This window comes from Triticum urartu, chromosome 5A, assembly GCF_056163025.1.
Source record: "Triticum urartu cultivar PI428250 chromosome 5A, HENAU_Tu73, whole genome shotgun sequence".
Taxonomy (NCBI): Eukaryota; Viridiplantae; Streptophyta; class Magnoliopsida; order Poales; family Poaceae; genus Triticum; species Triticum urartu.
The window spans coordinates 240,692,025-240,764,113 of NC_141877.1; the positions used below are offsets into that span (position 1 = coordinate 240,692,025).

Here is a 72,089-nt window from a genome sequence, read left to right on the forward strand (position 1 = left end):
GGTGGACCAAGAACCCACTTTGGTCAACCGCCCGTTCTGGAACCGTTTTCAGTTTGCCATCTACTTTGATGTGATCAAGGCGAAGAAGAATCTTTTTGTTGATGTTCGCTCCATTGACACTGATGCTTTGGAGAAGGACCCGGAGTACTTTGGCGAAGCTCTTCAGATGTGCACTCAGCTGAACATTCTCAGGATCATGCAATTCAACAAGGATTTCGATGCGGATTTGGTGGCTCAATTCTATGCCACCGTCCATCTTGGGACGGATGTCGACAGGACTCTAACATGGATGACCAATGGCAAGCTGCTTTCTGTCAAGTGGAAGGCTTTCATGGAGTTACTTGATGTGGTGGATCACGGGCTTGAGACTCCTGCCGGTTTCTGGCCTCACCGCAATGCTACGTCCACCCACAAGCAAGCCCTTTGGCCCTACTGCACTGTGAAAGTTCACCCAATAACTGAGAAGAAGACCTATGAGCTGTCTCCGTATCTGGACATTCTTCATCGCATCTTCCGTGAGACTCTCGTCCCTCGGATCAGGAATCTGGATATGGTCCACTCTTACCTCGTGGACATGCTCCTTTTCTGTCAGCATGAGAAGGAAGCAAGCACTGGAGAGAGCCTGGATATTTCTCATGTCATGTGGTCTGAACTTCTCTCTGCCGTGTCTGAGCGCAAGTGCCCTATATATGGTCCATTCATCATGAGGCTCATTGAGAGGGCCTGGGCACAGACTTATCCCAGAGTGTTGCTAGAAACTGGAGACTTGGTTTCTCATGAGATCAAGCATCTGAGGAAGAAGGACAATTGGACAGTGCCTCACACAGGGGGTCCATCTGCTACTGCTGCCACAGGGGGTCCGTCTGCTGCTGCTGTCATGGGGACCGAGGGTGGGGCTGCTACTGATGATCATGAGGAGGACTTTGGCCCCTCTAGTACAGAATCGTCGTGGGCACAGAAGCTTAAGCGCAAGATGAAGAAGCTTTTCTGCATGGAGTCTCATGGTCAGTACATGACTCATGTGGCGGAGAAGCATGACAGGACGCGCCACAAGGAGCTCATGCGTCAGATGGGAGCAACAGTTGCCAATGGGTCTGAGGGTCAGATCACTGAAGAGGAGGAATGGATTCATCAGCATTGCCCTTGGACCGACTCCGATGCCGAGCAGTTTTCGACCCACGATGAAGATGCAGAGTTGTGATGTTCGAGATCTTCATCTTCCCATCACCTGGAGTCGTAGCGTCACTCTTTGCCCTTTTTGGTGTCTCGCTGCCAAAGGGGGAGAGAGAGTAGGGATTTGTGTTTGTTGCCATGCTTTGAGTCATCTTGTGGGTTCTTGTGTGTTTTCTCGGTGTCTTTATTTGGTTTGGTTTGGTGTGAGACCTAAGTTCTAGACATATGGTGTGAGACATATGCTCCCTATCGCTACCTTATTACTTATGTCTATTCAGAGTACTGTAGTTTATTATGAGATGCATGCTTGTCATGTTTATTCTCTTCTCTCATATATCTTGTGCTTAGTATTGTTGGACTATAAAATATAGGGGGAGTGTTGATCCGAATGTGTGTGTCTTGCCATATCTAGGTGCACACATTCTGGGGGAGCCCGTCTATATTTTGTAGTTCTTAGTTTTCTTCGTTTTATTTCTTTTCCTTGCGCAAATCCCTAGTTGTCATCAATCCACCAAAAAGGGGGAGATTGTTACGGCATATCTCTCTCAAGGTAGTTTTGGTGATTGATGACAACATGTTTGCGGACTAATCTTGTGCTTTGAATAATTCACAGATTCTCCCCTGGCACGAGCCGCTTTCTTCCCCTCGGAGTGTATTTCAAGACGGTGTAGCTCTTTCGTTTCTTTCTCGGTGGACTAGTTGCGTAGAGGGCACCGTACTATCAAGAGGGGGTCCGCTGGGGTATTGCATGGGTGGAATCATCACGTACACATCAGCTTCTCACCCTTCGAGCGTCTCCATTCCATTGAAGAGATCTTTCCTCTCTTCCTTGTCCTGTCTGGGTCCATGCGGTAGTACCGCGCAACCCAGCGGTAGTACCGCTGAGGAGCCACAAGCGGCAGTACCGCTCCACAGCGGTAGTACCACCCGTGGCTCCACAGCAGTAGTACCGCTGGGGTGCCTGGCACCTCCGCCTCGTCCTCAACATCTTTGAGAGATTCTCTCTCTCTTTTGGGCCCCAGCGGTAGTACCGCACTGCCAGCGGTAGTACGGCCGAAGGGTCACAAGCGGCAGTACCGCTCCACAACGGTAGTACCGCCCGTGACCCCGCTGCCATAGTACCGCTGGGTAGTCTGGCTCCTACTGCCTCGATTCGAGAGGTCTTTTTCTCGTGTCGGGTTTTGCAGCACTAGTCACGGTTGTAGAGGCGGTAGTACCATTCTAGGAGCGGTAGTACCGTCCCTACCACTGCGGTAGTACCGCGGTTGGGTCCTTTCCTACTAGTCTCCTCTGCGCGGCAGTGCCGCTGGCTGGCGCGGCAGTACCGCTGTCCTGGCGGTAGTACCGCCCTGTGCGGGGCTGGTTGGTGGGGGGCAACGGTTGAATTGTTGCCCCCACTATAAAAGGGAGTCCCCTTCTTCTCTTTGACCTACCTCTTCCTCCCCCAAGCTTCATTTATTGCTCAAGCTCCATTAAATGCTCCAAGCTCCATTTTCGCCCGATCTATCTCTCTAGCCAATCAAACTTGTTGATTTGCTCGGGAGTGGTTGAGAAGGCCCCGATCTACACTTCCACCAAGGGATTTTCGATTCCCCCACTCATCCCTAGCGGATCTTGTTACTCTTGGGTGTTTGAGCACCCTAGGCGGTTGAGGTCACCACGGAGCCATAGTCCATTGTGGTGAAGCTTCGTGGTCTTGTTGGGAGCCTCCGATTAAGTTGTGGAGATTGCCCCAACCTTGTTTGTAAAGGTTCGGTCGCCGCCTTCAAGGGCACCAATAGTGGAATCACGGCATCTCGCATTGTGTGAGGGCGTGAGGAGAATACGGTGGCCCTAGTGGCTTCTTGGGGAGCATTGTGCCTCCACACCGCTCTAACGGAGACGTACTTCCCCTCAAAAGGAAGGAACTTCGGCAACACATCCTCGTCTTCACCGGATCCACTCTTGGTTATCTCTTACCTTTACTTGTGCAAGCTCTTTAGTGTTTCTTCCCGTGCTTGCTTGTATGCTTGTTGTTATTGCATCATATAGGTTGCTCACCTAGTTGCACATCTAGACAACCTACTTTGATGCAAAGTTTAATTTGGTAAAGAAAGTAAAAATTGGTAGTTGCCTATTCACCCCCCTCTAGTCAACCATATCGATCCTTTCAGTCATCAACCCCTACCTCGCAGAAGTGCTGCAACACCCTCAAACCATTGAGATGCGTGAGGGGTTGTTGCACATCCGCGATGTTGAGGGACCAAGGAAGACCGGAAGCACGGAGGCAAGGCTTGAGGCATTGGAGCAAGAAGTTTTCAAGTGTTAGGAGATGGTGGAGCGTGGACTCGATTCCAATCACATCATGATCACAAAGTTCACCAACAACCACAAGCTGGACGCCAAGGACATTGGGGAGCCGATCTTCAAGCTTCATGAGAAAAACGAGCACCTCCAAGCCCAGATCTATGACCTGCAAAATCAAAACTGTGAGTATGAATATAGATTCAAGAGGATGAGTTTGGCTGCAGATTTGAGGTTCCAGGAGACTCGGTCATCCTTCTATGATGGTGAGCCTATGCCTTGGAAGAAGGACGACAAGCCTACGCCATCAACAAAATCACCACCGTCTCCACCAACAAAGAAGAATTGAGTATCTGGTATGGGCACTCCCCTTGGCAACTGCTAAGCTTGGGGGAGTGCCCCGGTATCGTATCACCATCACTTTTATCTTTACCGTTTTCCTTAGTTCGATCCTTTTGGTAATATCTTGATCTAGTAGAATAAAAGTTCTTAGTATGATCTAGTCGTGAGTTTTGCTTTATAGTTCTTCTATGTAATCGAGTCCGTGAGCTATATAATAAAGATTAGTGTTGAGTCAAGGGCTTGATTATTTTGCCATGATCTTAAGTGAATAAAAGAAAAGAGAAAGAAATAAAAAGAAACAAAGAGATCATATGGATCTCATGGATAGTAATGAGCTCACATAGAAAATGTATGATGCATAAAAGTTGTTGAAGGTTGACAAACATAGTTTTGGTCATCGTTGCAATTAATAGGAAGTAATAAAGAAAGAGAGGTCTTCACATATAGATATACTATCTTGGACATCTTTTATGATTGTGAGCACTCATTAAAATATGACATGCTAAAGAGTTGACGTTGGACAAGGAAGACAACGTAATGGGTTATGTTTTCTTACATCTGAGATAAATTATATTTTCATGGACCATCCAACATGGTTGAGCTTGCCTTTTCCTCTCATGCTAGCCAAATTCATCGCACTAAGTAGAGATACTACTTGTGCTTCTAAATACCCTTAAACCAGTTTTGCCATGAGAGTCCATCATACCTACCTATGGATTGAGTAAGATCCTCCAAGTAAGTTGTCATTGATGCAAGCAATAAAAATTGCTCTCTAAATATGTATGACTTATTAGTGTGGGAGAAATAAGCTTTTTACGATCATGTGATATGGAAGAAATAAAAGTGATAGACTGCATAATAAAGGTCCATATTACAAGTGGCAATATAAAGTGACGTTCTTTCACATTAAGATTTTGCGCATCCAACTATAAAAGCGCATGACAACCTCTGCTTCCCTCTGCGAAGGGCCTATCTTTTACTTTTATCTCCTACATTGCATAAGAGTCATGGTGATCTTCACCTTTCCTTTTTACATTTTATTCCTTTGGCAAGCACAGTATGTTGGAAAGATCCTGGCATATATAGCTAATTGGATGTAAGTTTTCATGAACTATTATTGTTGACATGACCCTTGAGGTAAAACGTTGTGAGGAAAAACTATAAGCACCTATCTTTCTCTGTGTTCGATTAAAACTCCATACCCATAAGTATTGCGTGAGTGTCAGCAATTGTGAAAGACTATATGATAGTTGAGTATGTGGACTTGCTGAAAAGCTCTTATACATTGACTCTTTCCTATGTTATGATAAATTGCAATTGCTCCAATGACTGAGATTATAGTTTGTTAGTTTTCAATGAAGTTTACTATTCATACTTGAGATTGTGATTGAATTATTACTCTAGCATAAGAAATCATATGGCAAGAATTATATAAGTTGCTGTTCTAAGAATGATCATGATGCCCTCATGTCCGTATTTTATTTTTATCGACACCTCTATCTCTAAACATGTGGACATATTTTTTGATTTCGGCTTTCCGCTTGAGGACAAGCGAGGTCTAAGCTTGGGGGAGTTGATACGTCCATTTTGCATCATACTTTTATATCGATATTTATTGCATTATGGGATGTTATTACACATTATGTCATAATACTTATGCCTATTCTCTCTTATTTTACAAGGTTTACATAAAGAGGGAGAATGCCGGCAGCTGGGATTCTGGGCTGGAAAAGGCAAATATTAGAGACCTATTCTGCACAGCTCCAAAAGTCCTGAAACTTCACGGAAGACGTTTTCCAAATATATAAAAAATACTGAGAGCAAGAACTTCACCAGGGGGCCACACCCTGCCCACGAGGGTGGGGGGCGCGCCCTACCCCCTGGGCGCGCCCCCCTACCTCGTGGGCCCCCTGGTGGCCCTCCGGTGGCCATCTTCTGCTATATGAAGTCTTTCGATGGGAAAAATCATAAGCCTTCTTCTCGGACGAAACTCCGCCGCCACGAGGCGGAACCTTGGCAGAACCAATCTAGGGCTCTGGCGGAGCTGTTCTGCCGGGGAAACTTCCCTCCCGGAGGGGAAATCATCGTCATCGTCATCACCAATGCTCCTCTCATCGGGAGAGGGCAATCTCCATCAACATCTTCATCAGCACCATCTCCTCTCAAAACCCTAGTTCATCTCTTGTATCCAATTCTTGTCTCCAAGTCCGGGATTGGTGCTAGTAGGTTGCTAGTAGTGTTAATTACTCCTTGTAGTTGATGCTAGTTGGTTTAATTGGTGGAAGATCATATGTTCAGATCCTATATGCATATTAATACCCCTCTGATTATGAACATGTTTATGCTTTGTGAGTAGTTACTTTTGTTCCTGAGGACATGGGAGAAGTCTTGCTATTAGTAGTCATGTGAATTTGGTATTCGTTCGATATTTTGATGAGATGTATGTTGTCTCTCCTCTAGTGGTGTTCTGTGAACGTCGACTACATGACACTTCACCATTGTTTGGGCCTAGAGGAAGGCATTGGGGAGTAATAAGTAGATGATGGGTTGCTAGAGTGACAGAAGCTTAAACCCTAGTTTATGCGTTGCTTCGTAAGGGGCTGATTTGGATCCATATGTTTCATGCTATGGTTAGGTTTACCTTAATACTTTTGTTGTAGTTGCGGATGCTTGCAATAGAGGTTAATCATAAGTGGGATGCTTGTCCAAGTAAGGGCAGTACCCAAGCACCGGTCCACCCACATACCAAATTATCAAAGTACCAAACGCAAATCATATGAGCGTGATGAAAACTAGCTTGACGATATTCCCATGTGTCCTCGGGAGCGCTTTTCTCTATATAAGAGTTTGTCCAGGCTTGTCCTTTGCTACAAAAAGGATTGGGCCACCTTGCTGCACTTTATTTACTTTTGTTACTTGTTGCTCGTTACAAATTATCCTATCACAAAACTATCTGTTACCACTTATTTCAGTACTTGCAGAGAATACCTTGCTGGAAACCGCTTATCATTTCCTTCTGCTCCTCGTTGGGTTCGACACTCTTATCGAAAGGACTACGATAGATCCCCTATACTTGTGGGTCATCACGGCACCATATCAAGCGCCGGAGAGGAAGACCAAGAAGAAGAAGGGCAAGGAAGCCAAGGGCGCCCCCACCATAAGGGTCCTTCGGACGCTGTGTCCGGAGAGACCAAAGCCCCCTCCTCCCATGAGGTAGACGAGGAAGAGGAAGAGGAAGAGGAGGTGGAAAGCGAATCCCCTCGTAAGGGGAGGAAGAAGAAGAGGGCAGCCTCCGAAGACCCGAAGGGGGAGGTGCCCAAGAGGGGGAAGATGACCCTCCAGGACAGTTCAGACTCAGATGCCGAACTGGTTCCCAAAAAGCCTCCCAGGGGAAGCCCCTAGACGAATCGTAAGTATTTAGATACTTACTGTTTATCTTTCAGTTTTCATGTTTGTATTATATGATTTATTATGCCATGTGCCGTTCAGCCCTCCCCGCGATCTCCCGAACCCTTCAGTATCAGAGGGGAGTTCTCTGCCACCTGAGATGGCAGAGGGCGAGATGCTGCTACGAGCCCCTTCGCCCATCACCATGGATGACACCGAGGTGTTATCATGAAGGACCTCTCCTGGCCGCGGAGGGGCGGGCGAGGCCGTCGAGCAAGCGCCCGAGGTTAATACCTCGGTCGCCGAAGACATAGGGGAGGCGACCCCTATGACAAGTGACGGTGGGGACCCCCAACAATCCGGGGCCCAACCGGACACCACTCCAGAGACCAATGCGGCTCCGGGATCAGGTGAGCAGCCCCCTTCGAAGGAGGGGGGAGGAGTATCAGCTCCATCAGTGACCTCCACTGATCCGGAGGCGCCAAACACTCTAGCGGAAGCACTGCGACACGCTTCCATCGTGGAGGAGCACCGCACCCTGATGGGTGTGGTGGTAGAGAAGGTTCAGTCTGCCAAGAGTGGATTGAACGAAGCCTTTACGAGCCTACTAACAGGCTTCGAGGTATGTGACGTAATGCTCTAAACGCTTTTCCATATATATATACACAGTAATATGCCTGTATACAGATAGCAGCCCCTGAAGCTCTGTCAGGTGGGAAAGAAACCGGACAGAGGATCCATATGAAATTTGGGAAAGCTAACATACTTCTCTGTCATTGTAACAGGCTTCCCTATTGGTGGCTACCGCCCAGGCCACCAAAGTGTCCAAACTCAGTCGGAAGCTTCGGTTGGCCGATGAAGAGATCGACCGCATTAACAAGCGGTTCGATGAGACGCAAGGTATGCGTATAGGTTTTAAAAGTTTATTTGTATATCATTAGTGATAGTTATATTCAGAGATTAACTCGTGAAATGCTTTGATTATGAGCATAGTTGGTGCGGACGAGGTCGAGACCACCAAAGGCGCCCTTGCCCAAGCCCAGAAAGAGGCGAAGGCAAACAAGGTAGCCGCTAACAAAGCGGCTGTAGAACTGAAGAACGAGCAGGCTGCCCGCCGCCAACACGAAGCTCGAGTGGCCGAAGTCGAGAAGGAGCTTAAGGATGCCATCCTCAAATGTGAGGATTTGGAGTAGAAGACTTCAACGCAATCGTCCGAACTCGCCAAATCCCTCCAAGAGGCTAAAGAGGCGCGGGTCGAGTCCCGGAGTGCTTGCGAAGAGATCCGTTAGGCGAAGCAGATAGCGGCTGGAAGGCCTTTCTTTTGCAGAGTATATTTGGAGGTCAAAGATATGCTTTGCTTACTCGAGTGTGGAGTTCTCCAGATGCGTTTGCGGATCTGCCGAGGAGTGTCGCCGATGTCGCACAATTCTTCTGAGCCTAGGTGGGGAACTCGACCGAGAAGCTGTTCTGGTCGCAGTTTCTTGCGTTGGAGAACCCGGCGCCTCTAAACGACCAAATGAAGCAGCTGATGGAGCTGCATAGGGTGGTCGGCTTGGCTATGAAGGATCTAATAGTCTAACTTTGGCCAGCCGAACCCATTCCCAGTAGCTACTTCGGTTTGGTGAGGCGGCTCGTCGATGCGCTGCCCTGGATTGATGCTGTGAAGCGCTCGTCCTGCATAGAAAGTGCTCGGATGGTCTTCGCCCGTGTCAAGATGCACTGGGCAAAGATGAATGCCACTGATGTGGCGACCGTAGGCCCGCCCGAAGGCAAGGACCACCGCAAACCGGAGAGGTACTTTAGAGACGTCCTAGCAGGGGCCCGGATAGTAGAGGGTCAGTGCTCTAAGGACGTGATATTTGATTAGGTGTATGCGGGTTGTAAAAACTATGTTATGATCCTCGGCTTGTAATATATGTGCGCCTATTTATATTAAGCAATTTTCCTCTTGTGCGGCCTTTTAATTCTGAAAGTTGCCAGTCGTCGGCTTCAGCCCCCACATAGATGCTACAGGGGTGTTCGACATAGCGCGTGACCACACTTTATCCAATGTCTTGGTCCATGAAGGAGGTGTCCACAAGGTGAACCAGACAATCAAACTATGCGGCTTTATTACGTTCACTTAGCCATATGAGTTTGACAGTGGGGCTAAGTACTAGCCCCTTGTGCGTGTACGATAATCTGAACTAAGGTGCCTATTCCGCATGGCTGGGCAAAGACCAACCCCTCGTATAACACTGAGTAAATCATAAACGATTTGTAGTAAGTCACCGAATCGCTGACCAGCTCTCGCTGTATCATGACAATTAGTTTTCGGCTTTCTCTACTGAGGTATTTGACCAGACGAACCATAAATACAATCACAGTAGTTCTCCCTTTACTACCTTAGCCGAACGAGCGGGACGTAAGGTGGTAAGCATAGGAGCCGGTCAACCCAACTATAAACCAAAGACATGATTCGGAGCCGATGCATATAGTGCAATATTTGGGACGCCGAAGAGTACCCTAGAGGTGTTCAGACTAGAAAACATGCGGAGCCGAATACAACCCCCGGTATTAAGGCCGGACTAAAGCGCGCATGACATTCTGACGTAAGGGGGGAATACCGATGGCAATGCGAAATAAATCATTTCCAAACGAAAGTGATAATCAACTGTTTCCTTTGTACCCTTATTGATATGTCGAGATGTCTATTATAGATAATGCCATGAATATCATGGCTATTTTACATGCCGAGAGTTTACACAAGGGAAAGTTTTACACATCGCCTAAAAGTAGTGGTTTTGAACATACCAATGGTGCCCTGCCGCACATCTGCGCCATTTCTCCTGGGTGAGAAATCCTTTGAGTGGAAAAGTCAATGGTCGTCTATGAGAAAGGGGAATCTGGAAAGGAGCCCCTATACAACTATAGAGTAAGTAGGTTTTTAATGAACCTATAGTACAAAAAAAGGAAAAAAGGTTAAGGTCCAAATAGGGTCAAGCCGTACTATAGACCTTTTCTATAGTATGCCTCTGGCGCTGCCCAAGGTATTTTAAGTGCGTAATGATGCACGCGCGGTACATATGCCGCAACCTTATAGGGCGATCAGCGGAGGTTGAATTGCTATTCAAGCTCTGGATCAGGCGAGCTGTCGTGTTGTAATGTGGATCGGACTCGCTTGGTAGTGTTAGGGGTCTTAATGACCGATGAGTTGTTCGGCTTGATGAGGCCGTTCTGTACTTCATGATGTAGGGTAGGAACCCTATAGGCCGATCTTTCATGAAAGGAGCAGATCCCACGATGAACATGAAGAACACGAGGAGGGAAACGAGGGGAAAAACACAGGGGGAACACAAGAGAACACTCAAACCAACAAGTATGATCACACATGCGCTAGATCCATGAACACAAAGGAAGATACAAGATCCAAAGTCAACAACGGACGATACAAGAGGTAATCGGTCTTCTCCGTGAGGAGGTCTTGATGTTCTTCTCTGTGAGGAGGTATTGAATCCAACGTGGATCTTCTCCGTAGAGGGGCCGCGGTCTCTCTCGTGGAGTAGATCCGATGTGGATGAGCAATGCTCTATCTCTAAAATGAGCTAAACCAATGCTAACCCTAACTAGGAGGAGGTGGAGGAGTATATATAGTCTAGGGCCACGAAGGGGTAAGTGGGGGATACATGGGCCTCGGCCTGATACTCTGCGCACAGACATGCGTCGGTCGTCTGACGGGTACCGAACGTCCGGTGGCTCGCGAGGGTCCGGTCGTCCGGTACTTGTCAGACGTCCGGCGTTTTGGCTCGAGATAGCCCTTGTCAGATTTCCGGACATCGTTGGTCGTCCGGTGGCTGATGGTCGTCAGACGTCCGGCCTTGGTCGGTCATCCGGCCGCTGTAGCTTTCGTCGGCTGGTCCATCTGGCTAGTGGAGACTCCAGGCGTCGGACGTCCGGTGACTGTCGGACGTTCAGGAGCTGATGCTTCCTGGCAGCTCTTCCTCTTGTTCGTGTGCTTGGTGTCCTCGCCGTCTTGTCCATGGTCTTCCTATTTGTTCCTGGTCATGCATAGCACATATATTTGAGGTAGTAGCCATGTCCCATATGTGGAAACTGATGGTTCGAAGAGGAGCGAGTTCACCTTGTGTCCAATGGTGTATAGTCGAGGTCTCATCTTATGTATCCTTGGGACTTGGAGAGTAGTCGGAGTGTACATGGGGATGAACGTGGGATGCTCCGCATCATCTCCCCCCCTTGGTAAAGATCCGACCTCGGATTGTGATCCTCATCACCATGGAAACGGTTGTCATGGACGGAGTTGAAGGCATGGCGCAATCCAAGTACTCCAAGGTGTCTCCGGTATGTGGTACATGCAAAATGAGCAAACACAAAGTACACTTGGAAATACAATGGTTAGCGCACACAAAGTGTCCATCAAGTAAACATGTGTCCGTGCGACAATATTGATCATGACAAGGTGCATGAAGCTTATCCAAAAGATATGGAAATGTATGCACAACATTCATGGGAGCGAAAGCAAGAATATGATCAATGCAACCACGGTGCAAAATGATGTCATAGTGAGACGGTTTATCAATAGCATGAATATGGTAATGGATGCTCAATGTGATGTGATCATGCAATTGATGGGAGGCAATAAGATCATGATGTATGAATATGCCATCAAGAAAGATCACAACAAATTTGCTAAGGAAATGCACAAGCTCATATATCATGTATGACATGGGAATACAAGATGCAACAAGGCAATCATAATGTGAGTCAATCCATGCATAAGATGCAAATTTGTCATGTGTATGATATGTCCATCGAGCATGACATGTGTGAGCACAATCAACAAATATGGAGGTGTTGGTGTACCAATGCTCGATGTCGTGGCATGAGTGGCGGTTCGAAGGTGCATCTAATAAGTCTGAGCGCTCCTCAATGTGAAGGTCCATAGAGCCAATCTCCCATGTCGCTCCTCCATTCGCGAGATGTATCATGTAGACAACAAGATGGAGACAACAATGAAAGAGTGACCCCATCCAATATGCATATTTGAGGATGGCTCAAAGGCAAAGAGTTCACCTTTAGGATATTGTCGCAAATGTTGGTGTTGCACATCTTGTATGCCTTCACATGACCAAATTGTGTCATGGCGGTATCGCCTTGTGAATCCTTCAACATGAAAGAACATGACAAACACTCGGAAAAACAAATGAGGTTAGCGGAGATGCAAAACCTATCATTCGTGTGGTAAAATACCCAACAAGTGTATGCATCATGATCATCATAAAAAAGGACAAGGGAGCATTTCATAGTATGGTGGCATATGATGCGAGAACAACCAAATACAATAGGCTCAAGTAAACAAGCATGCATCACAAGTAATATGTCCAAGTCTCCGAGATCAATAAGCATAGATGCAACAATTGGAGGCAAGCGACAACGAACAAGATGTATCATGTGAGAGGCATGAACATATATGTCATCAACCCAAGGAAGCAAGTAAGAGTGTAACATGGGTGACGCGACAAAGCAAGCAATCATATGAATCAAGGCAAGCAAGCTAGTAGTGCGAAGATGCAACGTACTAGAAGGAATCATGTCAAGTATGTCATGTGTGCAAATAGTGGTCATGAATAATGCACAAGACATATCACAAGCATGAAAGGAGGATATGAGCAAAATAGCATCAATAGCATGAGGCACATGATAAACATGGCAATAGCAACAAGGATCTCCACCAAGCATGCAAATACGCATAGGAGTAGCATAATGGTGAATCATGGGTAGATGCACGCAAGGGTCACAATTGCATGGCAAAGGCATAGAAGTGAGCATAGCATGCAAAGTGAACACGGGAAAATGAGCATGAAGCAACAAGCGGTATATAGCCCATAGCTGTGTGAGGGCCAAGTGAGAGAGATACGCGTAGTCATTGCGCGAAAGGAACGGTGGTAAGGATAATCCATGGGATCCCAAGTCATCTTTGCTCTCAAGAGCTCATTTCGTCAACTCTTGGGATTGAGAGGTTGACGAGTATACGGGAGTACCTACACAAAACAAAGACAAATGGAAAATTGTGTGTGCATGGTAGATGTACACATCATCCATCATGATGCGCACGTGCTTGTGTTGGTTAGCACAAAATATCCAATGCTCGAATAAATGAGATGCGTGATATAGAAACATGTCATCCATCATGATAGGTTTGTTGTTATGTATAGCATAATGGAGACTCAAAGTGTGTAATTCATCACAAGAAATATGTAGAGCATTGTTATTCATGGAATGCATACGGTGCAAACAATTATGACAACATCCAAAACAAAGCATATTTGGTACAATGTGATCATGGCATGGCATAGTAGATGAATTGCGGAAATCATGTAAAGGAAGCATGGCAATATCATCACATGAAAAACAAAAGCCAATGACCATCATCTCGTCATCTATGCCATAAGTGCAAATGGGATTTATTGTAATGGGGCATGCATAGCTACTATGTTGAGATTGAAATGATGCAATATGGGACATCTCACTCATAGCATATGACAAGGTTAATGGATTGTCAAACATGATGTGACCAAAAGAATTTTCACATGATATCCTATGGAGCATAGCATCACAACTAGGCAAATCAACATGCTCATCATCATATGCATCATAAATAGGTAAGTCATGACATGAAGAAGTGGCACTAGAATGAAGCATGGGAATAGGTATGTCAACATCATGCAAGCAATCATTCATAAAATAGTCCACTAGTGGGACAAGAGAAGCACCATCACCCATGTTACCTTTGGAGCATCGCTCATGTGTTGTAGGTGAGGTGTCGAAGACCGAGTCGTGGTCATATTCATCTTGATGGAACCATGTGGGGGGTGCGTCATCGTCCACCATGGCCATCGTTGTCTCCATTGGAGGCATGGACTCATCGAGGATAGGCGTGTCGTCATGTAGGAGACCTAGCACCAAAGAAGAAAACACATTCGGAGTAGAGGTTAAGTCGTTAGAAATCATAGTGGCCTCACGTGCCGTGTCAACTACCTCACTCACTAAGTGTTGTGGCTCACTCACTCCCTCTCGGATGCTCTCACTCATATGGTTGGTGGAGTCACTCAAATGGCTCTCAACCTCACATAGGATGTGTGGCATGCTCTCAAGTGTGGGGTTAGAGGTGGTCACACTCATCCTCTCATAGGAAATGCTCTCAATGTCATGTGTGGTGGAGTCACTCATGTCACTCATGTGGTGGTGGCTCTCCTCACATGGCAACTGGGGCATCTCGGCATATGTGGGTGTCGGAGAGATGTAGGTGCAAATGTCTCCATGCTCAATCATGTCGTAGTCGTAGCCGTGGATGAAGGCTGAAGATGGCACATCATCACTTTCCTCTAAGACCAAAGGTAAGGTCTCATGTGCGGTCTCGTAACTTGACTCGGAGTATGAGTCCAATATGTGCGTCGTCTTCATGTTGTTGAAGAGGTTCGTGCGCGTCGTCGTGGTCGAAGGGGATGGCCCTTGCTCGACCTTCTTGTCGCCGTCTTGTTGTAGGAGGCCCATATGATGTGGCACCTCGTAGCTCGTCTCCATGACTGAAGGGAAATTCCCATGCTCGGCCATCTTCCCTGAGGGGCTTCCGAAGATGGAAGTGTCGCCCTCGCTCGTAGGTAGTCGCCTTGTACTTGATGATGTCGATGTAGGCGAACTCACGGGAAGTAGGCGAAGATGCCGTACGTCCAAAGACGAAGATGCCTTGATAGCACTTGGCGAAGATGCCGAAGTGGTTGTTGTAGTCGTAGCTCCGTCTTGGTGGTGCTTGTCTAGTACGTCTCCAACGTATCTATAATTTTTGATTGCTCCATGCTATGTTATCTACTATTTTGGGCAATATTGGGCTTTATTATCCACTTTTATATCATTTTTGGGACTAACCTGTTAACCGGAGGCCCAGCCCAGATTTGCTGTTTTTTTGCCTATTTCAGTGTTTCGAAGAAAAGGAATATCAAACGGAGTCGAAACGGAACGAAATCAACTGGAGAAGTTATTTTTGGAAGGAAAGCTACCGGAAAAGCTTGGAGTGCACGTCAGGAAAGAAGGGAGGTGCCCACGAGGGTGGGGAGCGCGCCCACCCCCCTAGGGCGCGCCCCCTGCCTCGTGCCCCCCCCTTCGGTCCACCGATGTACTTCTTGCACCCATATATACCTACGTACCCTAAAACTTCCAGAACAGACAATAGATCGGGAGTTCCGCCGCCAGAAGCCTCCATAGCCATCGAAAACCAATCTAGACCCATTCCGGCACCCTGCCGGAGGGGGCAATCCTTCCCCGGTGGCCATCTTCATCATCCCGGTGCTCTCCATGACGAGGAGGGAGTAGTTCTCCCTCGGGGCTGAGGGTATGTACCAGTAGCTCTGTGTTTGATCTCTCTCTCTCTCTCATGTTCTTGAGGTGATACGATCTTGATGTATTGCGAGCTTTGCTATTATAGTTGGATCCTATGATGTTTCTTCCCCCCTCTACTCTCTTGTAATGGATTGAGTTTCCCCTTTGAAGTTATCTTATCAGATTGAGTCTTTAAAGATTTGAGAACACTTGATGTATGTCTTGCCGTGCGTATCTGTGGTGACAATGGGATATCACGTGATTCACTTGATGTATGTTTTGGTGATCAACTTGTGGGTTCCGCCATAACTTTGAGGTGGTTTCGTACCCTACCATAATCTCTTCGTTCGTTCTCCGCTATTAGTGACTTTGGAGTGACTCTTTGTTGCATGTTGAGGGATAGTTATGTGATCCAATTACGATATTATTGTTGAGGGAACTTACACTAGCGAAATTATGAACCCTAGGCCTTGTTTCAACGCATTGCAATACCGTTTACGCTCACTTTTATCATCAGTTACCTTGTTGTTTTTATAATTTCAGATTACAAATACCCTTATCTACCATCCATATTGCACTTGTATCACCATATCTTCGCCGAACTAGTGCACCTATACAATTTACCATTGTATTGGGTGTGTTGGGGACACAAGAGACTCTTTGTTATTTGGTTGCAGGGTTGCTTGAGAGAGACCATCTTCATCCTACGCCTCCTACAGATTGATAAACCTTAGGTCATCCACTTGAGGGAAATTTGCTACTGTCCTACAAACCTCTGCACTTGGAGGCCCAACAACGTCTACAAGAAGAAGGTTGTGTAGTAGACATCATGCTCTTTTCTGGCGCCGTTGCCCGGGAGGTGAGTGCTTGAAGGTATATCTTTAGATCTTGCAATCGAGTCTTTTAGTTTCTTGCTTTATCACTAGTTTAGTTTATAAAAGAAAATTACAAAAAAATGGAATTGAGTTTGTCTCATATGCTTCATCTTTTTAATATCTATCATGAAAATAAGGATTCCGATAATTGTGCTCAAGTGCTAGAAGAAGAATGCATTGGAATGATTGGCACTAAATATTTGAATGATGAGCATGATTGCAATGTTGTTAGTAATGGGGCAATTACTGATGGCTGCACGACTAGTTTTGGTTTTGGTCAATGTTGCCTCCATGTTTGACTACTATTGTATTCGTGCCTTGTGTTTTGGTGAGAGGATGGATGGATGATTCCTCTGGGTTTGATTGATCCAACCCAAGAGGATAGGAGTTTTGAAATGGAAGGCCGAAGCAAAGTTGCTTTTTACTTGCACACAAACTTGGATGATCTGATCTGATCAGATCAGACTTCCACTATGGAGCATGCTGCAACTTTCGTTTAGTTTTGAGACTCTATTTCTGTCAGTTTAGTCCTTGTATTGTTCTTGTAGGAAAAAATTGAAGAGTCAAAGAAAATGGAAAAAGAACGCATCGGTATAGCTACTTAGCAAAAAATGGTCAAAGAGTATGTTGCTTCGATGGTTTTTTGTGTGCTTGTATTTAAAAAATTACATCAAAGAAAATTCAGCAACTTGTGTACGTATGTGGATAATGTGGGAACAATATTCTGCCCACCGTCTGTTTTTGCTAATGATTTTGTTTGTCTTCCATTTTATATGTTAGGAAAATTGACGCCAGAACTTTTTGTCTTGAAAAGAAGTTCAAATAAATAGACAGGAGGAGGTCACATATGTGTGCCAGGAAAAAGTTTGCGGTTTGAAGGAGGACTGAAGTTCAGAGTGATGTGGATGTGAAGGTTCAGAGATGTTTTTTAGTATATTCAGACATGTTTTTCCTCTCTTGTTCTTCATTTCTTAACTTCTTCATAATTGATTAGATAACTTCTAAGGCAACATGTTGTTATCTGAAAAGCTTATGGACTCTTGTGTGTACGTAAAACACTTTTATCAATATACTCTTTAGTTTATGATTCTTTCTTTCCACTATCACTCAAGCTTGGTGTTTCTAAAAAATATGGTGCACCTGTCATTTGCAAGTCTGTGTGCCCACAATCTTGTGGTTAAATGACCTTTGTGAAATGTGATGATTCTTTGTACAGTTGTTTGTGCAAAAGGAAAAAAATGTTCAGGTGTCCGTAGCAAAACTCCAGTGCATAAAACATATGTTTTGTGTTTATCTATCTGGAAAATTGGCCACTATTGCAGGGCGGCTTTGCCTGGTGTATCAGTTCAGCTGCAAAAAAAATGTTTTTGCCTAGTCTAGTCAGTTGTTGGAATAAAAAAAGGGGCTGAAAGGTCAAAATGTTTTATTCGTGAAGGTCAAAAGTATGTTAAGTATATTTTCTGGAACACTAGCACTATTTGTACATCATGTTAAGTTATTCACACTTGCATTCTGCAGAACAGGAAAAGAAAAGTTAGGGTGTTTAACTTAGTAACCCGCCCAGTGACGATGACGACACTCTTCCTTCTCTCGCGACGATTTGGTGCTCCTATGGATCAACAACAACTTGTGACCTTCTAGCGATGGCCGACTTGACCTTCCTAATGAATTGGTTCAAAATGTTTGCTACAAAAACAAGGGTATTTCTGTTACTAACAGCAATAAACCAACAGGTCCAAATTAGAAAAATAGAGAAGTTCAATATTTATAAAAAGTCAAATTTTCCTTGTTACCAAAGAATAAAATGAAGAAGATCAAATTAAAATAAAGGAGTAGTTTGATGTATATGAAAAACTTAAATTATTTTCGTTTCTAGGAAAAATAAAAGTATGAAGCTCAATTTAAAAAAAGTTTGATCCTTATTTAAAAATATATTTTTTAAGAATAGGACTAAAGAAGTTCAATTTAAAATAACAGAGAAGTTCGTAGTATATAAAAACCTCAATTTTTATGCTAAACTATTAAAAAAATATGCCTATGTAAACTATTAATTTTGTTCATCTCAATTCGGTCATAGCATGGCTGCAATTAATTCAAGAAAAGCATTATAGTGTAGAAAAAAAGAATATGTTCGAGAAGTTCCACTTCATCTTCTGCGATAGTTCAAAGGAGGACGTCCGAGGAATTCAAAGGGTTTGTTCATTCAAAATGGTGAAGTGCGTGAAAAAACAGCCAAAATTATTTCACATATTAAAACCTAGTGAGTTCGAACGAGAGAAGATGTTCAAAATTTTTCTAGTGCTTTACGATCAGTTTATTTCTCTAGTTCTCACATGGGAATCATGTGAGAAGTTCAAAAAATAAAAATAAGGAAAGTTCACATATAGTAAAATTAGTGCCAAGTAGAAAATGAAGTGAGCTTATTCATGATTTTTATTAATTTTGGCTATTTCCTTTCAAAAATATGGGTTCAAATTTAAAAGATGAAGAACTTCAATGTTTATTACAACTCTTGAATTGATACACTTGTTCATGGCATCTATTCTCTATCTTCACTTTTCACCTTCTCATCCTTAACCTCAGTGATCTGTTCCTCCTAGACATCCTTCTGCGTACAAAAATAGAAGAAGAAGCACGGGCAAACCCAAGAAGGTCAAATTTAAAAACTAAGAAGTTCAAATGTAAATAACACATTAGTTTGATGTCATAAAGAAAAAATAGTTTCCCTATTTCTAAAGAGTAAAATCAAGAAGGTCAAATTAAAATAACAAAGCAGATTGATGCTCATTAACATTCTGGACTTTTCTCATTTCTAAAAATAACCAATTTTTACAAAAGTTCAATTTTCCTCGTTTCTAAAAAATAAGAGAGAAGGCCAACTCAACATAACAGAGCAGTTCAAAAATAGTTTATAAGACTTGGATATAAGAAAAAATAGAAAATTTGAAATAACCGAGAAGGTCAAAAAACCTAGAAGTTCAAATTTGAAAACGCTAGAAGTTCAATTTGAAAATAGCCGAGAATGTCAAAAAACATGGAAGGTCAAATTTTAAAAACATAGAAAATTGTTTTTTTATTTAAAACCATATTTTTCTAAGAAGTTCAGGATAAAAAAAGAGGGAAGTTTGAAGGTTAAAAAAACTTAGATGTTTTCTCGTAACTAAATAATAAAATGAAGAAGTTCAAATTTTGAAAAGGAAACACTAAAAAAGTTTATTTTTCGTCATTTAAAAAATAGAAGTTCGATGTTTCTAAAAAACCTCCAATTTTCACATTTATGAAAATACACAATGAAGTTTAAATAAAAAGGGTAGATAGGTTCAATGTCTATAAAAAAAGTCAAATATTTTCACGTAACCGAGAGGAGTCCATATTGATAACTACTAGAAGTTCATGTACTACACGGTGTGCATTTGTATGAAAAAAATAATAAAAAGGCAAAGACTAAAACTTTTGTTTTTATATGTTCAAGTCCTCGGTCGGAGAAAGTTAAAAAAATTATTGTGAGAGAGGTTTGTACAAAAGGAATATCATTTGTGCAAATTGATGAATGGATTAGAAAATTACAAACGAAAATACGTCACAGAAGTTCAACGTGAAAACAGCAGGAAGTTCAACTACTACACTGAATAAATTTCAGAGGAAAAACTTTTAAAATCGTTAATAAAATCTGAGTTTTAATGTCATTGGTGCGGCGCAACTTGTTCAATGCTTGTTACAAACCAAAGAAGGTCATTAAAAAATCATCTCAAACAATTTTATAACAAAGATTTCTCTCTCTTAAAATAAACCTAGAAGTTAACATTTAGAAACGAAGTGGCTTGATGTCTATCAAAAAGTAGGATTTTTCCGTTACTAAAAGAAATAAAACCAGGAAGTCCAATTTAAAAAGATGGAGAAGTTTGATGATTATAGAAAACTCAGATTTTCCTTGTTATAAAGGATGGAAATAAGAAGTTCAAAAATTAAATAAAAAGAAGTTGAACTTTTAAAAATAGAGCGCTTCAAAATTTCATAAAAAAGATTAAGAAAAAAAATAGGAAGTCCATATTAAAAAGATGAAGAAGTTCGATGATTATAGAAAACTCAGATTTCCCTCGTTATGGAAGAATGGAAACAAGAAGTTCAAAAATAAAATAACAAGTTCAACTTTTAAAAATAGAGCGCTTCAAAATTCATAAAAAAGGATTAACAAGCTCAAATTACTATTTATAAAAAACTCAGATATTTTCACGTAACCGAGAGAAGTTCAGATTAATAACTGCCAGAAGTTCACATACTACACGGTGTGCATTTTGTATTAAAAAGGAACAAAAAAGCAATGTCTGAAAGTTTTGTTGTTATAAGTTCAAGTCCTCCGTCGGAGAAAGTTAAAAAAATTATTGTGAGTGAGGTTTGTACAAAAAAGAATATCATTGTGTAACACGGACGAATGGATGAGAAAATTACAAACGAAAATACGTCACAGAAATTCAACGTGAAAACAGCAAGAAGTTTGACTACTATAGTGAATGAATTTCAGATGAAAAAGTTTTAAATCATCGCGAGTATGAAAAAACGATCAACACCGGTATGAAAAACTTTTATATCAGCTTCCCACCAGTATATTACTTGCTCAATTCCGGTGAGTGTTCCGGTGAGTGGATGGAGAGCTACGGGCCAAAAAAGCACGTGAAAACAGAGTGAAGTTCAAGTAGACATGCCGAGAAGTTCAGGTTCTTCACGCGATGCATTTTTGAAGAATCTATTTTGCGATAAAGGCAGAACGAATGATCTCGCGGTTTTCAAAATTACTTGAAAACGGCTAGGAAGCAGAGAAAACCATCAACATGAAAAAGTTTTGCATTTTCCTTAGCTTTTCAACGGTATATTATTTGCCCCATTCCGATAAAGTTTGTAGAAATTACGGTGAAAATACGTTTTTTGCTATTTTAAAAATTGAATTAAAACAGTAAATAATTGGGAGAAACAATATATACCAAAAAGTTTCGCATTTCCTCAAGCTTTCCAACGCCATATCATTTGCTACACTCGGACGTATGGTTAAAAAATTAGCTTGAAAATACGAACTCGGTGCAACTTGGACCATTTTCTAAATTACTTTTAAACGGTTCAAAATTAGAAAAAACTTTAAACATGAAAATGTAGCGCATATTCATAAGCTTTCCAACGCCATATCATTTGCCTCAATTGGATTAGCCATTTAGAAATGACATCAAAAATACGAACTCGGCTGTTCAGTTTGCGAAATTTTATGATTTTCCAAATTACTCTTTAACCGTAATGAATTAGAGAAAACTTTCAACATACGGAAGGAGCGGTTGTGCAGCAGCTTTCCAACGCCATATTATTTGCCTCATTCCGATAAACGGTTTTGAAATGCGATCGAAATACGATTCACTTTTTGTATGAACAAAAAATGGTTTTCAAAACTGCTCTTAAATCGCTTACATTTTGCCAAAAAAAATTACTTGGGTCATGATACCCGTGTCCATAGATTTCCAACGGTATATCACAAGCCCCATTTGGGCAATGTTTGCGGAAGTTCAACCTAGCACTAGGGGAAGTTTAGGTCAAACAACTCAGGCAGTAAAATTGCAATAGAGACATGTTTCATCACGACCCGAGAGAAAATCCGCCAATGAGCGAGATTCCTATTTAAAATGGGCATTTAGTTGCTTAAAACCGTTTGTAGATTACACTTACATCACATAGAACATGACTGACCAAAAACATCACGCTGGAAGACACAGTTGAAAAGATAGCCCGAAGGTCGGGTTCCTACAGAGGGAAGTTCAGGCATGTAACTCAAGAAGTTCATGTTCATGTTGTGATTAGAATAATATTCTGATCCTGTGATCAGAATAATGTTTGTTTGTGTGTGTGTGTGTGTGTGTTTAGGGCGGCGCGCTGCTGCATCCCACCACTAGGTTCTTCCATGCCCTCGGATGCTTCCCCCACCGCTACCTGCACATCGCCACCAGCCCCCATGTCGTTGCCCTCGGCCACCTACTACATCGAAGCACCATCAGGTTGCCGCGGATCTGAGCATTGGCCTCCTCCGCCGCACCAGATCCATCCCCTTCGTGCTACTTCCTCTATTGCCGGTACCAACCTGGCATCCTACCGCCGCCACAAGATCGAGTGGACAGTGGAGAGTTCCGCTGCCAACCTCCTTGCTTCGCGGGCATGTTCTGCCCCCCAAGATGATTCTGCAAAAGTTTTTCAGAAAGTATGAATAGTTTTTTCCAGGAAGTTCAGATAAGATTAAAAGATCAGATGGGGGTCTTAGTACATTTTTAGAGAAGTTGCTAATTACTAGTAATAGCTGCTGCTCATGTTTCTTTGGTTGAACTGAATGCTTGTAGATGAAGAGATCAAATTAGGTCCTTGATTATTTGTGTACATTGAAGTTGCTTGAGAAAATTTTCCTACTAGCATCATACTTTAATCTTCTATTGGTTAGACAAAAACATGACAGTGCTATAAAAAATTCAGTATCTACCAACATGCTCATGAAAAAAGGCTAACAAGTTCAAACTAAACAACAGAGCAATTGGATGCTTAGTAAAAACAGATTTTTTTTTGTTTTCTAAGAAAGACAAAGAAGTTCAACTAAATTTTTGTACAAATGGTCATTTGCAAGTTACCGAGCATGTCGTTCTCTTCTCGTGCTCATGCTGCAGTCCCTGTACTTTTTTGAACGCGTTTGGTGATGATTTCTGCAGCTACATATGCGATGCCGTCATGACCTGCTGCACACCTGGGGTTGTATCTAGCAACGTCTCGGGCAGTCCTGCTCGCTAGCGCACGGAGGTGCTACTGCCTCTTAGTGCTACAAGCACACAACGTAAGGCTATGGGAAAATTCGAAAACAACAAAGCTTTCCTATTCTTTCTCCACGTGCTACCTTCCCAGGCTCCTCTCTTTGACCTTCCGCCGAGCCTTTCCTGCAGCCACGCTTGGCGGCTTCCCTGGGACCTGCAGTTTGTACTTGTACTAATGTGCGGTATATTTGGTTTAAAAATTGTTTTTGCGAAGGTCGAGATGTTATGTTATAGAAGGTCAAGTGTGTATTGTATGTGTGTGTGTGTGTGTGTTTAAAAATGCATACCTTCGTTGCAATACAGTATGTTCATTCTTTGATGTGAGGATGGTTCCCCGTGCAAAAGGACTGCAAAAGAAATTTTGATTTCCTTTATATTGTTGTGTTTTTATTAGAAGAAAATAAAAGAGAAGTTCAGTTTCTAACGATGACGTGGTTCACGTGCAAACCAATTGAAAAACTATACAGGTTTGCCTACCAAAATGTCCAACATTTCTTATGGAAAAAATTTCACTCTATTTTTTGAACTCTGCGTGAGAACTTTATGCTCTTTCAGATGTGTGCATTCGTATTTGTGTAAATGCATGTAGCACACGAAATGTATGTGTATTGTTGTGTGTAATTTTCTTGAATTATAATAGCATGTGAAGTTCATGTTTTAGAAATTCATGAGTTCACGTGCACCACATACTGAAGAAATTCATCAATGAAAAAAAGAGTGCCTAGGCCATTTCATCGACAGCAAAAAATGCCTAAAAATGTTGCGGGACAAAAAAAGCTGCATAAGATATAACATAGTAAGTTCGTAGAAAGGGGGGAAACATAATTTTGTTTTCTAAGTTTAACAATTTCTAAAACACACCTTGATGTTCAAATTTAAAAGATAGGTTGCTTCAATGTTTTATTACAAACCTGTAACTTTCCATGGTACTGTAGAATAAACCAAGAAGTTTTAAAAAAATGGAGCAGTTCGAAAAGTTAATAAAAAATGGTGTTTCTACATTTTAGTAAAAAAAATGGAGAAGTTCAAATTTAAATAACATAGAAGTTCAAAAAATTTATTCCAAAACCAAGAAAGTCAAATGAAAAAAAACTGAGTAGTTTAAAAGGTTTGTAAAAATAGATGTGCCCCTGTATTTTTTAAGATCTGGAAGTTCAAATTTAAATAAGTGAGCAGTTCGATGTTTATTACATAACTAGGACTTTTCCCTATACTAATGAATAACACCAAAAAGTCCTAATTAAAAAGAATGAAGTTGTTTGATGTTTATAAAGATCTTAGATTTTCCCGATACTACAAATTAAAACCACAAAGTTCAATTTTAAAAATGGAGTAGTTCAATGCATATTAAATACTCAGTTTTTTCTTGTTACTAAATAATAAAACCAAGTTCAATTTTGAAAAGCAGAGCAGTTTGATATTTATTTATAAACTCAGTTTTTTCCGGTTACTAAAGAACAAGACCAATAAGTTCTATTCGAAATAACGAAGAAGTTCGATGTTTGTAACAAAACTCCAATTTTCACATTTCTAGCAAACACACAAAAAAGTTCAAATAAAAAAAATTAGAGCGGTTCGATGTCTGTAAAAAACTCAGATTTTTCCGTTACTAAAGTGAAATAGACAGAAGTTCACGTACTACATGGTGTGTGTTTCATACGAGAACGAAGAGTAAAAAGGTGAAGTCTAAATTTGGTGTTGCTAGAAGTTCAAGTGCTCTTCCGTCGGAAGTTTAAAAATTCTTGAGAGAGAGGTTCACCACGTATTTCCATGTTCAAAAACACAAAAATAATTCTCTCAATCCACAAAGCAGTTCAGTTATTATTTGATAGAAATTTGATTTCAAAAAAGAAAATAAAAAATTTAACTTGTAAAAATGGAAAAAGTTCATGTACTACATGGTGTGTGTTTCATATGAGAAAAATGAATAAAAAGGCAAGGTTTTCCTCGTTATTAAAGAATGGAAACAAGAAGTTCAAAAATTAAATAATAAATAAATTCAACTTTTAATAATAGAGCGCTTCAAAATTTCATAAAAAGATTAAGAAATAAAACCAGGAAGTCCATATTAAAAAGATGGAGAAGTTCGATGATTATAAAAAACTTAGATTTTCCTCGTTATTAAAGAATGGAAACAAGAAGTTCAAAAATTAAATAAAAAAAAGTTCAATTTTTAATAATAGAGCGCTTCAAAATCTCGTAAAAAAGATTAAGAAATAAAACCAGGAAGTCCATATTAAAAAGATGAAGAAGGTCGATGATTATAGAAAACTCAGATTTTCCTCGTTATTAAAGAATGGAAAAAACAAGTTCAAAAATTAAATAACAAGAAGTTCAACTTTTAATAATAGAGCGCTTCAAAATTTCATAAAAAGGATTAAGAAATTCAGATTGATATTCATAAAAAACTCAGATATTTTCATGTAACCAAGACAAGTTCAGATTGATAACTGCCAGAAATTCACGTACTACATGGTGTGCATTTTGTATTAAAAAAAATAAAAAAAGCAAACACTAAAAGTTTTATTGTTATAAGTTCAAGTCCTTCGTCGGAGAAAGTTAGAAAAATTATTGTGAGAGTGGTTTGTACAAAAGGAATATCATTTGTGTAACACTAACGAATTGATGAGAAAATTACAAATGAAAATACGTCATAGAAGTTCAACGTGAAAATAGTAGGAAGTTCAACTACTACAGTGAATGGATTTTAGGTGAAATACTTTTAAAATCGTCATGAGTATGAAAAAACGATCAACACAGGAAAGTTGCGTGTTTACAGCAGCTTTCCACTGGTATATCACTTGCTTAATTCCGGTGAGTGTTCCGGTGAGTGGATGGAGAGCTACGAGCAAAAAAAAGCACGTGAAAAATAGAGTGAAGTTCAAGTAAACATGCTGAGAAGTTCAAGTTCTTCAAGCGGTGCATTTTTTAAGAATCTGTTTCGCGATAAAGGCAGAACGAATGATCCCTCGTTTTCAAAATTACTTGAAAATGGATAGGAATCAGAGAAAACCATCAACATGAAAAAGTTTTGCATTTTTTGTAGCTTTTCAACGGTACATTATTTGCCCCACTCCGATAAAAGTTGTAAAAATTATAGCGAAAATACGTTTTTAGCCATTTTCAAAATTGACATAAAACTGTAACGAATTGGGAGAAATAATATATACCAAAGAGTTTCGCATTTCCTCAAGCTTTCCAACGCCATATCATTTGCTGCATTCGGACGTAAGGTTAAAAAATTAGCTCGAAATACGAACTCGGTGGAACTTGTACCGTTTTCTAAATTACTTTTAAACCGTTCAAAATTAGAAAAAACTTTCAACAAAAGAAAGTTGCGCATTTTCATAAGCTTTCCAACGCCGTATCATTTGCCTCAATTGGATTAGCCGTTCAGAAATGACATCGAAAATACGAACTCGGCTGTTCGGTTTGCAAAATTTTACAATTTTCCAAATTACTCTTTAGCCGTAGGGAATTAGAGAAAACTTTCAACATGTGGAAGGAGCAGTTTTGTAGCAGCTTTCCAATGCCATATTATTTGCCTCATTCCGATAAACGATTTAGAAATGCAATCAAAAATACAATTTATGTTTTTTGTATGAAGAAAAAACGGTTTTCAAAACTGCTCTTAAATCGCTTACATTTTTTCAAAAATTCAACTTGGGTCATGATACTGGTGTCCATGGCTTTCCAACGGTATATCACAAGCCCCATTTGGCCAATGTTGGTGGAAGTTCAACCTAGCAATGGGAGAAGTTCAGGTCGAACAACTCAGGCAGTAAAATTGCAAAAAATGCTATTTCGTCACAACCCGAGAGCAAAATCCGCCAACTAGCGAGATTCATATTTAAAACGGGTATTTAGTTGCTAAAAACGTTTTTAGATTACACTAACATCATATAGAACACAACTAACCAGAATAAATTGCGCGGGGAGACACGATTGCGAAGATAGCCCGAAGGTCGGGTTCGTACAGAGGGAAGTTCAGGCGCGTTACTCAGGCAGTTCAGGTTGTGATCAGAATATTATTCTAATCCTGTGATCAGAATAGTGTTTATGTATATATATATATATATATATATATATAGGGTAGCACTATTCTGATCCTGGGATCAGAATAATTATTTGGATCACGACACCCCTATAAGGGCCGGACGGGATGTTCCCGAACTCCCGAAAATGGAAAACAGAAAACCTAGCCCGTCCCATCCAGCTCCTCCGACCGGCCCACTCCCCACACCACGAACTTCCAAACCACCACCACCTCTCGCACCACGTCTGCCCCATCCTCCCGCCGCCGCCGCCACCTTGGCTCCGGCGCACCTCCTGCCGCCGTCGCCCTGGCTCTAGAGCATCTCCTGCCGTCGCCCCCTCGGCCCAAGCGCGCCACCTATCGCCGCCCATCCCACTCCTCGGCCCGACGCACCTCCCACCGCCACCCCCGTCCCCAACTCACCTCCTACCGCCGACCCGCTCGCCCCAACGCCCCACCTGCTTCTGGCCATCGGAGTCGGCGCCCCCATCCGCGACGCGCTCCCGTTCCTCCGTTTTCCCTACTGCCAAATCCACAACGCGCACCCCCGCGACCCTCTCTCGGATCCACTGGTACAAGTGATGGTCGCGTCGCCCATGGGGAGCCCATAGTGTTCGATGTATCTCTCGGTCACCGTGTCCTGCTCCTCTTCCACCTCCTCCAGCGGCTGCGAGATCCACTCTCTCTTCTTCTTTGTATGTGCCTCGTCGGTGACATCCGCTGATGGTGGTGTAGCGGCCACCGCTGGTGGTGGTGGTTAGGAGGAGGAAGAAGATGCAGATGGGGCAGGGCATCAACAGGAGAAGCAGGGTGCAACGGTGGCCATGAGCCATGGCATCCAACTTCCTGTTATTCACTGTAAAGTTCAAATACAAGAATGCCCAAAAGTTAAGAGTGAGGGATCGCGGTGGGTTGATATTCATCTTAGCTACTGCCGATGTTCTAATCTCTCTCATGTGTATATTGTTGATGCTGCTCCATCTCTCTTTTCGTTGGTGTTTGTTGCTCGCAACATGTTTGTGTTAATGCTGGGAGGAGTACTGCTACTAGATTTTAGTTGGTGAAACTTTTTGCCCTTCCCAGTTGTCACTGATCTCTCTCTCTACACTGAAGTCTCTCTTCAGAAGGCTTTGAACTTCTTCTAATTTGCATTAAAACAAGCTGCAAAAGTAGTTCCTGTGTTTGGCTTATAAAAAATACAGTTTGAGGCCACTTTTACATGTGATGGATGAATTAGTTTGAGTTGTGTCAAACTACACTTTGACAATGTGAGAAATGCAGGTCAGCCATCATAGTTTAGACATAACATCTTGGTTGTTAAAAGGAACAAAGCAAAGTTGACGCATTACTTTCTCGTATGTGAACAAGTCGTCATTTAGAAAAAGTATAGTAGAAGAGAAATTGCTCTGTTGTTGTCCTTGTTGAACTGTGTATTTTTTTGAAGTTTAAAATGTTGTGTTTGAGAAGGTCAAAGTATGTTGAGTACATATTGTTGTTTTTGTGAAAGGTTAAAAAATGTTGTCTTCGAGAATGCCAAGTTCAAGAAAGTTCATGAATTATTGTCAAGAAAGATTCGTTGATGTTTATTAGAAAAAATCGAATTTTCCCAATTAGCAAATTAGAAAACCAAGAAGTTCAAACTAAAAACAAAAAGTAGTTGAAGAGTTAAAAAAGGATGTCCCCTGTTTCTAAAAAATCTAGAAGGTCAAATTAAAGTAACAAAGTGGTTCAAATATTTTCTTTATTTATTGCAAAACTTCGATTTTTTTTCCGTTGAAGCAAAATAAAATGTAAGCTTAGAAAAAGAAACATCAAAACTATGTAAGCTAAAAAAAGTTAGTTGAAAAAACTTGCCCCCCCCTATTTTAAAAGTTCAAGCTAGAAAATCCATGAAGTTCCAATAAAAATAAATTACAATAATACACATCAATTCATCTTTATAAAATAAAGAATTTTTTTCATTTTTTAAAAGTAAAGAACGAGCTTCAAATTAAAAAAGGAGAGCGGTTCGATGTTAAATATAACAATAAAAAATTTCAAGTGCATAAAAAATAAAACCAAGAATAAAAAAATGAATTTCCCTCGTTTGTAAAATATAAATTTACGAAGTTCAATTTGAAATATCTGAGCAGTCTGATAAGTATAAAAACCTTTTATTTCCCTGTTTCTCAAAAAATATCTGAGAAGTTCATATTACAATTATAGAGCAGTTCTAGAGTTTATTAAAAAAAGTAGATCCACCCAATTTCTAAAAACCCAAGAAGTTCAAATTAAATTAAAAGAGCGGTTCAATATTTGTTATAGAACTCAAATTTTCACCGTTGCTCGAGAATAAGACCAAGAAGTTGAATTTAAAGTGGCGGAGTTGTTCGATGTTTATAAAAACTAGTGGACCCGTTGCACCAAATGGCGCAGAGGCACGCTAAATCCATGTATGCGATGAAAAAAATATCCATGGTTGAATCCCTTTTAATATGAAACTTGGTGGATTGGTGTCTACAATGAGATGTATATACACATTTTATTTTGATAGCGCAGAGTCCCATTTAAAACAAATCCATGAAGCGTGTAAAGCTGACAATTAAGCTCAATTAAGCTGATACTCACAATGCTACTCTTCAACTTAAGAGGCAGCTTACTTAGGGGTATTGACACCTTAGCCATGATGATGCAACAATTTGTTAACATTCTGTGCTCAAAAGATCATTATCAACACAAAGAGAAGCAGCAAACTAACAACCCAACTAACTGAAGAACATGTGCAAATGTTTTTTTTCAAAAAACAAACATTAATTCTTAATTGGTTTTGATGAACTCAATTATATTGTTACATATATGCATCATTTTTTGTTCATACATAACTTCTTTCTCCGTTGCTTGTACCACTGAGGTCATACTTCTACCAATAACTACATTGCTCCCAGTATCAGGAAGGCCGAGCAGCATGATTATAAATATATATATGAACGAGTAACAATTCCAAAATATAAAAGCAAGCTGCAGGCTGCTAAAAGGGTTGGCCTGTTTTAGAAATGGTAGTAAACTACAACACATTGTAACATGGACTCCACATTAAAGAGTTTTTGCTTCGGAGCAGAATACAATGAAGTTATTATATCAAATTGTCTTCGTAGGCCTTCTTATCAGAGTTGAGTGTGATTCCTTATCATGTTAATGCATCTTGACCCGCAATTTTAGTCCTTCCAATAACTGACCAGGGGAAAAAGTTAGTTCGTGCTTGACAACAATATGCACCTCGTTGGTGTGGTCATTGTTGTGTTGTACTAGATGATGCTCCCCATGTGTTTGTTTCTCCAGGAAGTCTATAAACATGATTGTTGATGGTTAATCTAATCAAATAACACCACCCAACTGTGCTTTGGAGGGTGGGTGCCTACAATATTGTCCAACACTATATGGGAAAAGTATTCCAAGTCATAGTTGATCGTACCGTAGTCATAGCATTGTATAAATAAGTAAAATATGGATGACATCAATCTAGGCAAAAACTTAAACCATTCAGTCCAGAGAATCCACAATCCAAAATTCCATTCTGGATAAGATTGTCTACCCATGTGTAGGTGTGGTAGGGAAAATAGCAATGGAAAGATGACATGGAATTGAATATTTTCCATGAAACATACAAAATGACAACTAAATCAGGAATACCAAGACAAAGAAAATAATGTTTTGACTGTCTTCCTGCTACTGATTATCATGGTTACTTTAGTGTATGCAAGAAAGAAATCAAATAAACACATGCCTTGCATATCAAAATGTCACTACCCGGACAAATGGTCTAAACAAAATCACGTCGGCAATCTTTCACATTTTGATCAAAGAAGCCCCAACAACACCATATATATACTTGAGTTTGATACAAAGCATGATGCATTTCTAGATGAAACGGTGGAAAGCCCTGAGCCTAAACACCATAGGCAAATGAAAGTGGAGTCGAACATATGAAATAGATAAGGATGCTACATACCCACCTGCAACTGATTTGTGGCACGGAATCTACACATCTCAAACCCTGTGAGAACCGAAACTGTTAACAAAGAGCGTGAAAAAAATGACAATGCCATCCTAAAACTTACATAGACTGAAGTATGTTGACATATTTAAAGAGAATTCATACAATCAGTGGATCATAGAAGCCCTGATAAGCAACACTTTTTATTAGAAAGATGCATTCACATATATTTTTCTAAAATCCCATGGAAATGTGTTGATCATTCCAGGGAAATATGAAATTCATACCAAAAAGCCTAGGACACATATGGGAACAGTCTTTAAGGCAAAGCAAGTATTTCACTAATCAACACAGAAGCTTTGCACATTCCATGTTTCTGGAGTAAACATGGCGATGTTACACGACAGGAAGGCAACAAACTGGAAGTTTAACAGCTCTGTGATTTGAGTACAGTTCAAAACAGAACCTACATAGGTAGCCATATGGAGCTGTAAACCAATACAGAGGCCAAGGCAGAAAGTCGAACAGTGACAAAGGAACATCGAAGCATAAAAAAGTGTCAAAATATATTCTGATGTTGTTCAATATTGCTATCAAAATCAGTACACCGACCAACCAACAGGCCTTGTTAGACCTTAGGTACAAAACATCAATCTATTCTTCCAAAAACAGGAAGGTAATATACTTTAAGAAATTCAACAGTCAGACCATGCAGTCACAAATAAAAAAAGGCAATATATTGCGTGGGACGAGAAGTACAAATTGAAAATATAAATGGAAGACAAAGTTGCATAATTAGCATAATGAACAATAATTTTGATTAATGCATGTAGTACAGTTTTTTTAAGTAATGCATGTAGTAAAGTTAGCGCTATAGAAACACTGGTTTTTTTACATCACCCTTCCAGCTATTACAGATGAGCATATTCTTAGATAGAACTGACCAATAAAATATAGGTTGCTCATTTAAGGCCTTTCACTATATATAGCTATTTTCAAATTAACCAACCTATATCTGATCTGTTGATAATAAACCTTAGTGGAAATTACACCCAAAAATCATTGGAATAAACACTGCAAGTTTTCATCTAACATGATATTGGTACAAAAAAGGAAAGTATTTAGACAAACATAATTGAGCGAGCTGCAGTGCACACAGGTCTTTTAGAGATAACATCGGACAAAGAAGCATGATTGATTCGTGTACCAAACATTATGTATCAGCTAGAAACAAAAGGGTGGAAATACATAGTAATTACTGGAATGGTATACTTCAGGTGCATCCCACTGTCTCATGTACCATCCTAGCATAGTTGTTAGTCTAGGATATGCCCTGATCTTTTTCGAGGCGTTTCTCTAACCACATGCATGTAGACTTACCTATCTGCCACCTCTTCATGTTGACAGGAGTTGTATTCATAATCTCATCATACACAACGTATTTCCTAAAGGGGAAATTAAGTACAGTCGTGTATTTGTTCAGAAATGGCAAGTATATCCCACCGCAAGATACCACCATATTGATTGTTTGCTGCTTTTATACTCATGTGACAGCAATATAGAACAACTTTAGAATCTTGACAGTATATATAACCCTTTGTGATGCAAAAAAGTAATAAGGATATTTCTTTCAAAATATGGAGTGAGTTTTGAACAGCGGGCATGAATTTTCAGTGCAAAATTCTTGATCTTATTCAGGAAACAAAGCCTAGAACTTATACAGAATAGTGGTGAATCAAATGCCTACAAAGAAATAGTACTTTCACGAATGGCAGAGCCCAGCTATGCTTAATACCATCTTCGAACACCACTAAAAGGAGTTGCTTACTTTCTCCAGTCGTTTCGCCTATAGAGGAGAGCATCTGTGTTATCATAACATAATGAGATACATAGGTTGGGCACGTACCGCATGGCACACACCAGTTAGCAGATGAAAAGCCAACATTAGGAAAAAAAACTGATGCTACTTATGCATGAACATCTATAAAATGGAGTGATGCAAAATCGCCTCTAGAACAACCCATAAGTATTAGTGGTAAAAGGAATTCTGAAACTATACACACATGTTCAGTAGAGTACAAAAGACAGATATAAATTAATCAGAGGAAAGTTGAATTTAAGCCCCTAATTCAGTAGGAATAGACATCCGAGGAAACTTGAATTTAAATCCCTAATTCAGCAACAACACAAATCTTCAACATGAACTTTTTTGAGTTACACTCCAGAAGTGAATTTCTTTGAGCTAGACTCTAAAAGTGAACAATTTTTGCATGGGTCACGTGTGTTGGTGCAGAGTTCATAAATGAACATGCAGGAGATTTAAATTCAAGTGACCAGAGAGGAAGGGGAAAGCTACATTTTGCATGGTTTCAATAACCATAAGAACTAACTCTACACTAACCATTCGCTCAAAAAAATCTGCAGTAACCAGGTCTGCAAAACTTATGAACCAATAATAGCAGCGAGCGTCCAGTAGCAGCGAGCGTCAAGCCAGCGACCATAGCATCCAACAGACGAGCGTATGAATTAAAGATATTCGCTATATAAGCAGTACACTTTTCAGTATAGCCTGAGATTGTTGTAGTAAAGGGTGCACCTAGAATCTGGATCAAACATTCATGTGTACCCACAGAAAATAGGATAGGGGGCATACTGATGAAAATATATATTCAAGTGTTCGATTATAAATTTAGTAAAGCAAGCCACCATGGGCAGGGTGGCTGAACAAAGAAATTTTGTATTTCTAACGAAACCAAAATGCTTGAATCTTTCTACCAACAAAAATCATGTGGAACACTTCAAACATTAAGGATGAACAATTAATAGTAACATATACAGTTTATGGTGTCTAACTGTTGCCCTCACTTTTTTGGTAATTTGGTATTAATAAAATGAATGATACATATGATGGTTAATTCTCGGTAATTATTAGCAGGTAGTCTTGCAGCTGTTAAAAAACATCCATTGGTTATTACTTATTAATTTCCAAGTAAATGAAAGATACATGCCAAAAATATGAAATGATGGTTATCCCATATGTCTAAATGGAAGATAAAAATGGAAAAAGGAAATTGAATGGAAATGCCGAGTCATTCAAATGCATTTGAGATCAAAATAGATCATGCAGAAAAAAATGGACTTAGCTATGTTTTAGTTATTCTGTTTTGTTTGCAGAGATTATGCCGCTTATAAAGATGTTAACCAAGAAATTTCCATACTTCAGACCAACAAAAACAACTCTGGAAAGTTCATTGATAGCTAGAGATCTTGGTCCCGACAAGCAAAATAAGGAGCCACCGAGCCAGATCTTTATTTGATAAAAGAATATGGCATTTTTTATCTCTGTGTTCTCTAAAGCATACTTCTTTTCACTAAAATACATGCAAAAAAACTGCACATAAGAAACATCACATATCTATAGAATATGTTAGAGCCCAGACCTCTACAAAAAAACTACACATAAGAAACACCACGGTCGTAGCAGCACGAGCAAGAGTTGGGATTTCACATCTACCTCATCTCTCCCCCCTGCACTCATCTAGTCTCCTTGCGCCAAATAAACTCATCCTGGAAGCAAATGAACTCTCAGAAATCACAGTAAAATACACACATCAACGACACAACACAATAGATAAATCAACAAGAATACAAATTAGTTCCTCCGTCAAATTTTCAAAACAGTTTTACCAGCATATGTGAACTAAGGACTGGGACGGGCAACTCAAATGTTATGCCACCTGCAAAAACAGAACCTCCTCAGCAATCTCATAGATGTAGGACAAGGCCGGTAAGCAAAAATATTTTGATGATGAAAAAAATGCATATAGATCACTGAAAAAATAGCGCGCTATAGCGTATTGAGAATTGCCTCGCTAAATATATCGGTGTACAACGTCTCGCTAATAGCACACTATAGCGCGATATAGCACACTAATAGCATATTTTAAGGTCGCCGCTATTTTGCTGTAGCGCGCTATTTTTTTTCATTGATATAGATACATCCGTTGAGAAACCGATTGTATACATTCAGATTGAACAACTCAACTATGTCCTAGAAAGATCTTAAGCCCAGCGAGCAGAAACCGATTACATACATTCAGATTCAACAACTCAACTATATCCCGAATGATTTAAGCCTAGAGAGCCCTTCAAACTGAACCAAAAACAGTGAGCCCGCAAAAATGAACAACACAAGAGGCAGTTTGTTAGCAAATCCAACAATAAACAATCTTATAATTCTTAAATTCATAAACCTTGCAGCACATGGGCCTTTCCACCTGGATCTATCATCGACTGGCTGATTGGGTGGTGCACCCATTGCTCCAGGGTAGCAGGCAGGCACCTCCAACTCATCTTCCTCCTCTGCACCAAAAAAATGTTAAGCCAAATTGGAGAATGGAAGGCACCGCCCGGAGCACATTCCAGCATGATTTAGAGGACACCTAGGAGAAAAGGTAGGAGGATGAGGGTTGGAGGTGCAGTCGAGGAATGCTTACATGACAAGGCAAAACTGGCTGGGAAGAGGGGAGATGGGCACTGCACTTCGGAAGAAGAGACAGGTGGAGGGTCAGTGGCACCATGGACATGGCACGGTGGTCACGCCGAGCCGCCTTCCTTGCAGAAATCAGATTGTACCCCTAAAAAATACGGATTGAAGGAGACGTCCAGCACATCCGTTCCTCACCATGGACCACCTTGGAAGCTCATGGTGTCCAGCCGCAGACGCTGCTCCTATCCTCACCACTGCCACTGATGGAAAGGAGGAAGAGGCGGGCGGAGGAGGCTGAGTACGGGCTGGGATGGATGAGGAGGCGGAGCCCCGGCGGGCCGGCACTCTAGATGAAGGATGGAGGAAGAAGCGGGAGGAGGGGCGGGATCCTAGCGGGGCTGGAGCCTGGATGAGGAGGCGAGGGATGGAGGCGGGGTGGTGAGGCGACTGCCAGATTGGGGAAAAGAGCCTAGGGTTTCCACGCCCAATGGATGCACATCGCGCGTGAGGAGAAGATTGGTTGAAACCTTTTCGCACCTTTTCACATCTCACCCAGACAATATGTATAAGACACAAGCCCACCAGTCATAGGGCAAAGAAAACTACCAACAGGTGAAAACCAGATTTACCAGTACGTGAAAATCGGACGGCTCAGACAAGACAGTTGACCAAAACAAGTTTGATCCAATGGCCGACGAAGTCCCAATCTGGGGGAGCACCGTGAGGCCAAGTTGGCTAGCCTCCTTATATGTTAAAATACTCAAATTTTCTTCATTTACTCAAGAATAAAATTGAGATGTTCACCATTGTACAAACGAGTTTCAAGAATTAAATAACACGGTAGCAAAAAAAGGAAGTTCAAAAACAATAAAACGGTAAGTTCAAAAAAAGGAAATGCTAAAGAGCATCTATATAATAAAATATGGTTTCATTTTGGAATATCCAAAACATTTTTTCTATTTTCTTAATATCTAAAATACTAATGTAGGAGTTCAAAATGAATTGAGAAGTTTAACCTTTTTTTATAAAAATGGATTTGCCACATTTCTAAAAATATGTAGAAGTTCAAATTAAAATACCCAAGCGATTCGATGTTTATATAAAACTCGGATATTTTTCAAGTTACTAAAGAAAAACTAATAAGTGTGAATTAAAATAATGGAGTTGTTTGATGTTTATAAACCAAGAAGAAAAAGAACCCTCACTAAGAAAATGTTAACTCTAGACGTTCAAAATTTAGGTAAAAATGGGTAGATCAAAGAAAATGTTATGGGTGTACAATATTTCACCCATGGATTCCTTTATTGGAAAAATATAATAAAAAAGTTCAAAGTAAAAAAGAGCAATCCAATGTTTGTAACAAAAACATATATTTCCATGTTTGTTAAAAATTTGTAAGAAGGTCAAATTAAAATAACACAACAGTTCAAATTTAAAAACCATAAAAAGGGCTTTCATTATTTCTAAATATTTAAAAAACCCTAGGTGCTCAAATTTAAATAACGAACGGTTCAATATTTATTACAAAACTAGGATATTTCCGTTATTAAAAGAAAAATATACCAAGAAGTCCAAATTACCAAAACAGAGAAGTTCGATATTTATAAAAAACTCAAATTTTCTTTGTTACTAAAGAACAAAAATGACAAAGTTCAAATTAAAATAGAGGAGTACTTCGATGTATATGGGAAACTCAAATTATTATCGTTCCTAAGAAAAATAAAATATGAAGTTCAATTTACAAAAACAAAATGTTTGATGCTTATTTAAAAATATATTTACTTTCTAAGAATATGACTAAAAAGTTGAAATTAAAATAACAGAGAAGTTCGAAGTATATCAAAAACTCAGATTTGTTGCAAGAAGTTCACGTGCACTTTCGTGCATGGTTCATAATTTATATAGCGGGACATCCGACCTCCAATAACATTTTTAAAATGGGAAAAAATGGCATCCGACCTTCAATTACGTGTAATTCGACGTATACACAAAAATGCGATAGAATTCATAATGAGAACAACGAGAAGTACTGCAAGGAACGCATTTCAGGTGAGAATAAAAGTATAGAAAAATAAAAGCTTAAAAGCTTATAGGTTCAAAAGGTATTAAAAAAGCTTTACCCGTTTCTAGAAAAAACCTATAAGTTCAAATTAAAAAGACAAATAAGTTCAATGCTTGTTACAAACCCACAAAAGGTCATTAAAAAAGCATCTCAAACAATTTTATTTAAAAAGATTTTCACTATTAAAATAAACCTAGAAATTCAAATTTAAATATGGAGCGGCTCGATGTCTATCAAAAAGTAGGATTTTTTCCGTTACTAAAAGAAATAAAACCAGGAAGTCCAAATTAAAAAGATGGAGAAGTTCAATCATTATAGAAAACTCAGATTTTCCTCATTATTAGAAGAATTGAAGTAACAAGTTCAAAAATTAAATAGTAAGAAGTTCAACTTTTAAAAATAGAGCGCTTCAAAATTTCATAAAAAAGTATTAAGAAATTCAGATTAATATTTATGAAAAACTCAGATATTTTCACATAACCGAGAGAAGTTCAGATTAATAACTCCCAGAAGTTCACGTACTACATGGTGTGCATTTTGTAATAAAAAAGCAAAGTCTAAAAGTTTTGTTGTTATAAGTTCAAGTCCTCCGTCGGAGAAAGTTAAAAAAAATATTGTGAGAGAGGTTTGTACAAAAGGAATATCATTTGTGTAACACAGACGAATGGATGAGAAAATTACAAACGAAAATATGTCACAGAAGTTCAACATGAAAACAGCAGGAAGTTAGACTACTATAGTGAATGAATTTCAGATGAATTTTTTTTAAATCGTCGCAAGTATGAAAAACGATCAACACAGGAAAGTTGCGTGTTTACATCAGCTTTCCACCGGTATATTACTTGCTCAATTCCGGTGAGTGTTCCGAAAGTGGATGGAGAGCTACAGGCAAAAAAAGCACGTGAAAAACAGAGTGAAGTTCAAGTAGACATGCCGAGAAGTTCAGATTCTTCACGCGGTGCATTTTCGAAGAATCTGTTTCGCGATAAAGGCAGAACGAATGATCTCACCATTTTCGAAATTACTTGAAAACGGCTAGGAATCAGAGAAAACCATCAACATGAAAAAGTTTCGCATTTTACTTAGCTTTTCAACGGTATATTATTTGCCCCATTCCGATAAAGTTTGTAGAAATTACGATGAAAAAATGTTTTAGCCATTTTCAAAATTGACTTAAAATAGTCAGGAATTGGGAGAAATAATATATACCAAAAAATCGCATTTCCTCAAGCTTTCCAACGCCGTATCATTTGCTACATTCGGATGTACGGTTAAAAAATTAGCTCGAAAATACAAAATCGGTGCAACTTGGACCGTTTTCTAAATTACTTTTAAACCGTTCAAAATTAGAAAGAACTTTAAACATGAAAAAGTAGCGCATTTTCATAAGCTTTCCAACAACATATCTTTTGCTTCAATTGGATTAGCCGTTTAGAAATGACATCAAAAATGCGAACTCGCCGGTTCGGTTTGCGAAATTTTACGGTTTTCCAGATTACTCTTTAACCGTAGGGAATTAGAGAAAACTTTCAACATGTGGAAGGAGCGGTTTTGCAGCAGCTTTCCAACGCCATATTATTTGCCTCATTCAGATAAACGGTTTTGAACGATCTAAAATACGATTCACGTGTTTTGTATGAACAAAAAACGGTTTTCAAAACTGCTCTTAAACCGCTTACATTTTGCCAAAAAAATAACTTGGGTCATGATACTCGTGTCCATAGCTTTCCAACGGTATATCGCATGCCCCATTTGGGAAATGTTTGTGGAAGTTCAACCTAGCACTAGGGGAAGTTCAGGTCGAACAACTCAGGCAGTAAAATTGCAACAGAGACATGTTTCATCACGACCCAAGAGCAAATCCGCCAATGAGCGAGATTCCTATTTAAAACGGGCATTTAGTTGCAAAAAACTGTTTGGTGATTACACTTACATCACACAGAACATGACTGACCAAAAAAATCGCACGGGGAGACATGGTTGAGAAGATAGCCCGAAGGTCGGGTTCCTACAAAGGGTAGTTCAGGCGTGTAACTCAGGAAGTTCATGTTGTGATCAGAATAGTGTTTATGTATATATATGCATGATACTAGTATATGACACTCTCCACTATGAGTAGCCTAAGTATATATAGCCTAACTAAAACACCCACATGTCCCCGAAGTAATGGGTCTTCATGGGCCATAGGGGAGAGAGAGGGGAGCCCGCAAGGGTGCCCCCCAAGGGAGTCCGAATTGGACAAGGGGAAAGGGGTGCGGCCCCCTTTCCTCTTTCCCTCTCCCTCTCCTTCCCTTTTCCCCTCCGATAGAAAGGAAAGGGGGGCGACTAGGATTAGGAGTCCTAGTCGGTCCCCCCCCCCTATGGCGCGCCCCTTGTGGCCGGCCTCCTCCCCTCCTCCTTTATATACGGGAGCAAGGGGGAACCCCATAGCACAACAGTTATTCTCTTAGCCGTGTGTGGTGCCCCCCTCCACAGTTTACTCCTAAGGTCATAGCGTCGTAGTGCTTAGGCAAAGTCCTGCGCGGATCACATCACCATCACCGTCACCACGCCTTCGTGCTGACGAAACTCTCCCTCGACCCTCTGCTGGATCAAGAGTTCGAGGGACGTCATCAAGTTGAACGTGTGCTTAACTCGGAGGTGTCGTACGTTCGGTACTAGATCGGTTGGATCGTGAAGGCATTCGACTACATCAACCGCGTTAACCTAATGCTTCCGCTTTTGGTCTACGAGGGTACATGGACACACTCTCCCTCTCTCGTTGTTATGCATCTCCTAGATAGATCTTGTGTGATCATAGGATTTTTTTTTTTGAAATTTCATGCTACGTTCCCCAATAGCCGCCAGGGCGAGAGGCCTCTTGGACGACAGCTTTGTCTCCTTGTTCGATGAGGTCCTCGCCGGCTTCCTTGACAAGTTCACTGTTGCCAAGAAGCTCGCGGACGACCTTGACGTACGCCTCCATCCCACGCGCCCAGGCTCTGCGATGCCCGCCACCCTCAATGGTCTCTATGGTGACAACCTCTTCGACGCACTGCTGGCCCTGCGACTGCCCATCGTCGCACCGGAGAATGTCCACCTCGAGGTCGCACTCGCCACACAGCGCCTGGTGCAGCAAGACACCATCGAACTAATCACCCACATCTATGCGCAAATCATCTGCAAGTACTACTATGTGCAAGAGGAGGACGATAGGACGCTAGCCTTCTTGGACCACAGGGCAACCTTGGACGACATTGTCCAGAAGCACGTTGAGCTCGCCGCCAACGCCGCTGCTCCTCACACGGTTGGTGACCCGGCACACTAGGGCGTGAGGATGTCGTTGATTGATCCGTATGTATCTTAACTTTTCATCAATTCCATGTAGTAGTATATTGTACTAGTAATTATCTTACCTTTCGCATCAAATTCATAATTTTCGTACTACTCCATGCATGAACTGCGCCAGAACCAAACTTCTCATTACTCCAGGGAAAATCGTTATTTCTATCTATCGGTCGCGCCATGCAGCAAAACCAAATTTTACAAGTTACAAGTTTAAAAGGAAAAGCCAGCCGTGTTCGCGTCGCACCCCCACACGGTTGGTCTGGCATGCCGCTCAAGGGGGAATGCGTGTTGTGTTGCATTTTTACTTACAAGTGGGACCGTAGTTGAGCAAACCAACTATCGGCAAACCCCCACCCTGCTCACTGCGTAATGGCTGAGTTAGAGAAAACAGGAGGGAGAAGAGATGGTTGTTGCATGGACTCCAAGAAAATTGGTGTCAGATGGGACTCGTGCGGGTGGCATGTGCCGTACTGCTAGACGTGAATGCTATTTATGGCCCATGCCACCCCACTATATCGAGGTGATGGTTACGTAGAGAGAACACATTGTCTCTCGAGGAGTACGGTACACCTCTAGTACTACTCACATTGTTGCGAAATTTCCTGGAGTCCATGCTCAACCCTCCTCTCTATCTCTCTTCTTAGCCAGCCAGCAGACGCGCGGAGCCCATCATCTGTTTGCTCACATGCGGTCCCACATGTCAGTGAAAACGCAAGATGACCCACTGAACTTGCACATCTTTCACCTCGATGTGTTGCTGATGAAAAACAAATCCAATAAAGATCTTCGGTGGCCACTTTTGGAGTTACTCAGGAGTAAGATTCTATTTACAGTTTAACCCAAGATGCACATCACGTGGCTTCAACTAGCACTCCATTTTCTTGCATGACACGACCTAGATGTTGGATGTCCCACGTGTCGGTAAAAGGATGAAGAACTCGACCAAATCTTCTCCACATTTAGACCAGAGGAGTAGGAAACACGGCAAGCCCCATGCCTACATCATACTATGTACAAGCCCACCTCACGCAGTCATGCTACCACCATATTTCTCGGCCTCCGTGCGACACTTAGCTCTAGTTGATCTAACTAGAACTAACTATTGTGCTAGCATACTCCACTATTAGGTTGGCTGTATGTGATGTGGCAACTTCATATAACCGGATGCTGGCTATACTACTACGGTACTCACACTCCAAGAAGTGACTCAAAAACCCTTCATAAATTGAGTTTATGACATGCATATACAAATGTACCATTCATTACATACAACAAGTCATCAACACACAACGACAACGAGGATACATGTTGGATTATACATTATTTCCAACAAAACATTCTAGTAAGTACTAAAGTTTTTATCACACAACAGATAGCAAGCAATGAAACGAACTTTAGCTCAACCAATCCTCGGTGTTGGAAACGCTTGCTTTGAGCCATAGATAAGCCTCTGGGAAGGGTGAGCTATTGTCAATATCGAGACCAGCGTAGGACTGATCATCCAGGCTTAAGCGGCCTATATCAAGACACATATTGTGATAGCCAGGGTAGGGAACCATAGCAATGTCCGAGGTATAGACATAGTTGCTTCTCATAAATGGTAGTAACATTGTGTCAACAGCAGCTGGATCACGTTTCACCATCATTGGATAGTTTTGTCCAAGGAAGAGCGAGTTTTCTCCAAGACTATCAATACTGAACCAGGGAGAAGGTGTTGGCACTAGCACACTAGTATCCATCCAGGATACCCTGCAACGGATGTTGGAATAGGTCTGGAGAGTGCGACCATGGGAAACAACACCTGCTTCCTTAGTAGTAACATCAGTAGTGGGCTGTATACAGACAAGAAGAGGTGATCCATCGAAATAAGTTGCCAGGCGCCACTAAGTATATAGGTCCTACTCGTGATCATCACCATCGTCATCTCCCCCTTGGTTACAAATTTTTTCAAGTATAGGTGGTGGAATGTTCACAGGACCTTGGAAACACAAGAAGGTTAATTAGTAAAGGGAAACTAGCTAACCCGCATGCATGTGGATGAAACAATTATAATTACGATGGAAGACAAACGTACCGAAACCAGAAGGATTCCATGCAAAAATAGTGCCATGAGTGGTGGCAACAAACACAAGAAGCTTGTATTGAATCGCCTCACAATACTCATCTGTGTACATAAATTGATTTTTGAGCAGTATCCATCGAGGCATGGAAGTAAGGACGGTAACAAGCTTGTCGAAGATAGCAACAACATGATAGTTCATGTAATTCTAAGAGCGGTTGGGAACTTGACAAATTGCTATCTTCCATAGACGACGGTCACCATGATCGTATTTGAACGTATGTAGATCATCTGTGTGCTTCTTGATAACCCACAAGTGTAGGGGATCGCAACAATTTTTGATAAGTAAGAGTGTCGAACCCAACGAGGAGCTAAAGGCAGAACAAATATTCCCTCAAGTTCTATCGACCACCGATACAACTCTACGCACGCTTGATGTTCGCTTTACCTAGAACAAGTATGAAACTAGAAGTACTTTGTAGGTGTTGTTGGATATGTTTACAAGATAATAAAGATTACGTAAATAAAAAGTAGGGGTTGTTTAGATAAAGACACAACTAAGTTAGTTTTAGTAAAGAGGTTTTTGTTACGAGAAAGTTATTTGTCCCTAGGCAATCGATAACTAGACCGGTAATCATTATTGCAATTTTATATGAGGGAGAGGCATAAGATAACATACTTTCTCTAATTGGATCATATGCACTTATGATTGGAAATCTAGCAAGCATCCGCAACTACTAAAGATCATTAAGGTAAAACCCAACCATAGCATTAAAGTATCAAGTCCTCTTTATCCCATACGCAACAACCCCCTTACTCGGGTTTGTGTTTCAGTCACTCACGGAACCCACTATAAGCGAATCATAAACGTATTGCAACACCCTACAGCGGGAATCCCTCACGCTTGAACGACACAGAGAGCACCGTAGGACAGCACCAATAATAAAACACGCAACTCAAACCAATCTTGATCATCAAATAGCCCATAGGACAAAACGGATCTACTCAAACATCATAGGATAGCCATACATCATTGGGAAATAATATATAGCGTTGAGCACCATGTTTAAGTAGAGATTAGAGCGGGAAAGAGAGAGGTTACACCGTTTCATAGAGGGGGAAGAGTTGGTGATGATGGCGGTGAAGTTGTTGGTGAAGATTGCGGTGATGATGATGGCCCCCGGTGGCACTCCGGCGCCACCGGAAGCGAGGGAGAGAGAGCCCCCCTCCTCCTTCTTCTTCTCCTTATTCCTTGACCTTCTCCCTAGATGGGAGAAGGGTTTCCCCTCTGGTCCTTGGCCTCCATGGCGTGGGAGGGGCGAGAGCCCCTCCGAGATTGGATCTGTCTCTCTGTCTCTCTCTCTCTGTTTCTGCGTCCTCAGATTCTACCCTTTCACCATTTCTTATATTCCCGGAGATCCGTAACTCCGATTGGGCTGAAATTTTAACACGATCTCTATCCGGATATTAGCTTTCTTGTGGAGAAATAAGGGCATCAACCGCCTTACGGGTTGGCCACGAGGGTCAGGGGCGCGCCCCTGCCTCATGGGCCCCTCGAGCATCGTCTCGCGTTGATTTCACTTCCCAAAAATCACATATATTCCAAAAAAAATCTCTGTCCATTTTTATCCCGTTTGGACTCCGTTTGATATGGATTTTCTGCGAAACAAAAAACATGCAACAAACAAGAACTGGCACTGGGCACTGGATCAATATGTTAGTCCCAAAAATAGTTTAAAAAGTTGCCAAAAGTATATGAAAGTTGTAGAATATTGGCATGGAACAATCAAAAATTATAGATACGACGGAGACGTATCAGCATCCCCAAGCTTAATTCCTGCTCGTCCTCGAGTAGGTAAATGATATAATTTTTGACGTGGAATGCTACCTAGCATAATCTTGATCACATATCTAATCATGGCTTGAATATTAAGATACGAGTGATTCAAAGTAATAGTCTATCATTTGACATAAAAACAATAATACTTCAAGCCTACTGATAAAGCAATCATGTCTTTTCAAAATAACATGGCCAAAGAAAGTTATCTCTACAAAATCATATAGTCTGGCTATGCTCCATCTTCACCACACAAAATATTCACATCATGCACAACCCCGATGACAAGCTGAGCAATTGGTTCATACTTTTTAACGCGCTTCAGCATTTTCAATCCTCGCGTAATACATGAGCGTGAGCCATGCACATAGCACTATAGGTGGAATAGAATGGTGGTTGTGGAGAAGACAAAAAGGAGAAGATAGTCTCACATCAACTAGGCGTATCAACGGGCTATGGAGATGCCCATCAATAGATATCAATGTGAGTGAGTAGGGATTGCCATGCAACGGATGCACCAAAGCTATAAGTGGGTGTGCATCCAACTTGCTTGCTCATGAAGACCTAGGGCATCTGAGGAAGCCCATCGTTGGAATATACAAGCCAAGTTCTATAATGAAAATTCCCACTAGTATATGAAAGTGATAACTCAAGAGACTCTCTATATGAAGAACATGGTGCTACTTTGAAGCACAAGTGTGGTAAAAGGATAGTAACATTGCCCCTTTTTCCTTCTTCTTCTTTTTTCCTTTTTTTCTTTTTTTTTCTTTTTTTTGTGGGCTTCTTTGGCCCCCTTTTTTATTTAGGCTTCTTTGGCCTCTTTTTTTTTGGCGGGCAATGCTCTAATAATGATGATCATCACACTTTTATTTACTTACAACTCAATATTAAAACTCGATACTAGAACAAAGATATGACTCTATATGAATCCCTCCGGCGGTGTACCGGGATGTGCAATGATCTAGCATAGCAATGACATAAAAAACGGACAAGCCATGAAAACATCATGCTAGCTATTATGATCATGCAAAGAAATATGACAATGAATGCTCAAGTCATGTATATGATGATGATGGAAGTTGCATGGCAATATATCTCGGAATGGCTATGGAAATGCCATGATAGGTAGGTATGGTGGCTATTTGGAGGAAGGTATATGGTGGGTTTATGGTACCGGCGAAAGTTGCGCGGTACTAGAGAGGCTAGGAATGGTGGAAGTATGAGAGTGTGTATAATCCATGGACTCAACATTAGTCATAAAGAACTCACATACTTATTGCAAAAGTTTATTAGCCCTCGAAGCAAAGTACTACTACGCATGCCCCTAGGGAGATAGATTGGTAGGAAAAGACCATCGCTCGTCCCCGACCGCCACTCATAAGTAAGACAATCAATAAATACCTCATGATCCGACTTCGTTACATAACGGTTCACCATACGTGCACGCTACGGGAATCACAAACCTCAACACAAGTATTTCTAAAATCCACAACTACCCACTAGCATGACTCTAATATCACCATCTTTATATCGCAAAACTATTGCAAGGAATCAAACACATCAGATTCAGTGATCTACAAGTTTTATGTAGGATTTTATGACTAACCATGTGAATGACCAGTTTCTGTCATCTCTCTAAATAGATATAAGTGAAGCAAGAGAGTTTAATTCTTTCTACAAAATATATGACCGTGCTCTAACAAATATAAGTGAAGCAAAAGAGCATTCTACAAATGGCGGTTTTCTATGTAAAGAGAAACAGGCAATCCAAACTTCAAATGATATAAGTGAAGTACATGAAGCATTCTATAAAGCCATACTCAAAAGATATAAGTGAAGTGCATAGAGAATTCTATAAATCAACCAAGGACTATCTCATACCAGCATGGTGCATAAAATAAAAAATGAAAACTAAATGCAAAAGACGCTCCAAGATTGCACATATCGCATGAATGAAACAAATCCGAAAACATACCGATACTTGTTGAAGAAAGAGGGGATGCTTTCCGGGGCATCCCCAAGCTTAGACGCTTGAGTCTCCTTGAATATTTACTTGGGGTGCCTCGGGCAGCCCCAAGATTGAGCTCTTGCCTCTCTTCCTTCTTCTCACATCGAGACCTTCTCGATCATCGAACACTTCATCCACACAAAACTTCAACAGAAAACTCGGTAAGATCCATTAGTATAATAAAGCAAATCACTACTCTAAGTACTGTCGCAAACCAATTCATATTTTGTTTTTGCATTGTGTCTACTTTAATATAACTTTTTCATGGCTTAATCCACATATATGAATTAATAGTTTCATCAAAACAAGCAAACTATGCATCAAAAACAGAATCTGTCTAAAACAGAACAGTCTATAACAATCTGAACATTCACCATACTTATGATACTTGAAAAATTCTGCCAAAATTAGAAAACATAAAAAAATTGTATATAAAGATAGTGCAAAAAGAATCAGAACCATTTGACGTTCCAGCTAAAAATGTAAAATCGTGCACTACAACCAAGTTTCTGTCCTGCACCGTACAAACCATCAAGCAAATGTAAACATCCTAAAGGCAAACCTAGGCACATTATTTTTATAATACAATGGAATTGTACAAGGGGATAATTATTTTTGTTGAAAAGTTTCTGTAATCGAGATTCACAAAGTTGCCGTGAGTATGAACAAAGTTCAAGGAGCTCTCCCACTTCAACAATGCTTGTCTCTCTCACTTTCACTTTCCTTTTTGAAAAAGTTTGGGGTTCCCCTCTTTATTTTTGTTGTTTTTAAACTATATGAAAGCACTCAACAGAAATAAATGACTCTCTAAAACTTCCGGGTTGTCTCCCTGGCAGCGCTTTCTTTAAAGCCATTAAGCTAGGCATATAGTGCTCAAGAATTGGACCCACCCGGATCCTAAGGTATATCAAAGCCAATTTTAATTAACATTGATTTGTAATTTAGTAGTGAGCACAAAGTAACATATATAATGTAATGACGAAGTCTAACTCTCTTCCTATGCATCGGCATGTCATAAAAGAACAATTCATGCACACATAGTAAAGGCCAATGCATAGTATAAACAGTTTCTTGCAATTTTGTTGTATTGGAAACATAGAGAGGTGGAGATATAGTTCCTCTCTCATAATAATTGCAAGTAGGAGCAGCAAGCACATGCATATTATATTCATCAAAATCATCATGTGTAATAGTAAAACGCAACCCATCAATATAATTCTTAATAAGTGCGAACTTCTCCGATATAGTGTAGTCGGGAGAATTCAAAAAGATAATAGGACTATCATGCGTGGGTGCAATAGCAACAATTTCATGTTTAACATAAGGAACTATAGCAAGTTCATCTCCATAAGCATAATTCATATTGGCATCTTGGCCACAAGCATAGCAAGCATCATCAAAAAGGGATATTTCAAGAGAATCAAAGGGATCATAATAGTCATCATAGAAATCATCCTTCGGTAAGCACGAAAGGAAATTAAACAATGTATGAGTTGAAGAGTTACTCTCATTAGAAGGTGGGCACGGGTAGCTAATCCGCTCTTCCTCCTTTTGTTATTCGCTCTCCTCATCATCTTTTTCATCCAATGAGCTCACAGTTTCATCAATTTCTTCTTCCATAGACTCCTGCAAAATATTAGTCTCTTCTTGGACAGCGGGGTAGTCCTCAATATATAGTTCAACATAGGCATTAGAAGCATAATTATCATAGCAATATTTAAGTATGGCAAATTTTTCAGATTTGTAAAGAGTAGCATCATACTTTTCAATCAAAGAAGCAATTTCGTAAGCACCCTTAAAAGCAACAAATTCTTCAATTTGTTGAACATCATAGTAATTATAAACACCCTTAGCATACGAAGATACGATTCCACTATCACTAAACTCACATTAATAGGGAACGTGTTTCTTAGGGTTTTCAGAACAACAAGTAAAATCATACATTTCACATAAATTCCAAGCATAGCATTGCAAACGATGAATTTGACCCAGTAAAAGTTTCCCTTTTTTAGATATTCAGTGTCGCACATAATAAGCATGCTCATCTAAAGATTTGCCCTCAACTAAGCTAGTTGGGGTTTCGGCACAAGCACATAGGGATCGAAGATGATCCAAGTAATAAGCTTCAGCAGTGTGATAGATTTTGAGTGGTTCTTCAACCATTGGTTTAGTAGGTACAACTAATTTTTTTTGGTATTTTGCGTTTCCTACCCATAACTAAAGATAGAAAACAACTACGAACAGCAAATAAAAATTACTTGGTGATAAAGCAAACAAGCACACACGAGAATATTCACCCCACGCTATTGCTCCCGGGCAACGACGCCAGAAAAAGGTCTTGATAACCCACAAGTGTAGGGGATTGCAACAGTTTTTGATAAGTAAGAGTGTCGAACCCAACGAGGAGCTAAAGGTAGAACAAATATTCCCTCAAGTTCTATCGACCACCGATACAACTCTACGCACGCTTGATGTTCGCTTTACCTAGAACAAGTATGAAACTAGAAGTACTTTGTAGGTGTTGTTGGATAGGTTTGCAAGATAATAAAGATTACATAAATAAAAAGTAGGGGTTGTTTAGATAAAGACACAACTAAGTTAGTTTTAGTAAAGAGGTTTTTGTTACGAGAAAGTTATTTGTCCCTAGGAAATCGATAACTAGACCGGTAATCATTATTGCAATTTTATATGAGGGAGAGGCATAAGCTAACATACTTTCTCTACTTGGATCATATGCACTTATGATTGGAACTCTAGCAAGCATCCGCAACTACTAAAGATCATTAAGGTAAAACCCAACCATAGCATTAAAGTATCAAGTCCTCTTTATCCCATACGCAACAACCACCCTTACTCGGGTTTGTGTTTCAGTCACTCACGCAACCCACTATAAGCGAATCATAAACGTATTGCAACACCCTACAGCGGGAATCCCTCATGCTTGCGCGACACGGAGAGCACCATAAGACAGCACCAATAATAAAACATGCAACTCAAACCAATCTTGATCATCAAATAGCCCATAGGACAAAACGGATCTACTCAAACATCATAGGATAGCCATACATCATTGGGAAATAATATATAGCGTTGAGCACCATGTTTAAGTAGAGATTACAGCGGGTAAGAGAGAGGTTACACCGCTGCATAGAGGGGGGAAGAGTTGGTGATGATGGCGGTGAAGTTGTTGGTGAAGATTGCGGTGATGATGATGGCCCCCGGTGGCACTTCGGCGCCACCGAAAGCGAGGGGGAGAGAGCCCCCCTCCTCCTTCTTCTTCTTCCTTGACCTTCTCCCTAGATGGGAGAAGGGTTTCCCCTCTGGTCCTTGGCCTCCATGGCATGGGAGGGGCGAGAGCCCCTCCGAGATTGGATCTGTCTCTCTGTCTCTCTCTGTTTCCGCGTTCTCAGATTCTACCCTTTCACCGTTTCTTATATTCCTGGAGATCCGTAACTCCGATTGGGCTGAAATTTTAACACGATCTCTATCCGGATATTAGCTTTCTTGCGGAGAAATAAGGGCATCAACCGCCTTACGGGTGGCCACGAGGGTCAGGGGCGCGCCCCCCTGCCTCGTGGGCCCCTCGAGCATCATCTTGCGTTGATTTCACTTCCCAAAAATCACATATATTCCAAAAAAAATCTCCGTCCGTTTTTATCCCGTTTGGACTCCGTTTGATATGGATTTTCTGCGAAACAAAAAACATGCAACAAATAGGAATTGGCACTGGGTACTAGATCAATATGTTAGTACCAAAAATAGTATAAAAAGTTGCCAAAAGTATATGAAAGTTGTAGAATATTGGCATGGAACAATCAAAAATTATAGATACGACGGGGACGTATCAGTGCTCAACCTCAGGGCACTCTGAGATTTTTGAAAGTGGAATCCGCTGATGAGTGTACACATTCACAAGTTCCCACTCGCAGTTGTACCCAATATAAACAACCCAATCTCCATTTGCGCCTGCCCAGGCCTTACCCTTAAGCGATGGCATCTTAACATCACATGTATCATTATCAAGCGGCATCAACTTGCACAAGGCGAGGCTTCCATCGTCCGAACAAGGACGTTGGTATGATGGTGGTGGCGGCAGCGGAATTTCAGCAGAGCTTCGCCAAGTGCGTACTAGAGGAACGTGGGAGGAGTTGGGAGAGGCAATGGGCAAGGGGTGAAGGGGTGGCTGAGGGAGTCCTGGATTAGGGGGTCCTCGGGTGTCCGGACTATTTGATATGGGCCGGACTGATGGGCCATGAAGAAGACTTTCCCCCGTGTCCGGGTAGGACTCCTATATGTGTGGAAGGCAAGCTTGGTGTCCGGATATGGTATTTCCTTCGCCCACAAACCGACTCTTTACAACCTTAGATCCCTTCGTTGTGTATATAAACCGGAGGGTTTAGTCCGTAGAGGCTATCAGAATTCTCATAGGCTAGACAGCTAGGGTTTAGCCATTACGATTCTAGGTAGATCAACTCTTGTAACCCCTATACTCATCGAATACAATCAAGCAGGACGTAGGGTTTTACCTCCATTAAGAGGGCCCGAACCTGGGTAAACATTGTGTCCCACTTGTCCCTTGTTACCATCAATCCTCAGACGCACAGTTTGGGACCCCCTACCTGAGATCTGCCGGTTTTGACACCGCCATTGGTGCTTTCATTGAGAGTTCCACAATGTCGTCGATAGAAGGATCGATGGTCAACCTGTCACCGGGACGATGCTGTTTCCGGGGAGACTTTCCTTCCTGGTCAACTCTTTGTGTTTGGCAGCTTCGCTCTGCGTGCCAATTCAACTGGCTACCTCGAGCAGATCGACAGCTATGCCCCTGGTCACCAGATCAGGTTTGGGAGCTTGAATTACATCGCCGATATCCGAGGAGAGTTGATCTTTGAAGGGTTCTCGGCCTCAGCCGCCGCTCCTCATCTACATGAAGGGAGCCCGTCGGATTCGTCATCAGATTACGCTCAAGGATCAACTCTCGTGCTGCCCTGGCCTTAAATCTAGAGCGGACCACTCTGTCCGAAGACGGGAGGATTAGCCCCGCCGGACTCTCTCCCATTACGGAGCTTCCTGCCAGAGACCCAAAGGTAACCATGTTGTCAGCAGCCTCGGAGTCAAACAGGATGTTGTCCGCAGATCCTTAGTCACATGTCCAGCTTTCGCTTCTAAATGAGGCTCTGGACCTAATGCGATCTCTCGCCATCACGGAAGTGCCACTTCCGAACTACACCCATCCTAAACTGGGGGCTGAGAGCGGGGAATTTTATGTCCCACCCACCACCCACTTAATAGCCACTATTGAGGACCTAACCGACATGCTAGACTATGCCTCCGAAGACATCGACGGTATGGATGACGATGCCGGAGCCGAACCAGGCCAAAACCCACCCATCACTGGGCGTTGGACGGCCACTTCTACTTACGACGTATACATGGTGGATACGCCCGAGGAGAAGGACGACGATGGCATTCAAGACCCGATTGAGGACAAGCCCGTTGAAGCACCACCAAAGCGCCAACGTCAGCGGCACCGCTCACGATTGCATCGGGAGAAGGAAAGCAATATAGGCACCAAAGATAGTGATACTCCGGTGAATGCAGAAGACGCCAACCAACCTGTTGAGCCTGAGTTCGAGCAGGATGCAAGGGAAGAAGGCCAATACAGCCCCGAACACACCAATCACGAGGATTCAGAAGACATTAATTATTTACTTGCCTCCGAAGAGGATGTCAGCCTCGGCAACAAAGATTTCATCGTGCCAGAGGAACCCCTCGAACAAGAATGCTTCAAGCGACAGCTAATCGCCACTTCAAGGAGCCTAAAAAATAAACATCAATAGCTCCAAGCCGAACAAGATACGCTCAACGACAGATAGACCAAGGTCCTGGCTGCCGAAGAATACGGCCTCGAGCGCCCAACAAAGAGCTACCCAAAGCGCAGGCTACTACCACAATTTGACGACGAGGCCCTTGAGCCAATACCGTCAAGATACAATCATGCTGATGAACCGGACCGACCACCACGTGGATGGGACAAAGCGGCTAATTATGCCAAACACCAGCCCGCGCCACTTCGCCGTAGAGGCAAAGAGGCAGCGGCTCTGGGCTACACGTACGACTTATGTCAGGACCTAGACAATAGAGCCAGCCAGACTAGATCAATCTACGGATCAAGGGGACGTGCTCCAACACGAGACGACGACCATCAAGCCTGGCGCGACAAGCATAACCAAGTTTGGGCTGAGAACCGAACACATATGTCACCCGAACTCCCTCGTGATGATGCCTGATATAGAGGCGCTGCACACCCCATGTGCTTTACCGATGAGGTAATGCAGCACCAGTTTCCGGAAGGGTTTAAACCCGTAAACATCGAGGCATAGCGATGGAACGACAGATCCCATTGTATGGATTGAAGATTTTCTTCTCCACATTCACATGGCTCGCGGTGATGATCTCCACGCCATCAAATACCTCCCCCTAAATTTAAAAGGACCAACACGGCACTGGTTGAATAGCCTCCCAGAGAACTCCATTGGCAGTTGGGAGGACTTGGAGGATGCTTTTAGAGACAACTTCCAAGGCACTTATGTCCGGCCACCGGACGCCGATGACCTCAGTCACATAGTCCAGCAACCCAGAGAATCAGCTCGCAAACCCATAGAATCGTCGACTGCCCAGACACTGAAGCCTTAGCGGCCTTTAAGCACAGCGTGCGTGACGAATGGCTTGCCCGAAATCTCGGTCAGGAAAAGCCGAAAACAATGGCAGCTCTTACTGCGCTGATGACCCGCTTCTGTGCAGGCGAATATAGCTGGTTGGCTCGTAAAGCAACATCACTAGTGCCCCCGGTACCTTCGAGGCCAGAGATGGCAATGGAAGGCCACGACATAACAAAAATACGCGTCGGAACAACAACGAAGAAACTGAGGATACGGCGGTAAACGCCGATTCAGTGGCTCCAAACCCGGTCAACAGAAGAAGTCGTTCAAAGGAAATAGAGACGGTCCATCCAATTTGGACAAAAAACTAGATAGGCCTTGCTAGATTCAGGGCACCCCCGACAAGCTTGCCAACCACACCAACAGAAACTGCTGGGTTTTTAAACAGGCGGTAAATTAAATACCGAGCATAAAGGGAAAGGACCTCAAAGCGAGGACGATGATGAACCTTGCCCTCCAAACACAGGGGGGCAGAAGAAGTTTCCCCTTGAGGTGAAAATAGTGAACATGATATCTGTCACACACATCCCAAAGAGGGGGGCGCAAGCGCGCACTAAGGGGCATCTACGCCGTAGAGCCTGTCACCCCAAAATTCAACCCATGGTTGGCTTGTCCGATCACCTTCGATCGCAGGGACCACCCAACTAGTATCCGTCATGGAGGTTCGGCGGCCCTTGTACTCGATCCCATCATCAATGGATACCACCTCACTAGAGTCCTCATGGATGGCAACAACAGTCTCAACCTGATTTATCAAGACACTGTCCGTAAGATGGGTATTGATCCGTCAAGAATCAAGCCTAGTAACACTACCTTTAAAGGAGTGATACCTGGCGTAGAGGCCCGCTACACGGGCTCCTTAACACTGGAAGTAGTATTCGACTCTCCAGATAACTTTCGAAGTGAAGAGTTAATCTTCGATATCGTCCCTTTCCGCCGTGGTTATCACGCGTTGCTTGGACGAACTGCTTTCGCCGGCGAAAATGCAGTCCCGCATTATGCTTATTTAAAGCTCAAAATGCCCGAACCGCGCGGCATTATCACAGTCAATGGAAATATGGAGCGCTCCCTCCGCACCGAGGAGCACACCGCGGCCCTTGCAGCCGAAGTGATGCAGAGCATCCCACGTTCATCCCCATGTACACTCCGACTACTCTCCAACTCCCAAGGATACCTAAGATGAGACCTTGACTATACACCATTGGACACAAGGTGAACTCGCTCCTCTTCGAACCATCACTTTCCACATATGAGACATGGCTACTACCTCAAATATATGTGCTGTGCATGACCAGGAACAAAGAGGAAGACCATGGACAAGACGGCGAGGACACCAAGCACACAGAACAAGAGGAAGAGCTGCCAGGAAGCATCAGCTCCCGGACGTCCGACAGTCACCGGACGTCCGACGCCTGGAGTCTCCACCGGCCAGATGGACCACCCGACGAAAGCTACAGCAGCCGGACGACCGACCAAGGCCGGACGTCCGACGACCATCAGCCACCGGACGACCGACGACGTCCAGAAATCTGACAAGGGCTATCTCGAGCCAGAACGCCGGACGTCCGACAAGTACCGGACGACCGGACCCTCGCGAGCCACCGGACGTCCGGTACCCGTCGGACGACCGACGCGTGTCTGTGCGTAGAGTATCGGGCCGAGGCCCATGTATCCCCCACTTACCCCTTCGTGGCCCTAGGGTTAGCATTGGTTTAGCTCATTTTAGAGATAGAGTATTGCTCATCCACATCGGATCTACTCCATGAGAGAGATCGCGGCCCCTCTATGGAGAAGATCCACGTTGGATTCAAGACCTCCTCACGGAGAAGAACATCAAGACCTCCCCACGGAGAAGACCGGTTACCTCTTGTATCGTTTGTTGTTGACTTTGGATCTTGTATCTTCCTTTGTGTTCATGGATCTAGCGCATGTGTGATCATACTTGTTGGTTTGAGTGTTCTCTTGTGTTCCCCCTATGTTTTTCCCCTCGTTTCCCTCCTCGTGTTCTTCGTGTTCATCGCGGGATCCGCTCCTTTCGTGAAAGATCGTCCTATAGGGTTCCTACACTACATCATCTTGGTATCATGAGCCACGTTGATCACGATTTCGGAGCCCCCCCATTGTGTTTTCTAGCCTAATTTTGTTGTGTTCTTCCCCTATTTCGAAAATCCCCACCAAAAATAGCCCCAATTTTTTTGTGATTTGTTGGTTTGACGAAGTTTTGTTGGATTTGATCCATGGATTTGCTTGGTTTTGAGTGGATCTAGCATCTCCCTAATTTTCCCCACTTTCCATCCATGAAATCTCATCAATTTTGACCCCAATATCCCAAAATTCCGCCCAAAATCGCGTCCCGAAACTCGCATCTCGCGTTGACCCCGACCCACCGGACAACCGGCCTTTTACGGACGTCCGGAGCCCCTAGAACGACCGGACACCCGACCTCTACCGGACGACCGAAACCCCTAACCCGAGCCGAATTTAGGGATTTCCGAGCCCGCCCGGACGTCCGGCCCCCGGACATCCGACCTTGTCCAGACGTCCGATACCTGTACATTCCCATTTCATGTGATTTTTGTTTTGGCCATAACTAATTCATCCGGAATCCGATTTTCGCATTCTTTAGCTCATTTTGAAGCTCTTTAAATCCCTCTTCCCAAAAAAGTACCACCAACATCTTTTGACTCCATCAAATTTTGTGAACTTCGGCATCTTTGCCTAGGGCTTCCACCACATCATCCGCTACACCACCACTGACTTCCGCAACCTAACCAATTTTGTTCCCCATCGCATTAGTGGTTGCTCGAGGAGTGATTTGAGTCTCCTAAGGTGTCTAGGATACTTAGGGACGGTTGCTTCTTCATCAACCACCACCACCACCATAACTTCCGCATAGGCTTGTCCACCATACACTTCCGCCACCCCAACTTAACCCAATTTTGTTTGTGTTGTGAGTTGTGTCTCCTAAGGTGTTTCAGCTACTTAGGGACCGTGCTTTCAACTCCGACACCCGTGTATAGTCCACCACCATACCCTCCATTTCCGCATTGCCTACTCGCACAACCCATCATTGCATTTCTGCAATCCCATTGAGCTTCCGCAACCATTTCCGCATTGCCTACTCTCACAACCCATCATTGCATTTCCACAATCCCATTGAGCTTCCGCAACCACCACCACATTCCCACTACCATTTGACAATTGAGATTTTCAGTTTGCAGTTTTAACCGTTTCCTAAGGTGTTTCAGCTACTTAGGGACGGGTCTCCATCATCTTGGTATCTCCATCAAGATCACCGCCACTCATCATCACCAAGGACGGTAACCTCCATATCATCTTGGTATCGTGGTCTCCCTCCATTGTATATTCCCTTGCCATTGCATTGATAACCCGTAGCCCATTTTGCGTTACTTGCCTATCGAGACTAGCCATTTGAGTATTGCCGGCAACGTTACTTATGCACATTAGTGATCTACATCATACATTGCATACATACCATATCATATTGGTATCATCATATCATCTCTTGTGCCTCAAGTTTGTTCCCGCATATACACAATTACAATCTTGGTTTATGCATTTCGCAAAGTGGCCATACAAAAAAGCTTTTAAGCAAAGAAAAAGAGTGAACAAAGAGCTTGTAAGCAAGTGCAATAGCATCATACCACATTGCATAAGATTGTCATATCTGATCATCTTGGACCATACCACGGGAACATCATATACATAGCATACTTGGGATAGAAGTCATTGCATTTTTGTCTCCTATAGGTTGTGCACAAGTGTCGTAACCGCCTATTGAGCAATCGTGCTAGCGTCTCTCTAGAGTTGTGCAACAAGAGCATTTTCCGTGGATTCCACATTTTGAGCTCATTCCTTGGTTGCACGACCCCATTTATTTATCCGTGTGTGTGTTTCTGTGTGCCACATATAGCTATTGGTCTACTTGTTTCACTTGCAAATTTGTGAATTTCTTTCAACATTATTGACTCTTGCTAACATTTCGCATCAAATTTTTTGTGCCACTATCCTCACCGAGCTCCACCATAAGCCTTATTTGTGTAGGTGTGAGAAACCGACAAGAATTGGTACCAATTGTGCTATTTCCTTGTCCATATTGGAGTGATCATTGACCACTTTCAACTTCGGTCAAGGTACATTTGGTATTTGTTCTTCTCTTTCTACCACTCACATTTTTCTCTTGGAGTGATGGATAGCCAAGGCACTTCATCTCCGGTCTTCCACAACAACGACGGCGTGAACAACTACATCACCAAAGCGTCAATCTTCGATCTACAACGACAAATCCAAGGCGCACAATCAAGATTGAGAGAGCGCATCGAGAACCTCTCCATTGACATTCGCCACTCCGAAGTGAGGAAAAGGGACTACATCGACAACAAGCTTTCTGCACAAAAGGAGGAGCAAGATGCAAGGATGGAGGAGATTCGGACTTTGTTGGCCAAACGTTCTTCCCCTTCATCATCCTCAAGGCAGCGGTGAGCAAGTCAATCATCTTCGGAGCGCCCAAGCGACGCAAACGCAAGTCGTCCACGTCCACATCTCCATGGCGACCACCATCATGTTCGTGATCCACATCGTCATGAAGGGGAAGTCACCTCCAAGCATCATGTGGACGACAACGACGAACGCCATCGAGCTCAAGCATGACAACGACACCATCATCATGAAAATGCTCGCCAAGCGCAAATGCACAAGTCCCAACAAGCCCTACTTCACGCCAAGGCCAAACTTCATGAGCACAAGAGAAGACCGTGAGATGATGATGTCTACTACACAACCTTCTTCTTGTAGACGTTGTTGGGCCTCCAAGTGCAGAGGTTTGTAGGACAGTAGAAAATTTCCCTCAAGTGGATGACCTAAGGTTTATCAATCAGTAGGAGGCGTAGGATGAAGACGGTCTCTCTCAAGCAACCCTGCAACCAAATAACAAAGAGTCTCTTGTGTCCCCAACACACCCAATACAATGGTAAATTGTATAGGTGCACTAGTTCGGCGAAGAGATGGTGATACAAGTGGTATATGGATAGTAGATAAGGGTATTTGTAATCTGAAATTATAAAAACAGCAAGGTAACTAATGATAAAAGTGAGCGTAAACGGTATTGCAATGCGTTGAAACAAGGCCTAGGGTTCATACTTTCGCTAGTGTAAGTTCCCTCAACAATAATATCATAATTGGATCACATAACTATCCCTCAACATGCAACAAAGAGTCACTCCAAAGTCACTAATAGCGGAGAACGAACGAAGAGATTATGGTAGGGTACGAAACCACCTCAAAGTTATTCTTTCCAATCAATCCGTTGGGTTATTCCTGTAAGTGTCACAAACAACCCTAGAGTTCGTACTAGAAAATAACACCTTAAGGCACAAATCAACCAAAACCCTAATGTCACCTAGATACTCCAATGTCACCTCAAGTATCTGTGGGCATGATTATACGATATGCATCACACAATCTCAGATTCATCTATTCAACCAACACATAGGACCTCAAAGAGTGCCCCAAAGTTTCTACCGGAGAATCATGACGAAAACGTGTGCCAACCCCTATGCATAGGTTCATGGGCGGAACCCGCAAGTTGATCACCAAAACATACATCAAGTGAATCACGTGATATCCCATTGTCACCACAGATACGCACGGCAAGACATACATCAAGTGTTCTCAAATCTTTAAAGACTCAATCCGATAAGATAACTTCAAAGGGGAAACTCAATCCATTACAAGAGAGTAGAGGGGGGAAGAAACATCATAGGATCCAACTATAATAGCAAATCTTGCGATACATCAAGATCGTATCACCTCAAGAACACGAGAGAGAGAGAGAGAGATCAAACACATAGCTACTGGTACATACCCTCAGCCCCGAGGGAGAACTACTCCCTCCTCGTCATGGAGAGCACCGGGATGATGAAGATGGCCACCGGGGAAGGATTGCCCCCTCCGGCAGGGTGCCGGAACGGGTCTAGATTGGTTTTCGGTGGCTACAGAGGCTTCTGGCGACCGAACTCCCGATCTTTTGTCTGTTCTGGAAGTTTTAGGGTACGTAGGTATATATGGGTGAAAGAAGTACGTCGGTGCACCGAAGGGGGGGCCACGAGGCAGGGGGGCGCGCCCCCCACCCTCGTGGGCACCTCCCTTCTTTCCTGACGTGCACTCCAAGCTTTTCCGGTAGCTTTCCTTCCAAAAATAACTTCTGCAGTTGATTTCATTCCGTTTCAACTCCGTTTGATATTCCTTTTCTTCGAAACACTGAAATAGGCAAAAAACAACAAATCTGGGCTGGGCCTCCGGTTAATAGGTTAGTCCCAAAAATGATATAAAAGTGGATAATAAAGCCCAATATTGCCCAAAACAGTAGATAACATAGCATGGAGCAATCAAAAATTATAGATACGTTGGAGACGTATCAAGCATCCCCAAGCTTAATTCCTGCTCGTCCTCAAGTAGGTAAATGATAAAAATAGAATTTTTGATGCGGAGTGCTACTTGGCATAATTTCAATGTAATTCTTCCTAATTGTGGCATGAATATTCAGATCCGAAAGATTCAAGACAAAAGTTCATATTGACATAAAAATGATAATACTTCAAGCATACTAACTAAGCAATTATGTATTCTCGAAATAACATGGCCAAAGAAAGTTCATCCCTACAAAATCATATAGTTTAGTCATGCTCCATTTTCGTCACACAAGAATGCTCTCATCATGCACAACCCCGATGACAAGCCAAGTAATTGTTTCATACTTTAGTAATCTCAAACCTATAAACTTTCACGCAATATATGAGCGCGAGCCATGGACATAGCACTATGGGTGGAATAGAATATAATGAGGGGGTTATGTGAAGAAGACAAAAAGGAGAAAGTCTCACATCAACGAGGCTAATCAATGGGCTATGGAGATGCCCATCGATTGATGTTAATGCAAGGAGTAGGGATTGCCATGCAACAGATGCACTAGAGCTATAAATGTATGAAAGCTCAACAAAAGAAACTAAGTGGGTGTGCATCCAACTTGCTTGCTCATGAAGACCTAGGGCACTTGAGGAGGCCCATTGTTGGAATATACAAGCCAAGTTCTATAATGAAAATTCCCACTAGTATATGAAAGTGATAACATGAGAGACTCTCTACTATAAAGATCATGGTGCTACTTTGAAGCACAAGTGTGGTAAAAGGATAGTAACATTGTCCCTTCTCTCTTTTTCTCTCATTTTTTGGGCCTTCTCTTTTTTTATGGCCTTTCTTTTTGGGGGGGCCTTCTCTTTTTTATGGCCTTTTTTTATTCCTCACTTGGGACAATGCTCTAATAATGATGATCATCACACTTCAATTTATTTACAACTCAATGATTACAACTTGATACTAGAACAAAGATGACTCTATATGAATGCCTCCGGCGGTGTACCGGGATATGCAATGAACCAAGAGTGACATGTATGAAAGAATTATGAACGGTGGCTTTGCCACAAATACTATGTCAACTACATGATCATGCTAAGCAATATGACAATGATGAATGTGTCATGATGAATGGAATGATGGAAAGTTGCATGGCAATATATCTCGGAATGGCTATGGAAATGCCATAATAGGTAGGTATGGTGGCTGTTTTGAGGAAGATATAAGGAGGTTTATGTGTGAAAGAGTGTATCATATCACGGGGTTTGGATGCACCGCCGAAGTTTGCGCCAACTCTCAATGTGAGAAAGGGCAATGCACGGTACCGAAGAGGCTAGCAAGGATGGAAGGGTGAGAGTGCGTATAATCCATGGACTCAACATTAGTCATAAAGAACTCACATACTTATTGCAAAAATCTACAAGTCATCAAAAACCTCGGCACTACGCGCATGCTCCTAGGGGGATAGATTGGTAGGAAAAGACCATCGCTCGTCCCCGACCGCCACTCATAAGGAGGACAATCAAATAACACCTCATGTTTCAAATTTGTTACACAACGTTTACCATACGTGCATACTACGGGACTTGCAAACTTCAACACAAGTATTCCTCAAATTCACAACTACTCAACTAGCACAACTTTGATATTATTACCTCCATATCTCAAAACAATCATCAAGCATCAAACTCCTCTTAGTATTCAATACACTCATAAGAAAGTTTTATTACTAATCTTGTATACCTAGCATATTAGGATTTTAAGCAAATTACCATGCTATTTAAGACTCTCAAAATAATCTAAGTGAAGCATGAGAGTTCATCTGTTTCTTCAAAATAAAACTACCACCATGCTCTAAAAGATATAAGTGAAGCACTAGAGCATCGACAAACTACTCCGAAAGATATAAGTGAAGATCAATGAGTGGTTGAATAATTATGAAACTATGTGAAGACTCTCTAACATTTAATAATTTCAGATCTTGGTATTTTATTAAAACAGCAAGAAAAACAAAATAAAATGACATCTAAGAATAGCAAACATCATGTGAAGAAGCAAAAACTTAGGATCAACCGATACTAACCGATAGTTGTTGAAGAAGAAAGGTGGGATGCCAACCGGGGCATCCCCAAGCTTAGACGCTTGAGACTTCTTGAAATATTATCTTGGGATGCCTTGGGCATCCCCAAGCTTGAGCTTTTGTGTCTCCTTAATTCCTCTCATATCACGGTCTCCCTAAATCTCAAAAGCTTCATCCACACAAAACTCAACAAGGACTCGTGAGATAAGTTAGTATAAACCATTGCAAAAACCTTATCATACTCTACTGTAGCAAATCACTAAAATTATTATTCAAAATTTCATACTAAATGCCTCTGCATATTTAATAGTCCTATCCTCAAATAGAATCATTAAAGAAGCAAACATATGCAAACAATGCAAACATAACAGCAATCTGCCTAAACAGGACAGTCTGTAAAGAATGCTGCAACATCCATACTTCCCTAGCTCCAACAATTATGAAAGAAAATTCCCACTGTAGTAAATTTATCAGAGCTTAATATGCAAAAGGTTTCAACATTTTATCACATTCTGAATTTTCTAGGGAATTATTGCAACAACGGTAAACTTTCTGTTTTCAAACAGCAACATGTGGACTTCTAAAATAGGCATAGTAAAGGCTATCAATGCCACTTTTATTGAAATAAAAGGCGCAAAACATTGTTCTAAATAAAAGAGTGCAAATCCTAAGAAAATAAATTTACGCTCCAAGCAAAACACATATCATGTGGTGAATAAAAATATAGCTCCAAGTAAAGTTACCGATGAATGAAGACGAAAGAGGGGATGCCTTCCAGGGCATCCCCAAGCTTAGGCTCTTGGTTGTCCTTGAATATTACCTTGGGTTGCCTTGGGCATCCCCAAGCTTAGGTTCTTGCCACTCCTTATTCCATATTCCATCGAATCCTTACCCAAAACTTGAAAACTTCACAACACAAAACTTAACAGAAAACTCGTAAGCTCCGTTAGTATAAGAAAATAAATCACCACTTCAAGGTACTGTAATGAATTCATTCTTTATTTATATTGGTGTTAAACCTACTGTATTCCAACTTCTCTATGGTTTATAAACTCTTTTACTAGCCATAGATTCATCAAATTAAGTAAACAACACATGAAAAACAGAATCTGTCAAAAACAGAACAGTCTGTAGTAATCTGGATCAAACGTATACTTATGGAACTCATAAAATTCTCAAATAAATTGCTGGACCTGAGGAATTTACCTATTAATCATATGCAAAAATAATTAACTAAATAGCACTCTCCAAATAAAAATGGCAGCAATTCTCGTGAGCGCTAAAGTTTCTGTTTTTTTACAGCATGATCGCAAAGACTTTCCCCGAGTCTTCCCAAAGGTTCTACTTGGCACAAACACTAATTAAACACATAAAACCACATCTAAACAGAGGCTAAATAATTTATTTATTACTAAACAGGAACAAAAGGCAAGGAACTAAAATAAAATTGGGTTGCCTCCCAACAAGCGCTATCGTTTAACGCCCCTAGCTAGGCATGATGATTTCAATGATGCTCACATAAAGGATAAGAATTGTAACATAAAGAGAGCATCATGAAGAATATGACTAGCACATTTAAGTCTAACCCACTTCCTATGCATAGGGATTTTGTGAGCAAACAACTTGTGGGAACAAGAATCAACTTGCATAGGAAGGTAAAACAAGCATAACTTCAAAATTTTAAGCACATAGAGAGGAAACTTGATATTATTGCAATTCCTACAAGCATATATTCCTCCCTCATAATAATTTTCAGTAGCATCATGAATGAATTCAACAATATAACCAGCACCTAAAGCATTCTTTTCATGATCTATAAGCATAGAAATTTTATTACTCTCCACACAAGCAAAATTCTTCTCATTAATAGTAGTGGGAGCAAACTCAACAAAGTAACTATCATGGGATTGAAAATTGAAAGCAAGATGACAAGTTTCATTGTTATTATTATTCTTTGAAGCACATGTGTCATCACAATAATCATCATAGATAGGAGGCATGCTTTCATCATAGTAAATTTGCTCATCAAAGCTTGGGGAACAAAAATTATCCTCTTCATCAAACATAGCTTCCCCGTTTGCCACCTCCCTGCACCACACACATGCTGCAGATCAAAATGGCATACAGGCAGGACTGATTTCGTAGGTAAAGAACACGCAAACCCAGTTGAGACCTGTTGTAGTACCTACCTCTCACTCGTCCCAGCTTTGAGCTTCCCCTTAGAGATACTGATCCGCACGCCTGTAACCTGCACTCTGACGACAAACCATTAGTCCAAACCATAGCCTTTGTTGTTTAACCATTTGTGGCTGCGCTTCGGTGGTGCGGGAGATATGTACGTACCCGTTTGATCTCACGTATGGTCCTCCCGACATAGCCAATGACGGCGCCCATGTACTCGTCCGCGACACCCATGGTGAGGGTCCCTTGCACGTCGTTGTCGTAGTCAGGTGATCTCACGGGTGTGTTAGGCCGCAGGAATTCAAGAGAAGATGGTTCAGGTTTTGCGGCAGAGGCCGATAGCACTAGTTGGTAAATTGGGGATAGTAGATAATTTGCAAGCACTACATATGGAAAAATAGCAAGGAAGGACATGACGCTGTAGGGGAGCCATGATCCCATGATGGATCTCGCTGGCCATGGCTCGATTTGCGAGTGGGGATGGCATCACGGTGCAAGAAACAGGGGCGGAGGGCAGGCCGCATCATAGGGGAGGGAAGGTCGCGATGAAGTGTTGGGAAGGTCACGCCGGAGGGGGAGTTGGGGGCGGGTGGAAGGGAGGTGGTCGGGGCAGAGGGCGATGGTGGAGGTGGTCGGGGCGGTGGTTGGAGGCGAGGCGGAGGTGGCTGGGACGGGGTGAGCCGTCGCGCGGCCGAGCTCGGCCTCCTCGCGCCGTCGGCCTGAGGCGGGTGCTGCGTTGGGAGCAAGGTGGGAAGGCGGCCGGATCCAGGAGTGGGGCGGCGCGGGGGCCGGCTCAGGTGCGGGAGCAGCGGGGTGGCCGGATCCAGGAGTGGGCGGCGTGGGGGCTGGCTCAGGCGAGGGGCGGCGTGGGGGCTGGATCCCGGCCCACGGAGTGGCGCACGAGTTAGAGGCGACGGCGGCAGCGGTTCTGGGGGCTAATTGTGGGGGACGATGGGTCGGAGTGAGGGAGGTGGGATCGAGGGAGTGCGGGAGATGCAGGATGGATGGTAGTAGTATTTTTTCTTTGTTCCATCACTGTTCGGGAGTTCGGGAACCTATGATCGAGCCCTTATAGGGCCGGTGTGATCCAAATAGTTATTCTAATCCCAGGATCCAGGATTAGAATAGTGCCACTATATATATATATGATACTAGTGTATGATACTACCTTTAATTAATTATAGCGCATAGTATAATACATAGAGTATAGTATCATAGATCATATTTATTGCCATGCATGACACAAATTAGCATCGCATTTAACATGATACAGTATCTACCTATATGTTACTCTAACCCTCTCTATATATATTTAATTCTTTGCCACATCAGCATACTTGCTATTTCTGAGTGCATGATATCATCGACTATGATACCTCCACTATGGCCAGCCTTATATAGTGGGGAGTATCATATACTATATAGTATCATGCATATGATACTAGTGTATGATACTACGTATGTACCTTCATAGTGCATATATATATATATATAGTATCATAGAGTAGTATATATCATAGATGACCGTATTTATGGTCATGCATGACACAAAGCAGTATAGAATTTATTATATATATTACAATATCTACCTATGTTACTGCTTCTTTGCCACATCATCATATTTGCTATTCCCGAGTGCATGATACCGGCTATGATACCCCCACTATGGCCACCCTAAGGATGGTCGTAATATGGGAGTACCAAGCGGTATCATGCATTCCAACTAGACTTTTTGGATGATGTGGCACACAGTTAAATGAGGAAAGAGAGGGTGTGGTATCATATCATGATACCATATCATATCAAATGTTGTACTACTTTGTGTCATGCATGGCAATTAATAAGGCAACCCAAGATACTAACTTATGATACTATGCATGCGCGCATTACAGAGGTATTACCGATCATATACTAGTATCATGCATATATACTCCCTCCTTCCCGGTTTATAGGCTTATCTCAAAATTTTAGTTTTTCCATTTTATAAGGCTCAATTTGGTTGTTCCCCATCACATGTTCAGATTTCAAGGTGCATTAAAACATTGCATGCAAGTATTAAGAGAAAATTGACCAATGCATGTACTTTATGCATGCATGTATTGCAATTAATACATTGGTAAACATAATTTTTTGAGGAAAACAAAAGCATTAATTGGGTGTTTTTGCAAACTACAAAAAGTATTCCACCACTCACCATCTACCTTGGTTGGTGAGATTTTGAATTGAGCCCTATAAACCGGAAAGGAGGGAGTATGATACTAGCTAGTCTATGATATACTAGCTACCTCACTAAGAGCATGGTTAATGATACAACCAACGGTCAGCTATAAGAAGTTGCCATGTCATATACAGCCAACCTCTTAGCCGGCATGTACAATAATAAGTTTTAAATATGTACTAGTTTATCAATAGTTGGCCCACCTTACATCCTCACAAAGTGTCTTGGGTCTCGTGTTGCAACTGGCTCTACTAACGAAGAGCCTGCTTCTCTTCTCTCTCCTCTTCTCTTTCCTCCAACTAATAAGCACATATATATTATTCTATTCCTTATAGCCTGCTTATGTCACTCTATTGTAATTGCTCTAATGCATAGTATAATAGAGTAGTATCGTGTAGTACTTTATTTATTGTCATGCATGACACATAGTAGCATAACATTTATTATGATACGATTTCGTGATATGACACTTAAGCCTCTCTTTCTTCATTTAATTCTATGACAACTCCTCAAAATTGGCTAGTTGGCATGCATGATACTAGCTATGAACCCCCTTACTATCAGCCTAGCAAAGAAGGTGTACAGATCATTTGTGCATCACTTTGTGAGTTTTCATCCGTTTGTTCGAGAAGCGGGGAGAAGTTTCAAACATTTCGGCCGCGAGGTGCAGCCACTAGCGTAGGCCTAGTTGGTATTTTAATTACAAGAAATTCAGATGGAGTTCGGACATCATCAGAATCGATGTGTGCCCGTGCCATGCTCTCACGACCCCATGGATTTTTTTGGTAAAGTTTGGTACAAGTTTTGATGACCGCTCCTTCGAAACCAGAGCATCTCACATGAAGGATCATGGTTTTCAAACTCTTGTGGCCGGTGACTTCATCGTTTGGCCTCATAAAAATTTCCACGGTACGCAATCACCATTATACCACGGGTTTGATTTTTTGGCGCATTTCAGGGATCGTTAGCTATATTTAAGACATTTTTTGAGATTAACATCCATTTTGTGAATAAAAATAAAATTACAACCGGAACTGCATGTGCTGTCGAAAGGGATGATGATCGCCGTTCGATCTGGGAGCATCCAACGGTGTAGATGTATGATCCGTGGGATTTAGGTTCTGGCCAATCAGAAAGCAGGACTCAGATCGTGGGCGGGGTTTGGTCGGCACACGGCTTTCATCAACGAACCGTGTGCTATACGCAAACCAGATTGCATATTTTTGTTCACACATACTGTAGTGAGATCAATTGAGTGTGCTACCTCTATGATATAATAATAATATTAATATTAATAACAAAAAACAGTTCATATTCATTGCCTGAGCTGATAGCATATCAAGGTCAACATATTAACGGTTCTTACATCAACATAAAACCGAGCATAACTCAAAAATTCAGTACACGCGGTAGTTCTAAATTGAACAAATTAAGTTGCAGGGTAGGCATAAAGACTAGTCTTATGGCTTAATTCCCATGTACATGGGGGGACTGGGATCATTACGTTGACCCCGAATGAACTTGGGTTTTCTGATGATTTTACGCTTCTCTGTTATACCGATGTGTGATCCCTTGGCTGGCAACTCATCAAATTCATCGTACTCGTCCTCATCGGCAACATCGTCGACACCCAGTACCCTTCTCTTCCCATGCATCACTACATGGCAGTTCTTATGCAAGGGGTCTTCCACAAAGAAAATCTGGGTAGCATCACTAGCAAGAATGAATGGGTCCACGTGATATGCTATCGTTGTCCTGTTAACACAGGTCTTCCTGTACTCATCAGTACTTACGTAACCAAGAGGGATCCATGCACACCTGAATAATGCCACCTTTACTTTCACATAGTCAAGCTCCCAAATCTCTTTGATGGTTCCATAGTATATGCTTTTATCAGCTTCATTTACAGTCATGCATTCTATTCGAACAGAGCTGTTCTGATATGAGGTCTTATGATCACATTCCTTAGTGTAGAACATGTATCCATTTATGCCATATGCTTGGTACATCAACACCGTAGGTGATGGCTTTTGTGCCAACCATGTAGCAATGTCATCGATGGATCCTTGTGCCAAATGATTCTTCAGCCATTCGGTGTAGTTCTTAGTGTGCTCCTTCATCTCCACATCTGATGAAGGCACCATTGGTAAGAAGCTTTGGCGTCTCTCCGCCAAGTGTTCTTCGGCATAAGCGCTGAGAACTGGGTTGTTAAGCAGTACCATCAAATGGGCTTTCTCTGCCAATTCTCCGGGTGCAGCCATTTGCGTGCCAGCAAGGACCAGCTTACCTTTCAGCCTTCCCTCGTGGTGAGAGAGGGGCAAACCTATAGGTCTTTGTTTCATGTATTCAGTGCAAAACTCAACCACCTACTCCACGGTATAACCTTGTAGGATGCTTGCCTCTGGATGATTTCGATGAACCGCTCGAAGGGATACATGTTGCAAAGAAACACAGGACCATAATACTTTATCTCGTCGACAAGGTGCATAGTGACATGGACCATGACATCAAAGAATGACGGTGGGAAAAACATCTCTAGGTTGGACAATATTCTTGCAATATCATCTTGCATATGATCCAAATCTTCAGGATCTACAACTTTCTGCCATAGTTGGTTGAAGAAATCACAGAGGTCAATGAGTGTGTTTCTTATATCTTTGTCCATCAGATTCCTGATGGCCACTGGGAGGATTTGTGACAACATTACGTGGCAATCATGTGACTTCATGTGTCCCAACTTCATTTTACTTGAGCTCACGTCCACGAGACTTCTGATGTTTGCGTAGTAGGAAGAGGGTGTCTTAACTAACAACAAATAGGTGAAGAACTGTGTTGCTTCTTTTGTACTGAAATTGTAACTCTGGCGAGCTTTGATGAATTTGTCATCATCTTCTGCTTCACTCTTCTGTTTTGATTGATCAGCAAGCATATCGAGCTGTGAACCGTCATCACCCTTTATTTTACCTTTAATCTTGAGCAGAGTACCAAGGATGATTTCACATACATTCTTCTCTATGTGCTTGACATTGATATAGTGACATACACGTAGAATCTCCTAGTAAGGTAATTTCTAGAACACCAATTTCTTCTTAAACACTTAACCCTTGGGTGTTTGTTTCACCGTCAAAGGGTGGTTCTTGCCAAGCACAACATTAATTTTTGTAGCCATGTTGTGGACCACCTCCCCTTGGTAGGGTCTTGGGCCCACACCTGCCTCTGCCGTACCATCAAATTCCGCTTTCATCTTTCGGTATGGGTGATTTTTCCGTAAGAACCTATGATGATGCAAATACACGGTTTTGTGCGAGTTGGGAAGTCTTCTGCTAGATGTTCTATCCATGCATGTGACACACCCTACATCTCCCATTGTTTTCTACCCTGATGTGTTGCCTAATGCTAGCATATCTTGAATTGTGTGCACTAGCATTGCATGTAGATCGAAAATCTCCTTTCTGTAAGCATCATAACATTTTACAGTAGGCACATCTATCCACACTGTCAGCAATTCTTCTACCAGTAGCTGAAAGTAAATGTCGATGTCATTTCCAGGTTGCTTTGGGCCTTGGATAATCATTGACATCATAATGTATTTTTTCTTCATACACAACCAAGGAGCTAGGTAATATATGCACAGAAGCACCACCCATGTGCTGTGATTGGTGCTCATATCGCCAAAAGGATTCATCCCGTCAGTACCCTCCCCGGGCCTTATACTTCTAGGATCCTTGAAAAAGTCTACAAACTTGTTGTTGATTAATTCCCACTGAACCCCATCTTTCGAGTGCCTCATAAACTTATCCGCAATTCGCTCATCATGATGCCACCGCAACCTCTTTGCCTCTCTAGGATTTGCAAACAAACGCCTCAACCTTGGAATTAAAGGCAAGTACCAAACAACCTTGAACGAGATTCCTGTCTTGATTTCATCATCCAATTTGTACTTGTCCTTTGCTCTCCCGCGCTTGTATCGTGCATGCTTGCATGTGGGACATGCACGCAAATCTTTGTACTCACCACAGTACAATATACAATCATTCACACAAGCGTGTATCTTCTGTACTTGAAGTTCCAATGGGAAAACAATTTTCTTCGCTTCATTTGTGTTTCCGGGAGCACATTATCTTCCTTAAGAATTTATTTGAAAATACCTAACATCTCTGGGAAGCCCTTGTTTGATAGACCGTTTGCTGCTTTAAATCTGAGAAGCGCCAGAGTGACACTCAACTTGGAATATTTGTTTTTGCAACCTGGATACAATTATTTCTTGGAGTCTGCATCAATGGTTGGCAGATCCTTGTACCGAATCATATCTGTTTTTGGGCCCTCGAAATCTGCAATCATAGTAGCAAAATCTGCCATATCAAGATCGTCGTCATCTGCGTCGACGTCTTGGTTTCCAGTGGGTGTTTCAGCTTTTCGGTGTTTCATTGGTAGCTGATGCCTCTGCCCCAATGTTAGATTCAACATCCATGTGACACTGATCGGGGTTTGGCATCTCGCTGCCCTGGGTATCTTCATCCATGACCTCCTCTTCACCGTGTTTGGTCCAACGTGTATATCCATCCATGAATCCCCTAGAGACTAAGTGCAATTGAACATCTGCAACTTCATGTGACTCTGTATTGGCACAGTCAGTACATGGACACAGGATGTAATCTGCATCACCAATTCTCCTCTTTGCACTTTCAGCCAAATTCATGAACTCTATCACGCCACTGATAAAATCTGCGGTTTTCCTATTCTTCATCCATCGATATCGTTCCATCTGCACCACACAAATGGTAATTAAAAACAAAACAACAACATTAATACACGGATTAACTGCCGCCCAAAGATGCGTGCATAAATCACAAGGTTTTATTTTCATAATTAGTAAGGGCGCTCCATGTTGTTATCCAGACGTGCAATGACAAAAATTAATGGCCAGTCAATTTACATGTAGAGTACTAGTACAAAACTACCCTTAGGAATTGAATGCCTTAATTAAGCCACTCACGAAAAGAATACCTTAATTAATTAGCCGCACGGCGACCTCCACCCAGCAGACAGAGAAGCGCGATGCGGCGGCACGCCGAGACAGCAGGGTCGAGGAGCAAAGCTTAGTGTGGCTGCCGCCTGAAGTTCGACCTCCACTATCTCGCCATCGACCGCGATGGATGTGCTCGAATCATGCCGCCGACGACCTCGATGGTTGAGCTCCTCCTATCTCCCGCCGCAGACCGAGGATTGACCTCCTATGACGCCGCCACCGCCCCTCCGACCGAGGATTGACCTCTTCTCCGGTAGCCGCTGCCTAGGCCGCCACCGCCATCTCTATATGTAGAGCGACTGTTTTTTATGGATATCTGCAGAGCGGCTGTTTACACGGTATCACTGTAACTCAATTATATGGACAGTGTAGTACA

At 42.0% G+C, this 72,089-nt stretch overlaps 1 long non-coding RNA gene across 2 annotated transcripts; it reads right to left on the reverse strand.

Annotated features, from left to right (window-relative positions):
* Positions 1–30,173: 30,173 nt before the first annotated feature.
* Positions 30,174–36,233, reverse strand: LOC147970923 (uncharacterized). Of its 2 annotated transcripts, none has more exons than XR_015604381.1 (5): positions 35,766–36,233; positions 35,547–35,631; positions 34,957–35,006; positions 34,784–34,836; positions 30,174–33,115 (listed from the first exon to the last, which is right to left on the reverse strand). It is a non-coding gene; the product is annotated as an uncharacterized LOC147970923 (long non-coding RNA). The 2 variants fall into 2 exon arrangements; XR_015604380.1 differs by having other exon boundaries at positions 35,523–35,631.
* Between the last annotated feature and the right edge of the window lie 35,856 nt (positions 36,234–72,089).